Consider the following 72089-nt stretch of genomic DNA (forward strand, 5'->3'; position numbering starts at 1 on the left):
TTTTCGGAAAAATTTTGACACCTGCACACGCACACAATCTGAAAACCACTATTTTAGTATTTTAAATATTTTAATAAACGCAAAAATAGCACAGTATTTATAAGGTGAAATTATAAAAATTTGAAAGAACTAATAATGCACTGACGCACACAAAAATCAAACGAATGCTAAATTTCATTTATCAAAAGCATTCGATAGTCGTGGCTCAACGATAACCATTTAGTCGCACGGCGAGGTTGTCACATATGCTTTAGTATACAAATGAATGAATGATTTTATTCGAATAAAACATTCGATAGAAATCATTCATTCAGTAACCATTCGATAGTCTAATTCATTCGATAGTTCCCATCGCTAGAAAAAACACTTACCTGGAATGTATCAACAAAAACTTTCAATAGTTTGTACTTTTTTTTATAATGTACAAGATGAGTCTTAAATAAGTGAAAATATTTTCAGGACTGGTAGACCTCGATAAAAGAAACATACTATCTCTTTATCGTTTTTCAAATAAGTCCAAAGTAACCGAGATTTCTTTTTTTATTTTTTCAGATGAAAAAAGAGATTTGGTATTTTGGTATATGACATAAATTAGGATTGATTGACGTTTTCAATTGTTTTTAGTCACTTCCTGTTTCACCGGAAATGACTATAACTTTTGATTTTTAAATGGCACCGAGGGAACAATTCAGAAACAAAAACAAAAATTCTACTTTATTCGATAGAAAATGACACCCTTTTCGCTTTAAAAAAAAATCTTTTATTAAGTTTAAATCTAGAGTACCATGGCTGTGTTAAAAACACTAATTTTTAATCAAGTAGCCTTGGAAAAATAGATTTGATCGTCTAATGTTTTTCGTATCTTGTCCTGGCCGGTTACAAGATGCCCAAATCGTAGGTATATATTTTAAATCATATCGCAATTTTTTCAAATGGAATGAGGGTGGCTCATTACCATATTTGGATAAAAAGCATTTTTTACGAATAATTTGGTACCACACACTTGGTATTTCGAGTCAAATTATCGTTATGAACAGCATGTTACAATTTCAAATAAACCATGTGCGAAAATGTCAAAAGTTTACATATGATATGTCATTTCATTCAGGGTGTCATTTACTATCGAACAAAGTAGAAAAATACCTAGGGTACAATTTAAAAATCAAAAGTTTTAATGATTTCCGGTGAAACAGGAAGTGACCAAAAACAATTGAATACGTCAATTAATCCTAATGTATGTCATATACTAACATACCAAATTTCGTTTTTTTATCTGGAAAAATAAAAAAAGTTATAGCGGTGAGCCACTTTTGAGACGCACCCGGTATATACGCTATAAATTTATCGTTATCTATAGTCATGAAAATTTCGTTATTTTATTTTAATTTTGTCGATTTTTTTAGAACCAAGTAAACCTATGCTCTGTATCCATAAAAAGAAAAGAAAATATCAATCAAAATAAGCATTAATATAAAATTGGGATTTTCAAAAAGATTCTATTGATTCTAATACATACTTATAAATCTAAAATACATTTTGTAAAAGGAAAAAAAACCTTACTTCTAACAAACAAACTACTTATGTATTCAAACTAACAACCGAAAAATTCTCATAAAACAAAATTTGTACCTACTATCATACCTATTTATTCTGTTAATAAAAACATATGAAATAAATAAATTCAAAATGCATTTTTAAATTATGAAAATTAATCATACAGTACACCAGGCAACAAAAATTATCCCCAGTATGTAAAATGAATATTAAACCTACTTAGTTTCGAAACGATTTCAACGTTTCCAAGCAGGCAAGGCTCCGATTCATTCTGTAACCGTTAATTCTCAATCGCACCATAGCAACAACGGAAACATCCGACCAAGGCCGAATGGCTAACGTTGGCAGAAATAAAAAGTAAATCGGAGAGTTGATGTCCCTCATTCCGCTGCGAGCAGTTGCTGGCGTGGTTTGCGCGCGCCACTAGCTTTGTTATTTTAATTTTCTGTTATATTACTTCATTATGAATAGTACGGAATTGACTGAAGTGTGCCGTTTGTGCCCCAGCACTCACGGATTGTTGAATATATTCGATGGAGGACTCTCTGCGACGTATAATATGAGGGAAGTGATTCTGATTACAACTGGAATTGAGGTGAGTACCGCCATTTTGTTTTAGTATGACTCATCGACAGTATTGCTTAGGTACTATTATAGTTAATACCTATATAACAATAAAATGTTATGAAATATTGCGTAATTACTTTATATTTTGCCTAAGTTTTTTGTTTTATGTAGTCGAAATATAGCTTAATCTTTTTCTATTAAGTAAATTGTGATTGAAGCACCGTCATTTTGTGAACACTATTGTACAGGGATCGTTCAAAAAATCAATGAATAGTAATCGATAGATTTTTGTATTTTAGTATAGTTTTTATTTAATAGAATGATAGAAAATGTGGAAATATTTATTTGTATTTTTCAACACATAATTATTTTAATTTGTTAACAATATAACTTTATTAAATAAGTTGTGAACTTTTTGTGTAAACTTTCGTGTTTACCAGTGAAATAATATAGTAGAGGGGATTATGTTTCGGAGTAAGTTTGTGTTATATAAATTAGGTATGTATATTTTACATTTTAGTTTTTGCAAAAGGTGGCAGGTAGTGTTAAGTGAAAATATTATGTGGCTATTTTCTAAGTAATTATATTAGTAGTGATTAATAAGTTTAGATATTTTAAACCAATTCTTAAGTAAGTAAAATAGAATACCTTAACATATAATTATTTTAATTTTTAAAAAATATAGGATACCCCTACTTATTTTATTAAATAAGAAGCGAATGCATTTGTGACGCCATTTTGTAATGCAAAAATAACGTCTCCATCTTGTGATGCTTATACGAGGACCGTCCAAAAATATATTAGTGATCGGTGTACTTTATTATGTTTTAGTGACTTATGTTTGCCATTATGTGAGCACTGTTGTACAGGGATCGTTCAAAAAATCAATAAGTAGTAATTGATAGATTTTTGTATTTTTATTTTATTTTTTATGGAATATTTTATATTTAATAGAATGATAGGAAATCTGGAAATATATTTTTATTTTTTACCGTATAATTATTTTAATTTGTTAAAAATATAGAATACCTACTTATTTTATTAAATTAGAATTGAATGCATTGTGACGCCATTTTGTGATGTATATACGATTACTAGTGAAAAAATACAGTAGAGAGGATTATGTTTTTGAATAAGTTTTTGTGAATTTTGATTGAAAATTTATATTTTCGTTTTCACAAGAAAGTGAAATTGTTTTAAGTGAAAATATTATGTCGCTATTTTGTTGTTTTTTTTAATAAATTTATTAGTAGTGATTGCTAAGTTCAGATAGTTTAAACCAATTCTTAGGTAAGTAAAATAAAATATATGAAATGATGTGTTATTATATTTATATTTTTCATTGTAACAAAACGTGTCGGTAAATTCTTAAATCAAATGAAATCGCTACGTCCGTCCCCATCTTGTGCTGCTTATACGAGGACCACCTAAAAATATATTAGTAATCGGTGTACTTTATTGTGTTTAAGAGACTTACATTCGCCATTTTGCGAATACTGTTGTATAGGGATCGTTCAACAATCAATGAATAGTGATTTTTGTATTTTGGAATAGTTTATATTTAATAGTATGATAGGAAATATCAAATTTGTTTTTTTTTTCCAAAATAAATTTGAATTGTATCATCGTAATTTTGTATATTGAATTGGTTTGTTTGGCATAATAACTTACTTTTGGTTTTTGATATTACTGGATATGAAACAGTCCAAAACACTTTAGCGCATGCGCATAATAAAAATTGCCCACATTTTTTCTACGCACGTGCGTCACTGTTCTAGAACTGTTCAGAAACTGTAATAAGAAAACCCCGATATAAGCCTTATTGATGTTTCGCCATTTTGTGATGTATAAATTACCGTATTCTTACCAGTGATTGATAAATTTTGAATTTTTAACCAGTTGTAATAAAATACTATGGAATACTTTGTGAATATGTTAACTGTTAAATTTATTAAAACTAAATGATAAGACAACGTCACTATCTAGTGTTATTTATAAATAATGTGATTTTAAAAATATAGACTTCACAGAATTTTATTTTCTTGAGTGTGACGTATTAAATAATCCGCCGTTTTGTGATGTCTGTGATGGCCGCTAAGTTTTGAATTTTAAACCGAGGATTAAAATATTATGAAATGATATGTAAATATTTATTTTATAAGTATTCAGTTTGTTTAATTAAAATTTTATAATAATAATGTGTGTAATAAATATGTGTTATTTTGTTAAATTAAATGGGAACAACGTGCGTCGCTGTATTTTGCTGGTTACACGAGTGTTATAAAAATTATAAATGGTGAACACAATATTTTAATATCAGGAAGTGGTTTGTGAAACGGAATATCAAGTGATGCTTTACCATTTTGTGATATCGGTAGTGATTAATAAGTTTCGAAATTTTAATCAGCACGTGCAACAAAAAGGTGTGTTGTGAAATGATTTGAAGATATATTTTATACTCTGTTAATGATCTTTTTTTTAATAAAATGTTTTTACCTTCGGTCAAAGGTAGCTGCTACGTCACAATTTCGTTACAGATACGAGGACCGTTGAAATAAATAATAGTAATCGGTGTATTTTATTAGTTTCTAATACTTTGCGTGCTATTTTGTTTAATTGAATGGAAACTCTGGGAGGTCATCTTGTGAAGTTTTTCAATAATCCGTAAAGCGGTAGTGATCACTATATTTTATTATTGATTTGAAGTGAAAAAATTAATTAATAAATTACATTTATAGTATGTTTCAAAAAGCCTGATAGCACAGCGAGAAGAGCTGGTGCCATAAAACATCATAAACCATAGGCGCTACAACTTTTACATTCCATCGGCCGGCAATTTTATTTAACAAAATTAATTGTTTTGCCTTTGAATGAGCCCGCAATAGATTGCAGCAAAAAAATTTCGTTTTTTATTACGTTTGTAACGTTTTTGATTCGTTGCATGTCTTTTATATATAATATATGATGTCTGGCGTATCGTCACCGGGTTCTGTATCGTTCAGGCCTGATAACTTATTTGAAACGCTTGACGTAGTTCTAACGTTCTCAAGTCGACAACTCTGTTACCGTTTCACTGCTTATGTGGAGGGCTGTCAACATAGTTTCAAGGCGTCTTTCTGAGCTTTAACCTCACTTTTGTTTTTGTCGCCGTCGCCAGCAGCAACCCGGCTTTTAGAAATGGTAATTATTTAAATCTTGCTGCATAATCTGAATCAGCTGCTATTTCGAAGCAACGGGGTAGAGTTTTGGATTGACCCAACTTACAACAATGTCATTTACTATCAACAGAGTCCATGAATGAATATAGTCATTAGTTTTAAATAATATACAGCTGTGTTTTCTTTCTCTGTGCGCCTAATATTTATATTTTTGATTTATTATTATTAATTAGTTTTTCTCCAGTGAAATACAGTATCCAAGACTGCTCTCCGATGAAAAGCTGCCGTTCGCAGTGGTAGTGTTTTAAAAAACGCTATACGTTGACTGATCGTTCTGTATGATAGTTATTCTGTAGTATAAAGCTGCCTAATCATTTTATGGTTATGAACCCCACCAATTTGTACCTGTAAAAATACATTTATACCCAAAAATTACGTGTATTCAGTATCTCTGTGTCTACCTTGCGGTGTTGATTTGCTAACATAGATATATTTATTCCAAGCAAAATAAATGGTATTCTTGATTTAAGAGCGAAAACTATACTGTTAAATGTTCATGATTGATGTGCATCAAGATTAGTGATGGGATAAACCGATTAATTTCAATAATCGAGTACTCGAGTTTCAAGCGATTTCAATAACCGAGCGATCGCTCGAGCGAAATTTGGCTCGTATTTATAAATACGGTTTTTCGTCCGTCACTTGTACTCGTAACGCCAAGCAGTTATGTGTTAGTTGCGTGCGCAGACCACATATTCTTTCGATGATGAATGGCAAGTAGCAGACGACGAGTAATTGGGTTGATTTAGTTTATTTTAAAGCATTGCCGATGTAGGTCGGAAAATTTTGTCACTCAGAACGGATAACGTCGTATAAGTTTGCTACCTGCAATGTATGTAGGAAATTCATTCGGCTTTGTATCGAGTATGTCACATATCGGATTTCAATTTATTTCATTCTAGGATCGCTTGCGTTTGTCGCTCGTAACTCGTCACTCGCATCGCTCGTTCATAATCGAGTGATGTCGGTTATTTCATTAATCGAGTGAAATGTTCAAATATTACGGGAGTTGGTGAAGCTACGATTTATAGAGTTCTAAAAAAGAGAAAAACTGTTTGTAATCCCAAAACATCTACGGGGAGGAAGCCATTGGTTGTTGATGACTATTCTAGGAGCATAATAAGGAGACATGTGCACGCCTTTTACTAGTCAAACAAGGAAATAACAACTTTCGATAAAATTCAGAAAGTTGTAAATGAAGACAAAAACTTGCCGGTCATGGAAAAAAGAACTTTGGACAACTTTAAAGAAAATGAACTTCTCGTGAGAAAAGTATGACCGGTACGAAGTCTGTACTCATTGACAAAGAAGATATATTTTTTTTGAGAAGGCAATATCTAAAGGGCATTCGTATATATCGCAGGGAAGGAAAATCATCTTCTACCTAGACGAAACATGGCTGAATGAAGGACATTCTGCTAAGAAAATCTGGCAAGACAATAGCATTGGGAGATCTCGTGAAGCGTTTTTGAAGAATTATTGACTTACCGAAAATCCCTTTCGGGGAAGGACGCAGGCTGGTTATAACGTATATTGGAGAAGATAATAGGTTCGTAGAGAGATGTGATACGGATATGGACGGCAAGAAAAGTGTTCTACAGGTAACACTAAGATACGTTCTAATAGAAGAAGGTGATACCGACACATTTTTCTTTCAGTTAGAAGGTGATCTTGACTCGTCATAAAAATTAGAAGATAAAATTGTGGAAAATTCCCATGATAGTTTCCATATAAATTGAATAATAAAATAGTTAACGAGGAGGACAGTTAAATAATAAAATCATAGAAAATATCGGTATTTTGGAAGATCATAGAAAATTCTAAGAATATACAGGCCAGCTTAAATAATAAAATAATTAATTCGGAAGAAAGTTTAAACAATAAAATATCACAAATTGAGGAGGATGTAAACAGAAAGATCGAAATTTTAAAGGATGAAATGGTGATGGAAAATTTAGAAAAAGGACGATGTCAAAAATCCAAAACAACAGCGATACGAAACCAACTGAACCCAACTGTTTGATGGAAAAAATGCTTGGGCCAACTATTTTTAACAATTTGAAGCTGCTACGAAAGCGAACGGCTGAACTGACATACTGCAGACACTTTCACCAACAGAAGAAGGAGATTATCAACAACTTCAGCGACATTCAGAAGCCCAATGAGTCCCTGCAGGAGTTCGAAGTCCTCTTTTTCATGGAGCGCTTAGCAGTACAAAAGTTCTCCAATGGTTTACATGACATCGAGGCAAGGCACGCACTCTTTCTACCTCACTCATCGCATTTGGTAGATACCTTGGCACATGTCTTGGAGCAAACTCCAGGGCTAAAAAAGGAGCTTTGTTTCGCTGCCTCAAAAGCTCTAGATCTCTGACGAGAGTACGGACCATTGACGAATGGCCGTACATGGACAAGAAGGGACTGATTTGCTGCTGAAATTGCGGCTGTCCGCAACATGCCCTACCTCTGTAGGACATGTAGGAAGCCATTGCAAAAGAGAGCCAAATTAGTGATCCGGAATTAAGTTTAAACATTAACTGGAAAAACTCGCCAACATGGGAGGAAATTTTCAGATATTCACCGAACGTGAAGTGGCTTACTTGGCCCAGTGGAATTCCTTGGTAGTGAATGGTGGACTAATTTGTGGTGTGATCGAAAGACCAGATAGATGAAAGGAAAGGAAACAGATTGACGTTCCAAAAAGGTTCCCGGGAGTCTAGCAGGTTTGGTGTACCCATGGAGCTTCATTCCGATCAGGGAAGAATCTTCGACCCCAATCTATTTCAAAGCGTCTGCGAAGTCTTTAACATCCGAAAAACTAAGTCGACTGTCCTACATCCACAGTCCGATGGGATATTTAAACGCATGAATAAGGCCATCAATCGTTATCTACCAAAGTATCATCATCCAAGACACTGGGACAAATTCATTCACCTGATCCTGCTGGCCTACCGTTCATCCGTCGAAGAATTCACAAGCTCCCCACCACTTAAACTCCAGCCAGCATTGTTATGGAGCGGAATGTGATTTGAACGCCTACCATGTGATTTGAAGTTTGGTTGTCGACCGGGAGAAGATGTCGCTGTAGAAGATTGTCCATAGACTACGTCAACGAATGGCGTCTATCAACATCCATCAGCAAATCAGCCTAAATATTTAAAGCGCTAATGACCGAATGAAGAAGCAGACATTCAAGCCTAGCATGGAGGATACCTATCATATAATCTGGTATAGCCGTACTAGGTTCCAACAACCCTCAGAGACGTCGTGGGTTATTATTCGTGGGATGGATAAAAAACTGCTTAAGAGAAAACCGAGTATATTAATTTTCAATCGATGCCCAGATGAACTCGAAAATCATGTTGGGACCGTGAGATTCTGCCACCTTGATCCCCCTGATTCGTAGATGTCCTTTGACGATTTTTTGGCTCAATACAGTAACAGTGAGAGAGTTCTATACGGTATGACCAAGGAAAAACGAGACCTCTTCCTTCCTCGCAACCAAACCAAACCAACCCCCCATTATTCGTTCACTCACTGTGTGGCTCGAGATTTCTGAAAACCTAAGGGATAGCCGCCACGTTCAAAGAAAAGTTTGGGGGCGTAGAAGAACTACGCCGTCAGAATCCGGATATTGGAAGCATCTGAAGGCTAACCGACAATGTGCATGATCAAGCAACATCTTCTACCTGATCACAAAGGAATGGTCACCGAGTAAGCCAAGCCATTTCAATCTATGAAAGACTTTATTAAGAAGAAAAACAATAAAAAATCAATAAAATCACACAACTATTTTACCGATAGGGGACAGCACTGCTCTTCAAAGTCGGTTTGCCGCATTCTTGAAATTCCTTCCATAGACACAGCCGGTAGAGTGACAGTACGTTTGTTACCATAATAGTTGGTAATTTTGTAAATTACGCATAGATTACGATTATTTCTTTTTAATAATTTACTGTACAATTTCTTGACCACTTCTTCTCACTTTCTTCCACTTAGCCTTCGTAGTAGTGGGTGAATTCGAATCACTGAGGAATAAAAGAGGGGAGGCGCTATAACTGTTGCGAAAACGGTATCAGCCAGCCATATTGGCCGTAGTTTTGTGTCATTTGTGCTTTGGGAATTTTCCCATAAATTAAATGTTTTTAATCGATAATTTGAGTGTTTTTTATTTATAAAAAACCATGGCGTCGTGTGCTGTACGCAGTTGTAGCAGCAGGAAAGCTATCGACTCGAAGAAACTCACCTAAGAAGTAACATTTCACAGGTAACATAAACACTACTGGACAGTGGGAGACTACTGGAGATGGAAGACTACTGGAGAGACCATGGGAGACTACTGGCGCAGATTAGGTCTATGGTCTGGTCATGGAGTCGACATGGCACGTTTTCTGCCTGCAGGCATCGCACCGGAAAAACTCCCTTTCCCCACTGCGGAGCTTGGGACGAATGCCGGGCACGTACTTTTAGAATGCGACCGACACGCGGCACTGAGAATTGAAACGACAGAAGCGGAAGCCATCACAGAACCTATGACTGAGAGAAACCTCATCACTGTTATGCTGCGTGATGAGCATTGCTGGAAGGCTGTTGACCAGCTGTGTCTCGACATTCTTATTGAAGTGGACAAGGTAGTGGCTGCAAGACGTAGTAGGTTTATATAGATTGTCCTGCATAGGCTCCTGTCTGTGATAATCGAGATTAAGTTGGAAAATTATAGCGATTTAGGGTCGGTGGAGTGACGAATAAAGGTAGGAATGGATGCATCATCTCACGGCGATCGACATCCACACCTAGCATAGCAGAGGGGTCTAGAGGGTATTATGCGGCTAGTATCGTACTGTCGCATCGAACCCCACACTTCGGCGGTAAATCGCTTCCCCGCTAACAAAAAAATATATATTTACCTCAGTTTTAACCACTTTTTGGATGTAGTGTTTTTAATCAAAGTTTTAGTAAATAAGTAATAGAATAGCAACACCGCATGATGCTTTAAATAAACATACGGTACTATATGCAGAATGTTATGCTGAATCCAATTATGTACAGAAAAATAGAGGGTGCAATTTAAAAAAAAACTTAAAACTTTATCATAACTCTTTTTTCGGACAGCCTGTATACAACAAAATATTTTTAAGATATGCACCTTTATAAACCATGCAACATCTGTATAAAACTTTTTTTCATATTTGTTTGTCAAGAACGACCATATATGATGGTGTCCCTTGTCCCTTGTACGATGGGCCACTCTAAATATGGTGTTATCATTTGCCTCCGTTCCGATGGTTTCAAGGATCATTTTTGAAAGAGCAACATTTTGGGAAAATGTGTGATTTGTGAATTTGATGAAATGTCTGAATTCAATTTCGTGTTTAAAAAATAGCATTTTAATTTGTATTTAGTTTAATGCAAAGTACGTATGTAGTAATTTAATAATTTACAGTTTATGATGCAATAGTTTTGTTGGAGTAGATTGGTTGAAGTCATCAGATCAACTTACCACTAAACAGTGGTTCTATACTCTAAATTACATTTCTTCTATGTAGGATTGAACAATTTATGTATTATGTATATCTATTAAGTATATAATTCCTAAGCCGCAACTTTATACACTAAGTCGCATTCGTTCGTCCTTATCTTATCAACTGTATTAATAAATTTGATATTTGTAAGTTTAGGTTTGAATTATTGATTGATAAGATTAATATTTTAATAAATTAGAGTTATTATATTGCAATGCATAGCCTTTTTGTGATGTTCTACTCTACAACGTTACCTACTATATATAGAACTTCATTATTATTGGTAGAAATTCTGCTACTAAAATCATACTTCTTGAATAAATTTTATTTTTGTTGTCTATTTATATTTTTATTTTGATTAAATATTAATCTGAATGCTAAAACCTTTTCATATTTCTAACAAAAACTGTTTCATGTTTCTAAAAACCAATTTATAAATATGAATAAACAAAGTACAAAAAGCAAAAATAAGGTCTAACCCCTACATGTATGCTATTCTCTGCATTAAGTTTGATAGTTTAAGTGACTGCTATAAGAAGGTACAAAAATTAAAGGGATCAACTGATTTCCAATAGGTAATGTCTAAGCAAATTTTGATTTAATCAGTCTGCAAATATACACTGAAGAAGTAATGCCTATTTACCTCCTTTATTGTCCTTCATTTTTTTAATACATGTACCTACAATAAAAAAAAATTATAGACCCATTTCTTTACAGATATCGGAGACCGACATGGTTTCAAAGAGTATTTGTGAAAAATGTTTCAACATAACTCTCAAGATGTTTCAATTTAGGCAGGATGCCTTAAAGCAAGACAGAGAGTTAAAGGTTTGTCCATATTAAATTTTTAAAATTATATTTTTGTAGTTATATTTTTTTAGGAAAAATGTGTTAGGCTGTTAGTTAAGGGTATAAAACTACCAAATACGTGTATCACGATCAAGAAAGAAAGAACAGAACCAAAAGCTTTGGGCAGACAGATGAAGCAAGAATTGATGTCTCCGCCCTTGCCTAAATCTGAAATTTTCAGTGATTTGAAAAGAAAAAGGGAACTTCATTCTTCGGTGGCCGACATATACAAAACATATCCTCATTTAAAGTTACCCAAAAAGTGTTTTGCCGATCACATGGCTCCGGTAGTTTCACTGGCTATGGGCCAGGTAGAACAGTATTTTAGATCTGCCAAATTAGACATGCGCAAGTTTATTTATCGGCCTCGCTCCAAAGTCAACAATATGGCGAAAAAGAGAACCACGGTACTAAAGCAGAAGACAGTGACACCGCTGAAGATCAGCAAGAAATTGTTCGAAATAAATGATGGCGATAACAGACGAAATTCATGTAGCGACTATGTTTGTTCTTCTGTCGATAAAAACAAAAAAAAGAGGTCCCTTTCAGAAGAGAATGACCATCTTGCTCCACCTAATAAAGAAAAACGATGTTCTGACCAAGTGATTGATAAAGTTGGTTCTGAACATGTAGACGCAGTGACTGAAACACGAGCACAAGTAGAAAATGTAATAAAAGAGACTGAATTATTACAACCGGTAATACCACTAAAATCTGTTGAACAGCCAGCGGAAGTTATGTCTGAGGTAGCTGTTATATCGTCGCCTGAAGGAAGCGATACCAGCAATAGGTTCACGACTGCAGCTTCTACTGCCAAACCCGATTTTATTGAGTCCTTAGGACTAACTCCTACTGTCACAACTTTAAAATCTCAAACTCTACACATTTGTAGTGTGTGCGGTAGCGTTCACTCAACAGTCTTTGACTTAAAACGACACTCGCGTAAACACATGGTATGCCAGTTCTGTAAGCTCAAGTTTAAAACATTGGAGAGCAAACAAAATCATATCGACCAAGAATGTCACATGAAGAGAATCATGAACGCTGGCGTAGTTGTGAGGATAGAAAAAATAGACTTTAATAGGAAGGTACGAGAGAAATACAAGAATGCTTTCATGGATTTCCCACCTTTAATGCCCTTGGAAAGGGAAGAACTAGAAATTAACTTAGTGGAACAAACTACGGAGGAACCTAAAGAACCAGAACAAGCTCTTCAACCATCGGAAGAAGCTCCCGCTCTCGAACAACAGGATAAAGACGCTTCAGTTGATGTTATAGTTCTTTCCGATGAAGAAACTTCAGTTCAACCTGTAACTCACCCAAACATCGCAGCGGCAACAGAGAACTTTGTTCAGAACTCCTCTGTAGTTAGGCCGGACGTCAGAATCAAAAACAATTCACTCTTGAATTTTCTCGCGCCAAACGTCACTGATGTAAAACTAGTAAAGAATCTTATAGACTTGACCAAATCTCAATGTGTAGAGAGCAAGGAAAAGACGGTTCAAACGGACCTTCCCTCGAACAAAAACGTTATAATTCATAATTCCGAGGGTACGTGCTCGTTTAAGAATCTCAAGGAACAGCTGAAGGTGTATAAAGTGCCTGTAAGTATTCATAACGGATCATTCAGCATTTCGTACATGTTTAAACCGATCGAGATCCCGAGAAGAAAAATGGCGTCGTGGGATCAGCTTCCAGTGAATGACGTTGATGACATTGGAATGATTCCTATTACGGCACAAGTTAATACACAATTGACGCCAGTTACTACCAATAATGATCCGAATATTTCAGGAGCTGTACAGAATCCTGCGATGCCGCATCAGCAGAATATTGTGTCGCAAAACACGTCGTTTTTAACGAACACTGTCGTGCATATCATGCCATCTCTTCTGCCAGTTGCGACCAGTACCCACAATCAAAACCCGGCTCCTGTAATACAACAACTGTCGTTTTCGGTCGTACCTCCATTTAGTCCCGGACAGGAAACCATAAAAAACTCTACGAGTATTTCTTCAACATCTGTAAATTCAAATAACACCACTAATTCTTTGTCTACATCTTCAAATTCAACTGTAGGTGTTAAGAGTGCTAGTTTGAACACTACTAAAAACCGTAATAGGTCCCCGTTAACATTTAAAAAACCTTCTAACTCTCGTACTGCTGTTCGAACTCCACCTAGGGCCAATAACGTTATTCCTGATGCCAACTCCAAGTTTCGTGTTAAAAACGTATGGGAGTTGCAGTAAGCTCTGATAAGAAAGTTATTTTGAAAGTTTATTTTGTTATTTATAATTTCGCATTGGAGGCACATTATTAATTAGGAGGTCAATTCCGTAAGTTTTAATAAGATCGATACTGAATAGATTGATGTCCTATGTTTAGTTTTGTAATAGATCGAGTAAAGACAGACTTTAACATTACCATGTCGGGATAATGTTAAACAACTAAGGGCTGTCCAACAAGTTAGGGAAGATTTCGACAGATGACATCCTAAAAATGACATGAAGTAAATTTTACTTGCCTGTGAATTAAACTGACAGATACAACTGTCACTGTAAAGGATCCTTTTGTTGGACAAACTACAATCGCTATGACTAAAATATGACCATTACCAAAATACCGTTTGACGTCTTCATTTACATTAGGTACCGTTACACACTGTTATATTTTAAAATGCCGTTAATTATGTGAAACTATGATCATTTTTTGTGTTTTGCTTGTCGATAATATAGATTTATCTAGTTAAATATGTTATTTGATATTTCAATTATTATTTAAAATATTTTAATAGTGTATGTTTTTATACGACGCATCTACAAAAAATAACCTATATTAAGTCATCATTCTCAATTTAGGTCTGGTTTGAACTGATATGTTTTGATCTTTTCTCTGTATTTCCTTAGCTTAGATATCTTAATTTTATAGTAATTCTCTCTGAACTTTCGACATCAGAAACGGGTCTTAATTTTTTTCATTATTTTAATAACTTGGTGCCCTTAAAACAGACTATATTTAAGAAAGACCGACCCACAGATAATTTACTCTCAAGTTAATTTTCACTGACCACAAAATAATTGACAGCATTTTAGTACACATTGGTTAAAGTCAAAGTGAAACTAAATATTAATTATAATTTTCATAGACTAACATCATTATTTTGTAACACTGGCCTTAAATGGAAAGTTTACATGAGAGATAAAGTTTGTCCGTTAATATTTTATGATTTGTTTAATGTAAGAATTTATACTTATTTTTGAATTTTATTTTCTATTATATTATCAGTCATATGTTGTATTATTTAGGAATATTTAGCTGAAATATTGCGTATTATGACCAATATTGGGGGTATTCTTTTTACCCTTTTTAAGTGTGTTAAATTCAGTTCAACTAAGATACTTACTCATCTTAACTGTCTCAGTAAATCTAGCATGTTCTATTTACTTGTCATAAATTGAGTTTGAGGTGAGATAAAATCCCCCCCTGAACTGTTCTTTTTACTTTTTATTCATCTTAACTCATCTCAATTTGTATTATCTTATTATATCTAGTAATGAGATATACTAAGATTTCCTGTAGGTAAAAATAATACAGGTATTGCTAAGAAAATGGTGTAACTAACCTCTAATCAAGGACAACAGAAAAAGAATAATTTTAATTATACACAGAAAGTGTGTATGTCGTTAATTTTATTTATTATTATTGGTGACCTCTTTGTCATTTACATTCTGTTGTTAGTTACTTTGATATCTGTATATCATCTTGTATATGTAAATGCAAAGTTTGATGTCGTTAAATTTATTTAGATAAAATGAACAATTTCTTCGATTTTTTCTTTCTGTATTTATAAAAATATACAGTAATTTCTGTCTAAATAATAACTAGTGAAATAACAGTGATTTGACGTTCGATTGGTTTATTTAACAACTTTTGAATTGTATAATTAATATTTTTATATAAATAAAAAACGTTAAAGCAATATATAAATACTTAGAATGTAAAACAAAATTTGTGATATCTTTTTAGGTATTAAAAAACGGTTATAGTTAGTTTATTCTTTAATATGTTTTTAGATTTAATTTTTGATAAATAAATGTTTTTTTTGTACATTTTTCTTTTAGTTCTAATTGTCCTAAATATATTTTTGCTGTTAAAACTTATAACACTCCAATGGCTAAAGAATACAAGGACGCGTAACGCCCATATACGGGCTGGAGCAGAGTTTGTGCTGTTTAGACGCCATCATTTTGGAGCCTACAGATGAGTCACAGGCTCGTCAACAGCGACAATTTTAGCGATTTTTAATAGTTTGTGTGTAGTGAATATTGTATAAACTTTATTACGATGGTGATTTGTTTAGTTTTCAAGTGTAAAAGCCGCAACGATAAGAGCCAGAAGTTTTGTTTCATAGGTAAATAGACAGTCCAGTCCAACTTTTTAGCGTTTTCTTATTGAATTTGATAATTATTTTTCTGATATTATGTATGTACTTGATATGTGCTATACGTCGATACTAGTTTCGTATCTTTTGTTAACATTTTATTACGTTTTTTTTATAATTAATTAGTATGATACCACCTAAAAAAGCAGCAAACACCATAGGCGTAATCAAAACATTTGTGAAAAATATAAGTATCTCTTCAAGCAGCTAAGTTAATAAAAATAAAAATATGTAGCCACGGCACTATTTGGAGCCATGGTAACAATTTGGTCTGGGGTGTTATTTGTCCTTGTATTCTTTAGTCATTGTAACACTGTAATTATGACGTCACCATATAACGACATAATTTTAATTTTATACTCCGTCTTTTTTGTACGCCTGGTAGACAGTAGAATTTTTTTTTATTATAAGTAATAATATATAATATTCTATCTTTGTTATCAGTATTATACATTGCAAATACCGTATGATAAAAAAACGGCTGGGAAATGACGATCGTTGACATTTCCCATATAAATTAACAGCGATCTTCATTTCATAGCCATCGCTGACGCCGTTTTTTCTCGATCATACGGTACCTAGACTACAATATTACGTATATTCACATACTTATTTAACTGTACTCAGTATAAAATAATATACTCGATATTTTCAATAAATTGAATTAGATTCTAAGTTTAGTAAGAACTTCTACTTTTTTCATTCAAATGCACATAGTTCCCCTATCGTTTTCCCAATTAAGGCAATAAACATGGCCTAATTTCAGAAATATCGAGGTCTCTGTATAATTCGTATATTTTGTATTTCTATTAGGACAACGTGGGGCAGTTGCCCTCATAAAATGATAAATATAAGAAGTGTCAAGTCAATGTTAAATCATGGCAATAGTGTGGCTGCCTGGGTAGCTAATTTTCAGACATGACGGCTGTGACATTTGACATGACAATTTCAATGTTATTAAATTTATTTCCGTTTCCGGCTTTTAATGGCGGGTTCCCATTAAGTTTAAATGCCGTTTAATATACTTTTTACTCTTTCTTGTAGTTAATATAACAAAATTACTCAAAAATATTTATTTTTCAGAACAACGTAAATATGTAAATCAAATCAATTAAAGAGATATAAGCTACTGTATCAATATCAAATATTTAAATATAAGAGATGCTGTGTTTAGTAAAGTAACAGTGCATTGATTTATAGAAACTTGAATATAAATAAAAATGTTTTCACAGCATCACACAATAACTGGAAGCAGGAAAAAGACAACAGGAACCCACACAAAAGCTAGATTCAAAAAAACAACAAAATTATGTAAAAAATCACATAAATACCTATATTCAAGACTTTTATGAATTAAATCAAACAGGACTTGGATGAAAATAAAATGAACAAAAAATATGATACATATACATCTAAAATGTCATTTGTATTTTTAAAATAATGATAAATACTTACACACACATGGATTTATTGCAATATTGCTAATAAAATACATAGGTACCTATGTGGTATGTAATTTGTGTGCATCTTACAGATAATTAATGTAGGCTAATAATAGTTGAATAATCATAATTTACCTTGTATAACTTCAACCTTCAATTGCTAAAAATCACCAAAAAGTAGAGATACGGAAGATCCTTGATCCTTGGGTCTAAAGCTAAAAAAATATAAAAACAGTTCACAGTTATTTTTACATATAATTTGTCACATACCTACTTTGACATACATATCTACTTATATTATATATATTTGCGTAAGTTTTCTTGAACCATTTCTTAACTATACAAAAGTCACATTTTCTTGGGCTTAGGTTCGTTAATAAATAATAAATTTAGTTTTTTTTAAAACATCTGACGTTTCGCCCTTAAGTTCGGGGCATCTTCAAAAGTTTTTATTATCTAAAAAATGTCTTTTTTTATTATAAATTACAATGTCAAAATAAACACTAAAAACATTCATACAACAAATTAAACTAATGTACTATATAATTGAGTCAATTAGCTAACAAATACCGTATGATCGTGAAAAAACGGCGTCCAGGTGGCTGGGAAATGAAGATCGCTGTCATTTTATATGTAAATTTATATGGGAAATGTCATCGATCGTCATTTCCCAGCCAACTGGACGCCATTTTTTTTCGATCATACGGTACAATTAAAAAACAAGAAAACATGTAATTTAAAAGGGATACGCACCTTGAGATTTTTATTTTTTCAGGATGTTCGTGCTATTCAGCAGGTCTTGCTTTAATAAAAACATCTTTATACTTATAAATTTCAGCCGAAACGTCATAAACAAACTTCTAACCAAATCAAAACGGCAAAAATTAAAATGGCGCCCAGGCCTTGACAAAGCCCTCCATCAGCTCTCTACAAGATGCCTCGGGAGCTGACACACAGACAAATGAGGAGGACGCTGACGTGCAAAAAAATATTCTTTGCAAAATTGTTTACTAATAAAATGCTAAAAATATTCTGCATACCGAGCGCTCGTGATCGGACTTCGCCTTTCCATCCATACATGCGGGCTCTGATAGCAACAACATAGAGACGAGCGCTCGTTCTCGTCGTCGATCAAGTCGCCGAACTCCGACTTCCCCATACATACACATAGGAAATCGGCGAAGCCCCGATCGGAGATCCCCGAATGCCGCATGTGCGGTTGCGGCATTGTGTGTTGTTGTATTCGATACCAATTAAACTTTCAGTTACGTAATTGAAAGCGTGATTTTTAAATTCATTGTTGCAAACCATGGACATATTCGGCGCCGATCTGGCTAACTAGAACTTAAATTTCCCGCTGATGTCTGAATGTCTACTCGAAATGTACAAGATAGTATAGCCGTAAAATACTCATCGCAACTTTATTAGAATTTATTAGAATATTTTCAGCGTGTAAGCAGTAGTAATGGCCCTTTATGTCCCTTAAGGGCTATTCAAGAGGTGAGTTTTTTTGATGTAAATAATAACTGTTTTTATATTTATAATTGATTTAGTTTTGTTACCTAAAATATTTTGATTAAAAAAAATATGTAAAAGTGGGCAACGCTGTGCCGGTCAAGCTTAATCACGTGACTAAAAATTTATTTGATATGAACTGCCATATAATAATGGAAATGGAAATATATAAAAAAGAAGGATAAAATTATTAAACGACCTAGCCCTCAGCAACTCGCAACCGTATGTATACCGTTGTATCGAGTGTATATATTAGTGTACACTAATGCAGACACGCGCCCACACGCACTCACACAAACATACCTACACTAGTGTACACTGGTGCTACTGTCTTCAGGCTTCATCAGTACGGTAAGGAATCAGGAAGCGATGAAAACGATCCCAAAAAACAGAAACCAAGAAGCAACCAAGAAACCATGTGCAACCTAGGAGATGGAAAAATGATAAGGAAATGAAAAATAAGGATGGAAAATAAAAAGAGCAAACTAAAAAGCTTTAGTCTCCCGTTTGCTCCTTTCATTTTCCATCATTATAAATTTTGTATTTCTTCATCACTTTTTCCGTCTCCTAGGTTGCACACGGTGTCTCGCAAAAAACCCTGTCAGTTGCGATCGCCGTGGCTCTGTCGTCATGTGATGTAGCGTTTGGCCCTCGGTTTGGCCTCGCCCCGTTCTCGCGTAATAAATGTTTGTAGGTGTTTTTGAGGTATCATTCATGCAAATCAAATTATAATTTATTGTAGGTCTATTATTTTTTAGTTGTCGTTTCGATTGGTTAAGCAAAAAATATTGTGAAAAAAGCCCATTTATAAATACGAGATTGGTTAAGAAAGGTGCCTGGATAGCTTATGTAACTGTTTTAAGGAGGTAGAAAAATTAAAGAGGCCAACTGATTTCCAATAATGTCTAAACAAATTTTGGTTTAATTAGTTTGCAAAAAATATAAATTAAAAAAGTAATGCCTATTTACCTCCTTTATTGTCCTTCATTTTTCTAATACTTGTACCTACAATAGTGAAAAAAATTATAGACCCTTTTCTTTACAGATATCGGAGACCGACATGGTTTCAAAGAGTATCTGTGAAAATTGTTTCAACTTAACTCTCAAGATGTTTCAGTTTAGGAAGATTGCCATAAAGCAAGACACAGTGTTAAAGGTTTGTCCACATTAAAGTTTTAATATTATATTTTTGTAGTAATATTTTTTTAGGAAAAATGTGTTAGGCTGTTAATTAATGGTATAAAAGTACCAAATACGTGTATCACGATCAAAAAAGATAGAACAGAACGAAAAGCTTTGGGCAGACAGATGAAGCAAGAGTTGATGTCTCCGCCCGTGCCTAAACCTGAAGTTTCCAGTAATTTGAAAAGAAAAAGAGAACTTCACTCTTCGGTGGCCGACATATACAAAACATATCCTCATTTAAAGTTACCCAAAAAGTGTTTTGCCGATCACATGGCTCCGATAGTTTCACTCGCTATGGGCGAGGTAGAACAGTATTTTAGATCTGCCAAATTAGACATGCGCAAATTTATTTATCGGCCTCGCCCCAAAGTCAACAATATTGCGAAAAAGAGAACCACGGTACCAAAGCAGAAGACAGTGGCACCGCTGAAGATCAGCAAGAAACTGTTAGGAATAAATGATGGCGATAACAGACGAAATTCATGTAGCGACTATGTCTGTTCTTCTGTCGATAAAAATAAAAGAAGGAGGTCCGTTTCGGAAAAGAAAGATCAGCTTGCGCCGCCTAATAAAGAAAAACGATGTTCTGACCAAGTGATTGATAAAGTTATTGGTTCCGAGCATGTAGACGCAGTGGTTAAAACACAAGCACAAGTAGAAAATGTAGTAAAAGAGACTGAATTATTACAACCGGTAATACCACTAAAATCTGTAGAACAGCCAGCGGCAGTTTTATCTGGGGTAGCTGTTATGCCGTCGCCTGAAGGAAGCCATACTATCAATAGGTTCACTACTTCAGCTTCTACTGCCAAACCCGATTTTATTGAGTCCTTAGGACTGACTCCTACTGTAACAACTTTAAAATCTCAAACTCTACACATTTGTAGTGTGTGCGGTAGCGTTCACTCAACAATATTTGACCTAAAACGACACTCGCGTAAACACATGGTATGCCAGTTCTGTAAGCTCAAATTTAAAACGTTGGAGAGCAAACAAAACCATATCGACCAAGAATGTCACATGAAGAGAATCATGAACGCTGGCGTAGTTGTGAAAATAGAAAAAATCGACTTTAATAGAAAGGTACGAGAGAAATACAAGGGTGCTTTCATGGATTTCCCACCCTTACCATCTTTGGAAAGAGAAGAACTAGAAATTAACTTAAAAGAACAAACTACGGAGGAACCTAACAAACCAGAACAAGCTCTTCAACCATTGGAAGAAGCTCCCGCTCTCGAACAACAGGATAAACACCCTTTAGTTGATTTTATTGTTCTCTCCGATGAAGAAACTTCAGTTCAACCTGTAACTCACTCAAACATCGCAACGGCAACAGAGAACTTTGTTCAGAACACCTCGGTAGTTAGGCCGGACATCAGAATCAAAAACAACTCACTCTTGAATTTTCTAGCGCCAAACGTCGCTGATGTAAAACTAGTAAAGAATCTTATAGACTTGACTAAATCTCAGTGTGTAGAGAGCAAGGAAAAGACGGTTCAAACGGACCTTCCCTCGAACAAAAACGTTATAATTCATAATTCCGAGGGTACGTGCTCGTTTAAGAATCTCAAGGAACAGCTGAAGGTGTATAAGGTACCTGTGAGTATTCATAACGGATCATTCAGCATTTCGTACATGTTTAAACCGATCGAGATCCCGAGAAGAAAAATGGCATCGTGGGATCAGCTTCCAGTGAATGATGTTGATGGCATTGGAATGATTCCTATTACGGCACAAGTTTCAAACATAGAATTGACACCAGTTACTACCAACAATGACCCGAATATATTAGGAGCTGTGCAGAATCCTGCGATACCGCCTCGGCAGAACATCGTGTCGCAAAACTCGTCTTTTTTAACGAACACTGTCGTGCATATCGTACCATCTCTTGTGCCAGTTGCGGCCAGTACCCCTAATCAAAACCCTGCACCTGTAATACAAAATCTGTCGTTTTCAGTCATACCTCCATTTAGTCCCGGACAAGAAACCATAAAAAACTCTACGAGTATTCCTTCAACATCTGTAAATTCAAATGATACCACTAATTCTTTGTCTATATCCTCAAATTCAAGTTTACGTGTTAATAAGAATACTAGTTTGAACACTACTAAAAACCATAATAGGTCCCCGTTAACATTTAAAAAACCTTCTAACTGTCGTACTGCTGTTCGAACTCCGCCTAGGGCCAATAGCGTTATTCCTGATGCCAACTCCAAGTTTCGCGTTAAAAACGTATGGGAGTTGCAGTAAGCTGTGATAAGTATTATTTTGAAAGTTTTTTTTTGTTATTTCCAGCTTCGCATTGAGGGCACATTATTAACTAGGGGGTATACCAATAACTCCTAAAAGATCTTTTAGGAGTTATTGGGTATACGCAGCCTACAAGAACAATATGTCAGATTGGTGCTCTACACTATGTTTAGATTTGTGTCATCAATTAATATAAATAATTATGTATACATCTATGTTTGTAATTGGTCGAGTAAAGAGAGGGGGTAATCACTATAACTTGGTGTAAAGTTAGTTGCGTACCTTATGCACCAATGGGCATATTATATGTTTGATAATATATAATATATAATAGGGCATATTATATGTTTGATAATATATCGGGATAACGTTAAAGAACTAAAGGCTGTCCAACATGTCAGGGAAGATTTGGACAGATAACGTCCAAAAAATAACAAAAAGTAGATGTAACTTGCCCAATGACTAAAGAGACAAGGACACGTAACGCCCATATACGGGCTACAACAGAATTTGTGTTGTTAGACGCGATTTTTTTGGATGTAACAAATGAGTCATCAGCGACAGTTTTAGAGATTTTTAATAGTATGTTGTGTATAGTGAACTTTGTATAAACTTTATTACAATGGTGATTAATTGTTCAGCTTTCAATTGTAAAAGCCGCAGCGATAAGCAAGAGTCAGGAGTTACGTTTCATAGTTTAATAAACCCATTGAGCAAAGTTTTGTCACATTTAGTCACATTTAGGGAACATTTACGTATCTGCGTTTTATTCGTTTTTATCAGGCAAAAAAAGGGCCTGGTAATGTAACAACAACGTCACCTAGGACACATTTCCCTTAAAGGAATAAAATGCTCACTGGGAACAGTCCACTCGTAACAGTATACGTCGATACTAGTTTTGTACCTTTTATTAACATTTTAATACGTTTTTTTTTGTAATTAATTAATATGATACCACCGCATACACTAGAGGCGTAGTCAAAACATTTATCAAAAATATAAATAGGTATCTTTTCAATCGGTAAGTTAAGAAAAATATGTGCCACGGCACTGTTTGGAGGTATGGTAACAATTTGGTCTCGGGTGTTATTAGTCCTTGTACTCGTTAGTCATTGAACTTGTCTATGAATTAAAATGATAGATACAACCACAACCAGCCAGGAATCCTTTCGTTGGACAAACTCAATGACTAAGAATACAAGGACATATGACGCTCATATACGTGCTGCAACAGAATTTGTGATGTTAAACGCCATTTTTTTTATTGTAACGAATGACTCATCAACTGGTCATCAGCAACAATTTTAGCTATTTTTAATAGTTGGCGTGTTGTGAACTTTGTATAAACTTTATTACAACGGTGGTTAGTTGTTCAGCTTTCAAGTGTAAAAGCCGCAGCGATAAGAAAGAGCCAGGAGTTACGTTTCATAACTAAATAAACAGTCCAATCCACTGTTTGGTGGTACGGTAACAATTTGGTCTCGGGTGTTATTAGTCCTTGTATTCTTTAGTCATTGGAGAAACTATAATCACTAGGACTAAAAAAATTACCATAACACAAATACCGTTAATAGAGAGGACGTATTGTACATCTTCGTTTATATTACGTACCGTTAAAACACTATTATCGTGTATGATTGGAAAAATTGGGAAGATACGCAATCTAATGGGCGAATTCGTGACAAGATACCAATCGCTCTGCGGTCAATGCATAAAACACTTAAAGAATGTGCACACACAGGTCATTTCAAACTCGAAGAGGAAGCGTATCGAACTCTACTTCCTACGTAAATAATAGTAGGTCCACGGCCGTTTGTCGGTCGACGCGGAGTCGATGTGATTGATATACTATTGATACTATTTCAGAGAAGAAAAACGATTGTACTTCTCTGATATTAATTACATTCGAAGGTAGAGGGGATTCGCTTGAATGCGCTTGAAGTTCGAGACGCTTCCGCTTTGAAAGCCAGAAGACCCGGGTGCGGACGCTCTTATTTTCTTTAATTCGGATATCGAAGGCATATTGAAGACGGTGTGGATCTGAAAGCGACAGTGTTGCCATATTAAAATGTGTAATATCTATAATACTTTATTTTTTTTTTGGTGAAAATATCTTTGGATGAAAAATCCGCGTTTATGTATTATGTATTGAAAATGTATTCGTGTTAACACAGGTGTTAAACATAGAATAAACAACAAGAATTAAAATTCTTTTATAGGTACTGAATATGTCGTATGATCGAAAAAAGTAATTTAGTTGGCTTGGAAATGACGATTATTGACATTTACCATAATATTTTACATATGAAATAACAGCCATCTTCATTTCCAAGCCAACTCTGACGCCGTTCTTTGTTTAATCGTATAATATTATATTAAATTGTTTAATGATAGAAAAATCGTATTATTGTACCCAAAATCCGTAAATCTACGGATTAGTCAGTAGTTCTAACAACACTGTCTCCAGCAACCACTCATTCTGTCGACTGAAAGCAGACCTGCGGTACAGTATTCTTTATCTGATGCGCTGTAAACGACTATCAGCACGTAGCGGCGCAGAGCTAAACTAAATCTCGGAATTCTCGAACAGGCTGACGGTAACGCCAGCTACATCTCGGACAGGTTTTGTACCACGAAATCGCCCATAAGGTTGCGCATCTTATTTCTTCAATCATCGCTATTATATTTTAAAATGCCGTTAATTATGTGAAGCTTTAAGAAACTATGATCGTTTTTTTTTTGTGTTTTGCTTCTCGATAATATAGATTTATCTAGTTAAATATGTTATTTGATATTTCAATTATTGTTTAAGATATTTTAATAGTGTATATTTTTATAACGACACATCTACAGAATAATCTATTTTAATTCTCAGTGTGGGTCTGGTTTGAACCGATATTATTTGTTCTTTTTTCTGTATTTCCTTAGCTTCTTATCTTAATTTTATAGTAATTCTGTCTGAACTTTCGACATCAGACACGGGCTTTGGATGATTCTGTAAAGTCCCCTCTTAATTTTTTTAATTATTTTAATACCTTGGTGCCCTTAAAACAGACTATATTTAAGAAAGACTGTTACACAGACAATTTACTCTCAAGATCATTTTCACTGACCACGAGGCAATTGACGGCATTTTAATATACATTAGTTAAAGTAAAAGTGAAACTAAATATTAATTATAATTTTCATAGACTAACGTCATTATTTTGTAACATTGGCCTCTAGTAGAAATTTTACATGAGAGATAAAGTCTGTCCTGTAATATTTTATGATTTGTTTAATGTAAGAATTTCTACTTATTTTTGATTTTTATTTTCTATTACATTATTTGTTGTATTACTTAGGAATATTTAGCTGAAATATTGCGTATTATGATCAATATTGCTAAGAAAATGGTATAACCTCTAATCAAGGCCAACAGAAAGTGTATGTCATTAATTTTATTCATTATATGTATTATATTATTGGTCACCTCTTATGTCATTTACATCCTATTGTTAGTTACTTTGATATCTCTATGTCATCTTGACATCTTGTATGTGTAAAGTGTAAATGCAAAGTTTGATGTCGTTAAATTTATTTAGATAAAATGATAGCTTTGTTTAGATTTAAATATCTTAACAATTTCTTCGAATTTTTCTTTCTATATTTATAAAAATAAACAGTAATTTCTGTATAAATAATGGCTGGTGAAATAACAGTGATTTGATGATTGATTGGTTTATATAACTTTAACTTTGGAACTGCATAAATTAATATTTTTTATCTAAAAATAAAAACGTTAAGGCAATATATGTATAAATAGTTAGACTGTAAAACAAAAGTTGTGATATCTCTTTAAGTATTAAAAAATGGTTATAGTTAGTGAACTCTTTAATATGTTTTTAGATTTAGTTTTTGATAAATAAATGTTTATTATTTTCTACATTGTTCTTTTAGTTCTAACGGTCCTAAATATATTTTTGCAGGGTGGTTAAAACTTATAACACTCCAATTACAACGTTAACATAGAACGACATAATTTTATACTCCGTCTTTTTTTTATATACAGGGTGGTCCGAACTGTATTCCGGAAACTTCAGCAGCATATTCGGCAGATAAAAATAAGTAAAAAAGTCCGTATAAATGTATGACCTAAAATGCTTAGTTTCGGAGATTCAGGGTGTAGAAGTTTCATTTTTATTTCGATTTTTTCCAAATAATTTCTGAAGTAACATCAATATTTGGATGAAATTTGGTGTCTGGGAGTTTTTTGATATGAGAAATTCGATTTTGATGTCAATATGACTCTTACTAGTAGAGGGCGCCACCTACATATTTTTTAACTGGTTTGAAGAGTAATAACTTTTCGTCCGTACCTGTATAAAACTACTAATTAAAAAAATATACATTTACGACGTTTTTAACGTAAAAAAGATCTCTTAATAAAAATCGCTACGAGTACCTAATACTTCTGGAGATATTGGAAATCGAAATTATCAATACCTGTCATCATACCTAGAAATACAGAAAGGGGGACACAATGGATCTGTAAGGTCGAAGTGATTAACCCCCCTCCCACTCATTCTAAATTCTAAAATTCTACCTGGAAATCATAAATTTGAAATGTTTTTGTGCCAAACCATCATCAATCATCATATTTTCGAAGAAAATTTTATGATTAATTTAAAAAAAATAAAAATTTTCCAAATTTATCTTTTTATGTTTATTTTCTGTCAATAATGACATGTATTGACTATTCCCATTCTAAATATCTCGAGAAGGGTTGCTCGTAACGATTTTTACCAAGAGACATTTTTTACGCAAAAAAATACGAAAATATTTATTTTTGCACTTAGCAGTTCTATACAGGTACGGCCAAAAAGTTATTACTATTCAAAACAGTTTAAACACATGTAGGTGGCGCCCTCTACAAATAGGAGTCATAATGACATCAAAATCAAATTTCTCATGTCAAAAAACTAACAGACACCAATTTTCATCCAAATATTGACGTTACTTCAGAAATTATTTGGAAAAAATCGAAATAAAAATGAAACTTCTACACCCTGTATCTCCGAAACTAAGCATTTTAGGACATACATTTATAAGAAGTTTTTTAGTTCTTTTTGTCTGCAGAATATGCTCCCGAAGTTTCCGGAATACAATTCGGACCACCCTGTATACAGGGTGGTCCGAACTGTATTCCGAAAAGTTCGGCAGCATATTCTGCACATAAAAATAAGCAAAAAATTCGTATAAAGGTATGTCCTAAAATGCTTAGTTTCGGAGATACAGGGTGTAGAAGTTTCATTATTATTTCGAGAGAGATTTTTTCCCAATAATTTATGAAGTAACGTCAATATTTGGATCAAAATTGGTGTCTAGGACTTTTTTGACATGAGAAATTTTATTTTGATGTCAATATGACTCCTACTAGTAAAGAGCGCCACCTACATATTTTTTAACTGGTTTGAAGAGTAATAATTTTTCGTCCGTACCTGTATAAAACTACTGAGTAAAAAATATACATTTACGACGTTTCTTACGTGATAAAGGTCTCTTGGTAAAAATCGCTATGAGTAACAGTTTTCGAGATATTTGGAATCGAAATTATCAATACCTGTCGTCATTGACATAAATTAAACATGTTGACTAAATAGTGATTAGACTGAAATCATAAATTTGAAATGTTTTTGTGCCATTTTTTGCAGAAAAATTTATGATTAATTTTTAAAAAATAAAAGTTTCCCAAATTTATTATTTCAGTAAAAATAACTATCTACTCAACCGGTTTGTTTTTCGTCAATAATGACATATTTCCATTCTAAATATCTTAAGAACGGTTGCTCGTAGCGATTTTTACAGAGAGATATTTTTTGCGTAAAAAGTCACAGATGATGTATATTTTTCCCTCGGTAGTTTTATACACGTACGGACAAAAAGTTATTACGCTTCAAAACAGTTAAAGCACATGTAGGTGGCGCCCTCTACCAGTAGGAGTCATACTGACATCAAAATCAAATTTCTCATGTCAAAAAAATCCTAGACACCAATTTTCATCCAAATATTGACGTTGCTTCAGTAATTATTTGGAAAAAATCGAAATAAAAATGAAATTTCTACACCCTGTATCTCTGGAACTCGGCATTTTAGGACATACATTAATACGAACTTTTTTACTTATTTTTATCTGCAGAATATGCTGCCGAAGTTTCCGGAATACAGTTCGGACCACCCTGTATATTATATTATATAGACGAAAACCGTCGGCGCTATTGAAGTGAAGGGGACCAAGTTTTGTGACCTTCAAATTGGCATACGTTAAGAGATCACCGGTTTCTAGCTACACTGACAGACTTGTGTCTAGCCCTAGCATGCAACTATTAAGCCCGACCAATCACGTTAGAGTTTTTGACAAACACAAATGAATTAACACACTCCACATAACCACGCTAACCAACCTGATTGGTCAAGCTTAATAGTTGACTGCTAGGGCTAGACACTTCTCACTGACAGCGCTTTCAGATGGAGAGGAGCGTCCGCGACGGACCGTCCGTCGTGTTTTTTCAAGATAGCCGTCGGACGAACTCCGTCGGACGGAGCATACGCGACCATGTGAAATTGTTCATATAAGCTCATTAGTAGGGTCGGATAGCTCAAAAATATTTCAGTGCTGGCGGTGAATTTGAATTTTTGGATATGGATAGTACATATACCAAGCATAAAAAAACGCCCCAAACCCCAAAATGTTGGGGCCCCCCACCACCGGTATGACGTCATTAAAGCGAGGGTCAAAAAACGGCTTTTAGGCATATAAATACTTTTTTTCTTTGTAAAAACCCATTTTAATTTTATTTTTTATACTAAAACAACTTATTTGAAAATATTTTCAACTATTTTTAATTATATGGCGGCTATCTTGTTATATAAATGTCAAAATTTTGACATTTTATCTGAATTTTAGTGTTTGATATCAATTTATAGGTTTTTGGGGTCGACAAATTTAGTGATGATATTAAAATTTTAATACGATACATCTACAACTAGATGCTACCCCAAACAACTCCTCAAAATTTTTCTTTTATACATCCCTTCCCCAACACCCCCCTATGCACCAACATTTATACTAAAATATAAACTTCCATTTATGTTCATAATATTTTATTTCATAAAACGTATTAATAAAAACGACTTGAAAAATAAAAATAAGTTAACATTTTAAATAAAAATAACATTTTAATGAAATAAGTTAATACACTCTATTAATCGTTTTCAGAACAATGTCCTTCACATGCACACAGTTGTGTACACCAAAGAACGTTTTTTACACACTTACATGCTGAACACCGTTGTTGCAGCTACAAGCGATTAGTTCCTCGCAGCTTTTCACAACATAATTAATTCTGCTTTTGAACAACTGCGTATGGGAAGAGATCCAGATGAAGATATTTTGCGTACTATGGAAAGATTGGTGGTCCTATTATATGATGCGACATCACCCTTGAGTACTGTTAACGAGTGTAGACGTTTCCTTTTCATAAAAAAATAGGGCAATTGAGAATATACCTCCAACGCAAAATGCTTTGATTCAACATATCAAGCGAGCCAGTCTACAAGCCCTTATATGGAACAACTGCTTGGAAAAAGACCTTCAAGCTCCATTGCCTGATAATTGGGGATGGCAAAAAACTAATTTGTGAAAGATGTTGTGAAAAGGTGTGAGGAACTAATCGCTTGTAGCTGCAAACAACGGTGTTCAGCATGTAAATGTGTTAAAAGCGGTCTTGGGTGTACACAGCTGTGTGCATGTGAAGGACATTGTTCTGAAAACGATTGATAGAGTGTATTAACTTATTTTATTAAAATGTTATTTTTATTTAGAATGTTAACTTATTTTTTATTTTCAAGTCGTTTTTATTCATACGTTTGATGAAATAAAATATTATGAATATAAATAGAAGTTTATATTATAGTATAAAGTTTGGTGCATAGGGAGGTGTTGGGGAATTCTTGACTTGGCGAATCCATAATTTATCTTGATCTTGATCTTCTGTTTTTCGTAACACAGTTTAACTTTCCTTTGTAGCAAAGTCATAGGCAAATATATGCGTTTCCATTAACAATTTTACTTCATGGTTGTTGCAATATACTGCAACTTCCAGAAACTATACAGACTACCATATTTAGAGTACACAGTGGGCAAATAATACGTTTCTTCTTATTATAGTGTTTTTCACAAAATTAAGTGAAACAACACAAATCGTAAATCTTCTTTAAGTGCTTTTTGTATTTTTTGTATTATTTAAAAATACAGGAATGCTGATGAGTTTTTAACTTTGTTTTTAAATAGGGCCATATTTACTCTGATATTTATAAAAGCAGTAGCGTAGCGTAGCCCCGCTGCACCCGCAGCGGCGGGGGGGCCTCGTGATTTTGAGGGCCCCGCATTATTTGTTCCTATTAATTTATTTTAATTTGAATCATATTTTTATTAGAAAAATTCTATTTATGTTTATTTATTGTTTTCTTTTAGTACATAAGTTTTGTTTTATGTTGATTTATTTTGTAATGTTTTATTTTTTATGTTCCTTTATTATTATTTTTTCTTATGTGGAATAAGTTAAATTTTTGTTTTTATATATTAAATGACTTGATATACCTACATAAAGCTATATTATGTTTTTTAGTGTTTTTTTTTTATTTTAATATAAGGGCCCCAAAAAAATCTTGCGGGGGCCTCACATTTTAAGTTACGCTATGTATAAAAGTGCCGTTGTTTACAAAGTCCATCAGCGATCAGCCGTAAAGTTCAGCTGAGTTTGACGTAGATCCGTAGACCGCGGTTGCGCAGTTCAGCTTTCGAGTATTTTGTCCTTAGAGAAGGAAAGAGAGACTCTCTTTCCTTGTCTAGGGTATCGTGAGTTTTAGTGTCGTCTATATTTTAGCATGTTCCGGTAGACATATTGAGCTAATTTCAAAAATATATAGTTTAGTATACTTTGCACTTACCGTTTTCGATATACAGTGGATTTAAAAATGAAATCTTTGGAATTATTTTAAGCGACTTTTTACAATTTTCGAAATTTAAAATTCTTGAAAATGTCAAATTTGGCAATTACAACGCTTAAATTTTTTATTTATAGTAGTAGCACGCCATATAAATCACACGGCAGGCCAACTCGCTTTGGCGGGAACGCTACGCGCATATCCTTGCGCACGCCGCCATTATGGGTGCCAGCAACCAGCAACTGAAATTAACCAGTGTCGTAGTCTTTGTCATCGACAACATACAGTTACGGCAGCTTTGAGTCAGTAGCGTGCGGCTTAATTTATTTCATTCTTTTCTTGAGTGATATATTTTGTTTTTTTATTTTTGTTTATTGTGTGATATATTTATTTTTTGTAGTTTAGTAGTACAATGGAAGTCCGAAATTCTTTTAGTTTTAATACTCAATCATTGCCTACGGCATTCAAAGTAATTTTTATTATTAGGTATCCTGCAAAATGACAAACAAGATTCATTTCTAAATTACTGTTTTTCTGATTATCCGTATCTATTTTTAATTTTTATGGATAGCTCATGACAATTCAGAGAGAAAAGAACAGAGGTCTCGTTGTTTTATTACAAGATAAAGTTGTCGTACCAGATTTTTATGAGTGCAACTGTACACTCAAATCTCGCGACAAGCTTTTATATAATATAAAATTGTGTAATGACGTTATAAGTTCATAATAAAAGTTTTAAAGAAAACGTTTATTTTTTCTTTTAAATGTATTTAAATAAAAGCTTGTTTTTAAAAAGTTTTTTTTCTTAAATTTATGTTCTACTTTTTAGTTATGCTGGTTTCTCAGTGCCACACACTGAATTCTTTTTCTTAAATAACTTCCTATGGGCATCCTAATAATATGTATATCGATTTTCATTAAAAAGGAGAACTTAAAAAAAACGACAGCTGTCAAATTTGACAGTTCAAATGTGAGACAAATAAAATGAAAACCGACTATGGGGTAGGGAGCATCAAATATATCGATTTTTATCAAAATTGGAGGACAACATTGAGATTTTTTGACAGCTGTGAAATATGACAGCTCAATTTTTTTTCTTTCATTTTAACCCATGGCCATCCATATATATATATATATATATATATATATATATATATATATATATATATATATATATATATATATATATATATATATATATATATATATATATATATATATATATATATATATATATATATATATATATATATATATATATATATATATATATATATATATATATATATATATATATATATATATATACATATATATATATATATATATATATATATATATATATGCAGCATATATATATATATATATATATACATATATATATATATATATATATATATATATATATATATATATATATATATATATATATATATATATATATATATATATATATATATTATATATATATATATATATATAATATTACATACTTTATATATATATTATATATATATATATTATATATATATGTTTTATCAAAATTGGACAACAGAAAGACATCATTGACAGCTGTCAAGAAAATGTATTGTCATCGACTGAACCTACAGTACATCTGTTCGTTCTCTAGCTACGGGGTATCCGTGAGAGGGGAAACGATAATCTCTCGATGTTTTTCGTAAAAAAATAGACGACTACTGTACACTCTGTACAGTACGTCTGCTGGATCTGTGTCTATGAAAAGAATGCGGACAAAAAATATTTAAATAAACAGCAATTTATTTTATACGTCGACTTAACTAGTACGTCACTGCAAATCGCTCCGCCCACTCATTTTATTGGCTACTTGCAAATTTGTTGAATTTTTATTGATGGGACGCGTCGTCTATTTTTTTACGAAAAACATCGAGAGAATATCGTTTCCCCTCTCACGGATACCCCGTAGCTACAGAACAAACAGACGTACTGTACATGCCAAATTTCAATTTCCCACAATGAAAGGAAGTGCTTCTAATTTAGCTTACAAGATTTGCCCCGAACAAACATACATACAAAGCAAGCTTGTAAAATAAGCTAGGGACTGCTTCCCATTGATAAAGATACCTCTGACCCTAACAACATTAGACACCCGAGCTGGTTTAAACTCTCTGTTCCCCTTCTGGTCCTCAAAACCTACAATATTATCACGACCACTATTATAAAATAAATTGCACTTGATATTCATATCATCAATACATAGAACACAATATCGATTAAATTCATCCGGTTCATCGAAACTTTCAACTTTTCTTTTTCAGAGTCTCAAATACACTAAGATTTTCTAAGCCAGGTTTGATATCGATGTCATATATTCATTACCTTAGTGTCTCTGGGTCTCTGGACGTGGAAGGCAAAATAGATTTGTCAAGAGCGTCTTGTATATTTTTGGCCCGGAAAAGTATATAGCCCTTATATAGCCAAACATTTATATTTCAATTCATCACTAACTTTTCTTCCTTTAGCTGATTTGTTAATTTGTGCAATTTGAATATTAACAAAATTTGCTATGTCCATTGATGGACATAATTTGTACGTAGCCTCTTTAGATTGTTCAATAAATATTTTATTGGGTATTTCTTTAATTCTTGTTTGTAACTCCTGGCATGTTTTTTAATTTTAATTGTCTATTCTCTACAGTTAAATGTTTAATTGATTTCTTCATTTTTGCTTTTCGAGGAGTATGCGCGGTTAACGATTCATTTGTTTAGATAAAAGTATTGTGTAAATAAAATTCAGTTTCAGTGAATTACATTATTTTTTTTAATACGACCCTGTCTATCAATAGTTAATTTTCTGGGAAATTTTTTGATACGTTTTAATCCGGCCCTGACTCGGCACCCATAATGGTGTTTTCAAGGTCAAATTTTATAGAAATTTTAAACAATGGGATCTGGGCAGAGTTAGCCTGCCGTGTGATTTATATGCCGTGGTACTAGTATATTAGTTTAATGGCCACAGCTGCCAGGGCTATCCGGCCGGATGGTAGAATTAACTACCTACGGTTGAGCGTTTATATAGATGATGACACACAGACGAGGATCGCTATAAAGCGAGCCTGGGAAATCCCATACCCCGACTGCTGAGTTGAAGAAAATGTTGGCAAAGAAAGATCCTGCAAAATAAACAAATTTAATAACAATTTCATTTAAAATGTCAAAGATTAATTCCACAACTATCTAAGAATTCGCCTATAATATTAACTACAATTGGATGAGCATGCAGAGCAGAGGTAAAATTATGAGGAGATGTTTTGTAAAAGCCAATAAGTGATTTATATAGTTTATCTACAAAAGCGGGAAATGTATTGCATTCAAAAAAGATGTGGTTTAACGTTCCAATTTCTCCACACTCACATAAGGAATCTGCATTTACACCTATACGATGTAAATGGGACGGAATTAGACAATGTCCGCTTCTTAATCTGAAGAAGGTTGTCAATCTTTTTCTGGGAAAATCTTTACATGATCTAAACCATATGCTTTTGTAGGGAAAAGTAACAATTTCTGCATAATTTTTCTCTTTTGTACAAGAAATCTCCTTACATCTGCCTTTCCATAACGACCAAAACTTTTCCTTAAGAATTGGAATAAAATCAGTAAACCAACATTTAATCTCAGCATCTCGACCATTTGTCTTTCCAATATTTGCTAATTGATCAGCTTTATCGTTGCCCAAAATATTCGCGTGACTGGGTAGCCATGCCAATGAAATTCGAAACTGTTTTTCTCTTAACTCATATAGTTTACCTTTTGTAGCAAATGTAATTTAACTGTCCTTAAAATTTAGATAAGCTGCTAATGCTCGTAAAGCACTTTCACTATCACTAAAAATTACAGAATCCTCCAATTCTTTGCTTTCAATTACATTCAATGCCATCATAAAAGCAAATTTCTCCAACAAATATGGAAGCATATCCAGGAATCATATAGGTGGCTTCCAAATTTAAATCCGGGCAAAATATACCCACTCCAACATTTTTATTTACTTCCTTAGAAGCGTCCGTAAAAAACTTTATTTTTTGTTTAAATTTTAACTCAATAATTTCTCTAAATTTAATAGAATTATTATCACTCTTATTTAAATCCAATTTTAAATATTCATTTTTACTAAAATAAAGAGGAAACTTATAATAATGATGAATATTAACAACATCAACATCTTGAACATGAGGAAAAATTTGATCAATGCCTTCAATAAGAGGAGGAACATGATAATATCTTGACCAAAAACCAAATGATTGATTATATGCCCCATAAGCTTCTGTAACAGACTGAATAATGGGATTATCCTGAATAGAGAATGCTTTTAAAAGCAATTTAGTGGCCAAAAAATTACGTCTAATATTAAGGGGAAGTTCTGCCGATTCTGATAAAATGATATTAGTTGGACAGGAACGCATAAACCCTAAACGAATGCGTAAGGCTTGAAAATGAACTTTATCAAGTTTTTCTAATAACTTTTTAGAACATTTAGCTAATAATATACTACCAAACTATAAAATGTGACCGAATATAGGACTTAAAAAAATTTAACATAGTAATTGGATGTCCCCTCTCCCCACCAGGTTTTACAAAAATATCTCATTAAATTAATACCCTTAGTAGCTTTGGAACACATAGCCTCAATTTGATGATTCTAAGAAAACCGATTATCAATAAAAACCAAATACCCAAATATTTAACATATTCAACACATCTAATAACATGATTTTGAAATTTAATATCTGGTAAAATACGATTATAAAATTTTCTTTGAATTAAAATACAGGAAGATTTTTCAGGAGAAAAACTCATTTCATTTAATCTCGCCCATTCCTCAAGCCTGTCCAATGTAACATTTAATTTATTAACTATCAAATGTATATCGTAACCTTGAGCCAGGAGAGCAATATCATCAGCATACTGAATTAATTTAACATCATCCCCCATAAAGTCACTAACATTATTAATATTAATATTGAATAAAATTGGAACTAAAGGAGATCCTTGTGCTAAACCCTTATTAGTAAAACCAGAACCAATCAATTTTTTTGAAAAATTATCAACAATATAAATTTTTCTATGGTATGTATCTCTTTAATGTATTTACAAATATTCTCTTCAATACCCAATTCAGCTAATTTACAAATCAAAATAGAAATATTAACTTTATCATATGCATTTTTCATATCTAAAAAAACAATTACTGAAAATTTATTATATGAGAGTCCAGAAATTATCGATGAACATAAAGAAGTTAGTGCTTCAAAAACTCCTTTACCTTTTCTAAACCCGAACTGAGAATCACTGAGAATTTTGTGGTTTTCCACATGCCAATCCAATCGGCATTTCACTAGATCTTCCATAATTTTCCCTATACAAGATATGAGAGTAATTGGCCTGTAACCGCTAATATTATTTAAATTTTTATTAGGTTTAAGAATTGGACAAACTAATCCTGTTTTCCAATCGTCTGGAATTAATTCTGAATGATAAAGAACGTGATTAAAGAAGCACACTAAAAATTTAATATGATTCAAAGGAAAATTATTGATCATGGAATAAGTTATTAGATCAATGCCTGGAGCAGAATCTCTCTGCTTTCTAAATATGGCAACCTGTGTCTCCTCAAGAGAAATATTAGTACTCTGACACTTTTGAAATAAAATGTCAGGATCTACATCTGGAATAATTGGGGGCGCTAAAAGGGCAAGCATATCTTCAGCAATGGAACAATTCAAAGGTTTTCTTAACGAAATTTGATTAATTGATTTTGAAAAACGTTTTATTTTACACCAAACCTCATTAATAGGTGTTAGTGGAGATAGACTACTACAATAATTATTAAAACTTAACTTTCGTTTTTCTCTGAAAACTTTTCGACATTGTGCTCTAGCCTTTCGAAAAAGTATATAATTCTTCTCCGTAAACTGTCTTTTAAACGTCTTAAATGCTGCTCGTTTACTTTCCCAGGCTATATCCCAATCTTTATCCCACCAAGGATTACCTAGTCTCTTTTCTTTCTTATTTACCGGAATTGACTTGTTGGCCGCATTTTTAATCTGCTGAACAAAATGATGATAAAACAAAATGTTACTTTGACTATCATATTCCGTCAAGCAATCATAAAACAAAGGCCAATTAGCTTTCTTAGTATTGTATCTATTTAAAAAATTATTATTATTTGAAAGCATTGATACATTCTTGCAAAGAATGGGAAGATGATCGCTCATACCTATATAATCTGACAAAACCTCAAACGAATAATCTTGTAGTAATGAATTATTTCCCAGGATTAAATCTGGAACATTTTTATGCTGATTGGGAGGAGTAATCCGCGTGGCATCTCCATTATTCAAAAAAGTCAAATTATGAGTTTCCAATATGTCAGTAAGAATAAAACCATTACTATTATTAACATCTGAACCCCACGCCATGTGTTGGGCATTAAAATTTCCCATTAACATTAACTTTTTCACCCCAACCCCTGCATAAGCAGTCAGATGAGTGAAAAAATTTTTAGGTAAATTTGAATCTGGCGGATTATAAATTAATGCAAGATAAAACTTTTCTAACTCAATAATTTTATGTTGAAATTTTGCTGGAACTGAAATATTGCTTATATCAACTAAATTAAATGGAATCGAATCCCTGATTAAAAAGGCAATGCCACCTTTTCCATCATCTCTATCTGCCCTCAAGCAAACATAACCCAAAATATTAAACGAATTATTTCTATTTAGCCATGTCTCATTTAATCCAATAATATCAGGACTAAAATCTCTTATGATATTCATTAAGGTATCTCTGTTAGACAAAACACTTCTAATATTCCATAAAATAATAATCATATATAAATATTAAAAATTATAAAAAATAACAAAATTAAACCTGACTAGACATAAATAAGAGTAGATAACCATAAAATAATAAAGTAAATATAACATGTAAGAATTTAAAGAATAAAGTTTTTATATGGCTCTTTTTGACTTCTTTGTAATATGTTTATCTTTAGTTTTAACATTTGTATCATTTATCAACTTTCTTAAACTTGAACTATCTACAAAACTTTCTTGAGACTGAACAGTATTTTGGCTAGATGATTCTAAAATAAAATTGGATGACTCTCCAACCTCCACAGATGCATCTATATTTTCATCAATTTTGGATTTATTTTCAGATTGTGATAAATTATTTAAAATTGGACTGGATGATAATCTAGCCGAATCAGGAAAAAGGATGTCTTTATAAGATATTTTGGTTTGTATCCTTTGTGAAACAGGAGAACGAGGTCTACTTTTCTTTAAGGTAGAAATATAATGATGCTTCTTTACAGATCTAGGGACAGACAAATTAACTAAAGTCTCGGGAAAATGCTGACTATCTGAAGAAGAAACGTGTTCCTTTGAAAATAATTTATTTGCTTCAAAAAAAGATATGGTATGCTTAGCCATCGCATCATTAATCATAATTTGCCTTTTAAATTCTTTGCATTCCTTGTTAGTTGGATAATGATTTTCTTTACAATTAATACATTTAATTTCTAGTTGATTTAAAGAACATTTATCATGATTTATCATCTTCATGAGTATCACTACACTTAATACATCTTTTCCTACTCCTACATTGCAGAATTCTATGTCCAAATCTGTAGCAATTATGACATATAACTACTGGAATTTTATAAGTATGAATTTCGCGTAAAACATTGTACAATTCTAAATCCAAAGGAACTTGATTACCTTTAAATGTAATAATAAAGGAATTAGTCCTTTTCCTTGCCATGGTATTATCTTCATTTCGAAATCTTTTATAAATTCTACGGGCATTTAAAATTTTGATTCTGGAATTACCCCTTATACCTAGTCCATAATTAATAATATCTTCATCGTATATATCATCACCCATGTTCCACACTACACCTCTACAAGTGATCATCCTGGGAGGAATAGTAGTTAACCAATTTTTATTTAAAATTTCTTTATTATTGACAAATGAATTAGCTTGTTCAGGAGTATAAATATATGCCCATTCTATTTCTCCCTTTACTTTCGATTTTTTTAATTCCCTCAATTTTGTTTTCAAATAAATATTTTCCAACATTCATCGGATGAAGGGAACGTTCACCTTGGATAACTGCAAGGAAGGGAGGAAAAGCAGAAATATCATACTCTGAAATTTTATTTGTATATTTCCTAATATTAAAAAAACATTGAGAAATTTCTTGCTGTACTTCAACATCTTCTATATATTTGTTTCTAATCCCATAAAGTTCCTCTTCCAGGTGCTTAATCACATTTACGGGTATTTCTTGACATATACCTTTTGAAAAGCTCAAACTTAAATTGTAATTTTGGGGCGATAAAATATGGGCTAATTTTCGAACGAAATCATTAGGAGGACCCGTAGGCCCCCCTTCCCCATTTTGCATAGAATCAGGAACGATCAGGAAGGGTCAGCAGGATTTTAGGGTTAGGATTATATAAGCAAAAAAACTAAAACTACTTAATAAAATGGAAAACACTCACCAAAAACAAGTACGAACTAAAAACAATGGGAAATTGGAACCTGAATTAAATTCTATCTCAGAAAAAGGATTTTTTACGCTCAACTGTCTTTCGCGTGAGACCGGCGCCCAAGGTTAAGTAAAATTCCAAAATTATTTATAAATTAATTTATTTATTAATTTTTAAATTTATTTATTTATACTTTGATTCTTCTTCAATTTGACCTTTATATACAGGGTGGTCCGAACTGTATTCCGGAAACTTTAGCTGCATATTTTGCAGATAAAAATAAGTAAAAAAGTTCGTATAAATGTAAGTCCTAACATGCTTAGTTTCGGAGGTACAGAGTGTAGAATCATTTTCATTTCGATTTTTTCCAAATAATTTGTGAAGTAACGTTAATACTTTGATGAAAATTGGTGTCTGGGAGTTTTTTGATATGAGAAATTTGATTTTGATGTCAATATAACTCCAATTTCTAGGGGGCGCCACATACATGTGTTTTAACTGTTTTGATGAGTAATAACTTCGTCCGGACGTGTATAAAACTACTGAGTAAAAAAATATTCATTTATAACGATTTTTACGTAAAAAAAGTCTCTTGGTAAAAATTGTTACGAGTAATGGTTCTCGAGATATTTGGAATCGAAATTATCAATACTTGTCGTCATTTACATAAATTAAACTTGTGGACTAAATAGTTACTAGACTGAAATCATAAATTTGAAATGTTTTTTTTTGTCAAAAGTTCGAAAGAAACTGTTTTATCATCATTTTTTCGCAGAAAAATTGATGATTAATTTAAAAAAATAAAAATTTCCCGCCATTTATTATTTCAACCAAATATCTATCTATACTCAACGTGTTTATTTTTTTGTCAGTAATGCCATGTATTGACTATTTCCATTCGAAATATCTTGAGAAAGGTTGCTCGTAGCGATTTTTACCAAGAGACATTTTTTACGTAAGAAGTCAAGAAAATGTATATTTTTTTACTCAGTAGTTTTATACAGGTATGGGCGGAAACTTATTACCTTTCAAAACAGTTAAAACACGTGTAGTTGTAGGTCACGCCCCCACAAATAAGAGTCATATTGACATCAAATTTCTCATGTCAAAAAACTCCCAGATACGAATTTTCAGCCAAATAATTGACGTTACTTCAGAAATTAATTGGAAAAAATCCAAATAAAAATGAAACTTCTACACCCTGTATCGCGCAAAATTACATTTAAATATTTTTTTACTATCTTAAAATAGAAAAGAGGAAAATTTTAAATTGGGTGAGACACTTAAAATGATTCTGGAACAGTTCATTTTTAAATCCACTGTATATCGAAAAAGGTAAGTGCAAAGTATACTAAACTATATATTTTTGAAATTAGCTAAAATATGTCTACCGGACCATGCTAAAATATGTGGGGGTTTCCATTTAAAAAAAAATCAAGATGGCGTCGTATCTGTCAAAATTGTCGTTTTAAAAAATTTTGGTGTAGAGAATCGGCATCCTCGCGAAAAAATACATTAGAAAATCTTTCTACCATCTTTATATACCAAACAGGAAAATTATAAATCGAGTGAGACACTTAAAATGATGTCCCTGTACATAATTTAAAATTATTTTCTTTAAATGCTTTGGTTTTTAAGATATTTAAATATGCATGCTATAATAAAAAAACAGTGTGTGCACTATGTGCGCATATTTGAAGTGGAACTTCTTACTAACAGCTATTAAATTGAAAGATTTGAAGGATATACATTTTTTATGAAAGCTTTTTATAAACTTAAAAAGATTAGAGTTACCCACATTACTATTCTTGATATAAAAAGTGTATTTTTGATTATTTACTTGGGCTAGGATATTAAAATATTGGTTAAAATATGGTTGGATTGTAGGACATAAATAGAAGTAAGTATGCTTTATTTGTATACAGGGTGGTCCGAACTGTATTCCGGAAACTTCGGCAGCATATTGTGCAGATAAAAAAAAGTAAAAAAGTTCATATAAATGTATGTCCTAGAATACTTAGTTTCGGAGATACAAGGTGTAGAAGTTTCATTTTTATTTCGATTTTTTCTAAATAATTTCTGAAGTAACGTCAATATTTGGATGAAAATTGGTGTCTGGGAGTTTTGTGATAAGAGAAATTTGATTTTGATGTCAAAATGACTCCTATTTGTAGGGGGCGCCACCTACATGCGTTTTGACTGTTTTGAAGAGTTATAACTTTTCGATGGGGGGGGGTACCTCTATAAAAAATATACATTTCCATAACTTTTTACGAAAAAAATGTCTCTTGGTAAAAATCGCTACAAGCAACCATTCTCAAGATATTTAAAATGGAAATAGGCAATACATGTCATTATTGACAAAAAAATAAGCACACGTTGAATAGAGTTTTGTTTGACTGAAATAATAAATTTTTATTTTTTTAAATTAATCATAAATTTTTCTGCTAAAAAATGATGATTAAACAATTTTTGTTGAACTTTTGGCACAAAGAGATTTCAAATTTAAGATTTCAGTCTAATAACTAGTTGGTCAACATGTTTAATTTGTCAATGATGACAGGTATTGATAATTTCAATTTCAAATATCTCGAGAACCGTTACTCGTAGCGATTTTTACCAAGAAAGCTTTTTTATGTTGAAAAAGTTGTAAATGTATATTTTTTTACTCAGTAGTTTTTTATATAGGTATGGATGAAAAGTTATTACTCTTCAAACCAGTTAAAAAATATGTAGGTGGCGCCCTCTACAAGTAGAAGTCATATTGACATGAAAATCAAATTTCTCATGTCCAAAAACTCCCAGACACCAATTTTCATCCAAATATTTACGTTACTTCTTAAATTATTTGGAAAAAAATCGAAGTAAAAATGAAATTTCTACACCCTGTATCTCCGAAACTAAACATTTTAGGACATACATTTATACGAACTTTTTTACTTATTTTAATCTGCAGAATATGCTGTATACACAGTGGTCCGAACTGTATTCCGGAAACTTCGGCAGCATATTCTGCAGATAAAAATTAGTGAAAAAGTTCGTATAAATGTATGTCCTAAAATGCTTAATTTCGGAAATACAGGATGTTGAAGTTTCATTTTTATTTCGATTTTTTCCAAATAATTTATTAAGTAATGTTAATATTTAAATGAAAATTGGTGTCTGGGATTTTTTTGACATGAGAATTTTGATTTATTTGATGTCAATATGACTGCTATTTGTAGGGGGGTGGTCCAAACCTACATATGTTTTAATTGTTTTGAAGAGTAATAACTTTTTGTCCGTACCTGTATAAAACTACTGAGTGAAAAAATATACATTTATGGAGTATTTTACGTAAAAAAGGTCTCTTGGTAAAAATTGCTACGAGCAACCGTTATCAAAATATTTAGAATGGAAATAGTCAATACATGTCATAATTGACTCAAAATAAACACGTTGAGTAGATAGTTATTTGATTGAAATAATAAATTTGTGAAATTTTTATTTTTTTAAATTAATCATAATTTTTTCTGCGAAAAAATGTTGATAATACAGTTTCTGTTGAACTTTTGACACAAAAACATTTCAAATTTATGATCTGTCTCTAATAACTATTTAGTCAACATGTTTAATTATGTCAATGATGACAGGTACTGATAATTTCGATTCAAAATATCTTGAGAACCATTACTCGTTGCGATTTTTACCAAGACACCTTTTTTACGTAAAAAAACTCCATAAATGTATATTTTTTTACTCGGTAGTTTTATACAGGTACGGACAAAAAGTTATTACTCTTCAAACCAGTTAAAAAATGTGTATGTGGCGTCCTCTACAAGTAGGAGTCATATTAACATCAAAATCAGATTTCTCATATCAAAAAACTCCCAGACACCAATTTTCATCCAAATATTGATGTTACTTCAGAAATTATTTGGAGAAAATCGAAATAAAAATGAAACTTCTACACCCTGTATCTTCGAAACTAAGCATTTTAGGACATACATTTACATGAACTTTTTTACATATTTTCATCTGCAGAATGTGCTGCCGAAGTTTCAGGAATACAGTTCTGACTACCCTGTTTATTATGAAGCTGTTATTTATAAAGCTTACTATCTGTTTTGCATTTTCAGTTTTTGATGAGACCATTGATTTTATTTCTGAAATGCCCACAAAAGACCTACCAATTATTCAACAATAGTGTCTTGCATACTGTGTGACTACATAATGGGCTATTCCTGCTGATTTTTAGACCATTTGAAAACTACATGGGAAAAACCAGATGTCACATTTTCATAGAAATTTAGATAGCTACACTACTTTATAGGCAAATGTTAGCGTTATTCAAGGAACCATCAAAGAAAGCAATATATACGCTTAGTCCCAGATCGAAAAAGAAATTAATTTAGTGTTCTTACCTATTATCGTTCAAATCGTTAATCTAAGGTTCAAATCCATGTTAATAGATAATAAATATTTTGGATTTTTATCTTTTATTTTTAAATATATTTTTGGAACTGCTGGTTTTAGTAATTATTAAATTAACCGAACTAAAAAACAATTCTCAGTCATAACCTGTGCCATAACCCTATAAAATAATCAAAATAAGGCATATCTCCTGTCAACGATTACTTCTTTGATTTGATGCTTCGCACTTCGCATGACCTTCGCGTCATATGACAAGGTCATTCCATCTAGGGTTCCCAACCGTCCCGGTTTAGCCGGGATTAACCAGGAATCAGAAAGTTTGTCCCGGCGAAAGTTTTGCCTTAGCCGGGACCTAAAAAATCCCTATAATCTTTAACTTAACAGTAGTTTTACGATATTCAGAAATTTTCGTGAATAGGGCAACCGGCAATATTCAATATTATTGAAAATCTGGAATCTTTTTCTGAAAAAAATGTAATGGTAAAGTAAGTTCAGATTTTTAGTGCTAATGTTGCCAGTGATAACTTAAATGAAATGTTTAAATTGATTTCCTACATAATGTCGATTCCTGTCGGCTATGCTTTGTGCAAACGTGTTTTCAGCATTATGGAAGCATTGTGGACCAAGGAAAGAAATCGATTGAGTATATCTCAAGTAAAATCAGAAATACAAGTAAGACTAAATTTTAAATTAAAATGTGAGGACTTTTTGGCTCTATAGTTAAATCAGATCAAAAACTGCTTCAGGCTGCACGATCTCAACAAAAATATAGATTTAAGTAGCAATGAAAAGGGGTTTGTTTTGTAGTTCATTTTAATTTTTTTTTTGTCAATAATATTTATTAGTTTTTTTAAGTAGGTACGTACTTATCATTTACATACATACTTCCTAGTTACCGAAATTATCTATGTTATATTTTATGTTTATAATTCATGTTATGTTTTTTTCCTACTTATCTATGTCATGTTTTATGTTTAAAAATTAAAAAAGTGTGTACTACACACATAATATATTTTAATTTCTAATATTTAATGTTTTGTTTCAATTATTTAAAAGCTTAAAAATAATTGTCCCGGAATCGCCGATGCTCAAGTTGGGAACCCTAATTCCATCCCGCAACCGTCAATCACGGCCGACTCGCGGCCTTCAATTTTTACTCCCATCGCGCGTAAAGAAGTTTCACTTCAAAAAGTTTGTCAACACCCTGTACATTACTTTTCAGAATTAATTCTCATGCTGACTTTGAAGCCAGAGAAATAAAAACTTTTCTAAAAATTTTATTGGTTCATTAAATATATACATGAGTATCAAAAATTCCTGGTCTATTTTAAATATTTATTTTACATAAAAACTTCGTTATTTCAAACGCAACACTGCATTTTTTTAAATAAGTCGAAGCTGATTTAAATGCTCTTTCATGTAGCGCCATGGCATTTTCCTAGTGACACTTAGTAACTATTTTCAAAATCGACATCAGTTTATGGACTTTATTTAACGCCTCGTCCGCAAACAGTAATGATTCGTCCTAAAAAACATCATTTTAGGTACTAGTTACATAAATAGCTATTTTAATATTTTATCAAGAAAAATAAAGTAGTTCTTTTTGATTTATATTACGATGGTTTGTAGATATATTGGATTTTCTATAAAAGAAACAATTAAGGCAAATTTATTTTCTTCATTTCCAACGACAGGTTTCTGCCTCATATGTCATTCATATACCACACTATCAGTTCTGCGAAATAGGAAAAGTAGTTTTTCAAATAAGGAACGCTTGTCAAGAAGATTCCTATTTGAATATATTTGAGCATAAACCCTCCAGGCCAACAAGCAATTATCTTTACAAAATAAAATCACTAGTAACATATCCATTCCTTCCGCCAGCAGATACTACCTACAGAGAAATTAAAATAACTTTGGTTAACATAAGACGACGCTTCTTTGAATAAGAAGACTAAGGAAGGAGCATAATGCTATCCATGTATTCATGCATGGTGGACGGAAAAGCCACCATAAAAGCTCTCTAGGGTGGGGATCCTTGACAGTTCTGTTAGACGATTCATTTGACACATTTGAATTTGATTTGAAATTTTGTGGATTTGTCAGTCTTTACGGAGCTTATTTTATGTTATTTATTATTTATTCTACTACTGATAGTTGTATAAAGGTAGTAAATCTAGATGGAAATTGTGGCAGAACTTAAATTAACAGTGACACTATCGCGCTTTATCGAAAAAGACTCTAAAATAGTTGGTTGTGTAGCGTGCGGTAGATCTCGGCAAAAATTGAGTGAAATAATGGAACAACTTTTCGCTAGTAAGTGACTATATAATATACATACGTGTAGTAAACCGGTCATTTACGAAATTCACTTAAATTAACTAAATTATATATTTCTCTTGCATTTTAGCTTTTATTTATTACTTGTCAAAGATTAGATGTGTTAATTTGACTTACCTGCTTCAGTAGCGTATCGGATGTTTGTGTTAATAAATACTTATTATAACTTATCTATTTTTATTAGAATTATATATTTTATAACAATTTTAATAACTACTAACATTTATTCACAACGTAAAATAAAACAACAAATTATTGAGTCTACCCCACTTCTACCCTACATCATAGTTTTACATTTTTTAAATAAAATTAGAACGACACTGATAAACCGGAATTTAAGTCGGCCATATTTGAGGCCCATCGCGGTGTACCTAAGATTTTTGATATGCTCCTTCCTTAGTCTTCTTATTCAAAGCGACGCTTGGTGTCACTGATGACGTGCAACGAAAGTTGTTTTAATTTCCCTTTACTTCATTTTCCTTGATAAAATAATAAATACTTACAGTGGCGGATACAGAGGGGAGCCCATGGAGCCCGCCCCCCCCCCCCTCTAAAATCTCTAAATTGTGTTAAATATTAGGCTTTTTTGTTAAATATGACGCCCTAAAAAGCATATTCTACATTACTTTTTATTTTGGGCCCCCCCTAAAATAAATTCCTGTATCCGCCCCGGCTTACTTATAAACCTTATTGTAGGTAAATTAAATAAAAATAACCTGTCATAAATTTAAATAAAGTCCATAATCCTAATATCGATTTTGAAGATATGTAGCTACTAAATTGTCACTAGAAAATTGCCATGGCGACACCATTTTCATTACAATTTTATTTAAAAATCGCTTTTTATTCAAAATCTAGGCCAGATAGATATAGGATACCCTAATATAGTTTGAAAAATCATTTAAATCTGCTTCGACTTATTTAAAAAAATGGTCAAGTGCGAGTCGGACTCGCGCACGAAGGGTTCCGTACCATTCATTATCTATACAACATTAGACGCTATATTATTATAAACTTTTTTTCCGATTTAGCTGAAATTTTGAATCTGCGTATAAGTTATTTAAAAAAAATAAAGAAACGCATTACTAAAAATTGTATTAATCAATAATAAATATGTAAAAAGTAAAAATAAATATGTAAAAATTAAAAAAAAACGATTTAAAATAAAGTCGCCTTGACTAGGACAAAGACTACAACTAGGATATCGAACCTGACTTACTACGGCTCCAACGTCATAGCAGCGTAAAGTCCTAACGCATTAACTACGAGGCCACCGAGGACTTGTAAGATTCTATGTAAAATTCTTACTTAAAAGATAATGTTTAGTGAAAGTAATTTTTTATTTACAAACATTTATTTAATTCTGTTTTTAGTATTTGTTCTTATAGCGGCAATATAGATACAGTATCTCTGAAAATTTCAACTGTCTAGCTATAACGGTTTATAAGCGATAGACATTTGTGACAGACGGACGGACGGACGGACAGCGAAGTCTTAGTAATAGGGTTCTCGTTTTTACCCTTTGTGTACGGAACCCTAAAAATACATAGTGTTGTATTTGAAATAACGAAGTTTTTATGTAAAATAAATATTTAAAATAGACCAGCAATTTTTAATGCCCCTGTATACGTTTAAGGAAGCAATCAAATTTTTGAGAAAAGTTTATTTCTCTGGCTTGAAAGTCAGCACAAGAATTAACTCTGAAAAGTAATGTACAGGGTGTTGACAAACTTTTTTATTATAGCATGCATATTTAAATATTGTTACGTTTTTCGTCGGTTTCGTGTGGATAGAAAGTCACAATTTATTTAACACTAATTAACAAAAAAACAATAACGATTAAAAGACATAAAGAACTATTTATAACTTATTTAGAATTTATCTAATTATTTATCTAACAGAAATTTATTTTGAATTAGCGCGGCGATTGTAACTGTACGCGTCGATCGGTTATTTATCTCTGTCTTCCTTAGGCCCCGGCGTCTGCTATAGGAGAGAAACAGACAATCCAGATTTGTCTAGTCAATTCTTATTCGTTCTTAGAACGTCAGCATCGCTGGGCGTATGAGTCATAGGCGAGTGGCCAGGCCTAAGGCTGAGTTCACACGGCACGGGTCCGCAACACTGCCCCCTTCTTAGGTACATGCTCGTCCCGAGATGTACACGGGAATGAAGGTATTTGCAAAGCTGGCCCCTGGTACATTGAGAAGTCTGGTAGAAAAAGCAGTCTACAGTTTTCTCGCCCGATCTCAGCTTTGGGTTATAGCAGCAAACGAGGATCTCGATTCCCGTAAATCTAACCAAAAAACTTCAATCATGTTCCGGGACGCCAACTCAAACCATCGAGTCCACACGCCAGCTTCGGAATGACTAATCGTGTAATGTTGTTATTTAGCAGGGCTTCTCTCAGTTCAATAAGGGTCTTCCATAGATTGAGATATGTCGGCTTACTCGGGGACCATTCCTTGGTGACCAGGTAGAAGATGTGTCTTACTTGACCATGTGCATTATCGGTTAGCCTCAAGACGCTTCCAACCTCTGGATCCTATCGGCGTAGTTCTCCGACACGCCCAAACTTCTCATTGAACGTCGCAGCGATTCCTCTGGACATCCGCAAATCTCGGACCACACAGTGAGCGAGCGAATAATCAGGATTCACGAAAAATAGGTCTCGTTGTTCTTCTTTGGTTACACCATAGCGAGCCTTCTCACTGCTGTTGTATCGGGCCATGAAATCGTCAAAGGACATCTCCGAATCAGGGGGATCAAAGCTGCAGGTTCTTACGGTCCCAGCACGATCTTCTATTTCGCCTTGGTAGGAGCTCAAACGGTTGAAATGAACTATCCTCGGTTTTCCTTTTGGCAATTTTCTGATACGGTATACGACGTCATTAATCCTATCCATGACTTCGTATGGGCCTTCCCACGAGGATTGTAGCTTCGGAGATAAACAACGACGTCTCTGCGGGTTGTACAGCCACACCAAATTCCCTGGTTGGTACCCTCCATGTTCAGCTTGAATGTCGTAGTGCTCCTTCATTCGGTCACTAGCGCTTTGAATATTTAGGCGGACTCGCTGATGGATGTCGTCCATCCTTTGGCGTAGTCTATGGACATAATCTTCTCCGGCGACATCTTCTCCCGGTCGGCAACCAAACTTCAGGTCACAAGGTAGACAGGTTACTTGGTGAGAATTTGTAAAATACGCTTTTTATTTTAAAATTCTTTTTGCTTCCTATTTTGCAGAACTTTAAAAACATATTAATAGAGCAATCTATATGTCCCAAAAGCAAATTACAAGCAAAAAAAAGGGTAAATAATCTGAAAATCACAAAAGTTTGGCTTGATATTAATAAAGTTAGGCTATGCAAATTGTTATATTAAAGTATAACATTGTTCAAGCAATATTAACAAATCATAGCATATCAGATCCTTGAGAACTAAAGTATTACATAAAAACAGGTGATAAATACTGAGTGGTGCAACATAATATCCGTCAAAGTAAAACTGCAAACACCATTCTTATCTGGCAAATTGCTTTTCCAGAAAGACTGATCTAGATGGGCAAAAGTAACCGGTTTTTGAATAACCGGCATTTTCCTCTAAAATAACAGGTTATTTCAAAATTGGTTTTTATAATAAAATATTTTCCTTCAACTAACCTATAGCCGGTTATTTTTTTTTTTAATTTTTTTTTATTCAAGGTTTTCTTTTAATTGGTGTTGCTGCTTTGAGATTGTGTTTGCAAATTTTCGGTTGATATCATATTAAAATCCATTTATTATACTTGTTTTATGTAATATTAAGTTCTACAGTCTGTCTGTTATGATTTGTTAATGGTTGTTTAACAATGTTATACCAAAGAGGTTATACTTTAATATATCAATTTGCATAGCCTAACTTTATTATAAATAAGCTTTGTAGATTTTTCCGATTATTTAATTCCTTTGTTTCCGTTTGTAATTTTATTTTATTTTTTTTTTTTTTTTTTACGTAGAAAATCTTTAAAGCAAAATTGCAAATAGCGAATAAAAATAATTAAATAAAGAGATGTATTTTGTTCGGCCACACCTCTTCCTGTAAAATGTCGCTTTCGAGATGGCATTACGAAATGGAACCATTTATTAACAATACGCTAATAGCTGGTTCCCATCAGAATAACAAACTAGTCAAATTTTGTCAAAACACGATATTGTTAATTGTACCTTTTTTTAGCACAGATGACATTTCTTGGGTCTAAGTTTCAAACCAGAGTTCTCTAGTCGCTTGAAAACTTCTTCCAAATTCTTCAGATGATCTTCAAAGGATTTCCCAACCACTATGATGTCATCCAGGTACACTAAACGGGTAGTCCAGGATAGTCCCTTTAACACAGACTCCATTAGTCTCTCCAAGGTAGCTGGCGCGTTGAACAATCCAAAAGGCATGACGTTAAATTGCCACAGTCCGGAGCCCACAGAGAACGCTGTCTTCTCTCTGTTTTTCGGCGCCATGTCGACTTGCCAATATCCACTCTTCAGATCTAACGTGGAGAATATCGTTGACCCCGCCAATGTGTTTAGAGTATCGTCTATCCTCTGCAGGGGATAGCTATCCTTGGTAACATTATTGAGCTGCGATAATCAACACAGAACCTGTGGTACCGTCTTTCTTCTTTACTAGTACTACCGGCGATGTCCACAGGCTGTTAGATGGTTCGATGACACCCTTTTCTTTCATTTCTCGAAGGTTTTTATCAGCTTCTTCACGTTTGGCGAGCGGACGTCTTCTCGGATTTTGTTGGATTGGTCGTGCATCTCAGGTATCAATTTTATTGTGTACTAGGAGTGGTATGACCTCTCTGTCCTGCTTCTGCTTTATCAAACACATCTTTGATACTTGATTATCAGGTTTCTCAATTTCTATTTTCGGGAGATAATCCTTTAACGTTTACTAACTCCTTCACCATTTTTGTCCGGAATTTTTGAAAACGAAACTTTGGAGGCTTCCACGAATGACTGAGGAGACCGAACAACAGTACCTTAAGAAGGTTTCCTTCTTGAAGGATACAGAATAATAATTCGTGTTCATTAATCTCACCGGTACAGTTTTCTTCGCTCGTAGCAGGGCTTTTCCAACAGCGACCCCTCGTCCTATTTCGCTGTCATGGTTCCTTGGCTCCAACAGAATAATACTCCCATTATTCATTTTACCTTCCAGGCAACCATCCAAAAATATCTCACAGCGCTCAGGGATCGAAACATCTTCTGCTACCACCACGCGAAGTGTCTCCTCACTTTTTCGATGCAGAACCACTTCTTCTTGCATGGAACATTGGTTGATATTGGTTGACCGCCCGTACTCTCACTAGAGACCGAGAACTTTGTTTCGCGGCCTCAAATTCTAGGGCACGTGTTAATCATCCACCAGGCTTGTTTGGTGGGCTAGAAGAAGCGCTTGCCTTGTCTCGCTGTCGCGTAAGCCATCGGAGAATGCCTGTACTGCCAACCGCTCCATAACATTTTCGGGCGTAGAAGGGTACGCAAGGCGAACGAAGCGGGCTATGTCCGCTTCAAATTCCTGCAGAGACTCTTTTGATTTCTGAATGCGATTTTTTAGCTGGGAATGATAGATATGCTCCAAATAAGCTTGACCGTACCTCATTTCTAAATGTCGTACCAATTGCTGGTTGTTTCGATGGTGAGAGTGTCTGCAGAATGTCGGTCGCATCTCCTCTCAGTGCGATAGTCAAGGCGGTAGCTTTTTTAGCGATTGTCCAGCCGTTCGCTCTCGCAGCGGCTTCAAATTGGCAAAAATATTTGGCCCAAGCGGTTTTTCCGTCAAACTGTGGAAGCTTCATAACCGACTTTGAGGTATACTTATTTTCGACTAGTTTCGGGTCCACCGGTGTTTCTTGACATTTTGGTGAATTTGCCTTCGCTATTTCTTCTTTCAGAATTTCGATTTTTCTATTTACATCGTCCTCAATATGTGTTATTTTGTCTTGTAGTTCCGTAGAATTTTCAATAATTTCTGTTATCTTAATGTTTATACTTTTCCATAATTTTATAACTGATTTTCTCTTCTAAATTAATTTCCAAGTCAATTATTTTACTATTCAAATTGTTCAAGTTGTCGTCTTGGATGAGTCAAGGTCACCTTTCAACTCAAAGCAAAATGTGTCAGGATCCTCACCTTCCTCAATCAAAACGTCTCTCAGTCTGGCTTGCAAAATGCTTTTCTTCCCATCTGTCTCGCATTCCCTCTCTTTCAGTATGCATTTTAATTCCGCCACTTTGAAGTATTTCAATAATTTTTTCGCAGCCATTGTCAGTCTTTTTATTTTTCTAGTCGATTACACACCCCACACCTGACACCAATTGTTACGTTTTTCCTCGGTTCCGTTTGGATAGAAAGTCACAATTATTTAAACACAATTTATTTAACACTAATTAACAAAAACAATAACGATTAAAAACTTAAAGAACTAATTATAACTTATTTACAATTTATCTAATCATTTATCTAACAGGAATTTATTTTGAATTAGCGCGGCGATTGTAACTGTACGCGTCGACCGGAATCTACAAGTCATCGTAATATAAATCAAAGAACTACCTACTTCTTTATTTTTCTCGACAAAATAATAATTGCTTACTTATTAAACTGTTGTAGGTAAATTAAATAAAAAGTAAACTGTTATAAATTTAAATAAAGTCCATAAACTAATGTCGATTCTGAAAATAGTTACTAAGTGTCACTAGAAAATTACCATGGCGACACCAGCCATCTTGATTACAGTTTTATTGAAAAATCGCTTTTTAATCAAAATCTGAGCCAGATTGGTATAGGAAACCCTAATATAGTTTGAAATAGTATTTAAATCTGCTTCGACTTATTTAAAAAAATACATAGTGTTGCATTTGAAATAACGAAGTTTTTATGTAAAATAAATAGTTAAAGTAGACCAGCAATTTTTGATACCCCTGTATACATTTAAGGAAGCAATCAAATTTTTTAGTAAAGTTTATTTCTCTGGCTTGAAACATTACATTACATTTATAATTTATCTCTAAATAATGGCACTTTTTCAGATATATTTAAAATATCTGTTGTTAAACCTGTGTTTAAATCAGAAGAAAACACAAATATGTCAAATTATAGACCAATTTCGCTATTAAGTAAATTTTCCAAAATTCTTGAAAAACTTATTAAAAAAAGAATGTGTTTGTATCTGAAACAATTTAAACTCCTTTCCGAAAATCAATATGGATTCGTGGAGTCCAAATCCGCAAGTGATGCTATTATAAAATTATCAGAATTGGCTTCAGAGGCACTTGATGCATCCGAGGTTCTTCTCTTTGTGTGTTTTTGTAGATTTAGCAAAATCGTTCGATACAGTTCACCATGAAATCCTGTTATACAGTCGTCCGTTCGAAATCCGGGGTCGAACGTCGAACGTTGGCCCGGAACGAATCGATTTGACCTTGATCGAGATCGATTCGGTTACCCAGTAGAGTAGTAATGTGTCGATCCCGCGCGGTAAATCCCGCAACTTTGATCCCGAGGAATCTCAGAGGGATCCCGCATTTGCTGGATCCAGCATTTGCGGGATTGCATTCCCTAGATGCAAGGTTATTAAAAGGTAAAGTTGTCTCGTAACTTTTGGACCAATAGGAGCGAAGCGGAATAGCATCCATTCTAGATGAAAGGAATAGAAAATAAAATGCAACCGACAAAGAGAGATAAATGGACAATACAATAAAGAAAACACACATCAAACAACTGAAAACTATTGACGCCATACATTATAAACAATAAAGTACATAATGAATATCGATTCGGAAATGCACTGTCGGACTCTGGGCAGTTTTTATCCCTTTATCTATGAGCGGTATCATTCCTATGACGTAGTAGATGACGTTTTCGATAATGGCGGATCGAGTTACGAGACAACCTCAAGGACTGTATAATATACTAAAGGACAGTTCGATCGCATCAAATCGCCGCTATCATAGTCGCCGTGGATGCTTCCGTTACGCAGGGACTAGCACTCCACAGTGCGGCGGATGGTAATTCTAGCGGGACAAAATCTCAGGAGTGATATTTGGGACTTAAAATCTAAGAACGTAGCAAATGGTCTAATACATGACAACCATATGAATCGTATGCTAGTTGCTTAAAGTTAGAATCCGATTTAGATGAAAAAACAGTTGTAATCCCTAATACTCAAAATCTGAACGATAGTTTTGAACATAATTCTGTAGGTCCCATAGTCAATGTTAGTCCGCTAGTTTCCTGTTCCGCTAATAAACAACCAATTTCATCTTGGGGTATAAAATTTAATGGCGATTCGAAAAGCGTTTATTATTTTTTGGAAAGAGTATCTGATTTAGCTCAAGCCCGCAATTTTTCCGAAATAGAATTTTTTAACTCAGCTGTTGAATTTTTTATAAGCGATGCTTTTGTTTGGTATCGTAGTGTAAGATCCATTGTTACTGATTGGCAAAGTTTACTTAAAAGATTAAAGAACGATTTTTTACCTCCGTATGCAGATGACGACATCTGGGAACAGATAAGACAGAGAAAACAGAAAAGAAATGAATCTATAACTATTTTTATTGCTCATTTAGAGAACTTATTTTCTCTTTTATCTTTACCTCCAGCTGAAGTTACTAAGGTTAAGTTTTAAGTATATTCAATTAAAAAATATAGTAAAAAATTATTACCTGAATATATTGTCAAGGTGTATTACTGGTTGCATAACTGCATACTGCTAAATAATCGTGCATTGAGGAACCTGGCGCATCCGCCAGAAAGTAAAGAAAATTATAGAATTCTTTAGAAAAATCTAGAAACAACCGAAAGGGGGTATATAAGGCCCGCGCTTTCACAGTTGGACAAGTTTAAGTTTGAAGTTTGCAGTCTGAAGATAGTCTGAAGTTTGATAATACCGCGAAATACCGTTAGAGTAATAGTAGTTGCATAAGTTGTGTTGTAAACAGTATAAGTTGTGTGTACAGAGTGAAACAAATAAATTCGTTAAGTATTTTATCGTGAGTTTAAATAGTGGACCCACGGAATCCGTAACAATTGGTGTCGGAAGTGCGATTCAAGAGGATTTTATGAAGAAATTAAGTGGATTGGAAGATTTTTAGACCGAATTAGAGTATTTTTATGGTTGGTACAAGGGAGCAAGCGAAGAAAATGGAAGAAGTAAGCAAATTATTGGGCGATTTTATGGAGAATATGAGAAGAGAGAAAGCTGAAGCACAGGACCGGCTTGAGAAAATTTTTGAAGATTTGAAAATTCAACGACAACAAGAAAAACAAGAAGAACAAGAAAGACTACGTAAAGATAAGGAAGAGGAAAAATTACAACGACAACAAGAAAAACAAGAAGAACAGGACCGGCTTGGGAAAATTCTGGAACGCTTAGAGGCGCGTTATCAGAAAGAAAGACAAGAGGAACAGGACCGGCTCGAGAAAATTTTACAAGGTTTTGAAGTGCGTCGACAAGAAGAAAAACTTGAAGAGCAGGACCGTATCAAGAAAAGTTTTGAAAAAATGAAAAAAAAGCAACAATCAATGTTGGAAGTACGTTGCCAGGAACAACAGAACCACTTCCAAGAAGCTGTAGAAGATCTGGAGGAGCGCCTTCAGCAGAAGATAGAAAAATTAGAGATGGACCTACAGAAGACCAAGGTACAAGTAAGGACACCTGGCGTTCATGGAACTGCGAACCTCAAGGCCCCGACCTACGATGGACAGACCACCTGGACGATGTACCACCGCCAGTTTGAAGCAGCGGCTGCTGCCAATGGATGGACTGACCAAGAGAAAGCAGCAGCACTTGTCATCGCCCTGCGTGGCCCTGCCCTGGAACTGTTGCAAACTATTCCTGCAGCCCAACAACAGGAATACCAAACTTTGATTGCTGCACTGGACAGAAGATATGGCGACCAACATCGACGTCAACTTTACCAGACTTACGTCGGCTGGTACACCTGGCATATCCAGAAGCACCGGAAGGATTTAGGGAGAAACTCGCTGCTCAGTGTTTTATCAGCGGACTGAGGGACAACGAACTGCAGAGGGCGCTGCAAATATCCCGATTTTCTACCAGCAGCGAAGCACTGGTCAGGGCGCTAGAAATTGAAGCTGCTTTTAGCGCCATCCCTAGACCGAAGATAAGATCGGTAACGGTCGAGGAACAGCCCGGAAGTTCTCACATACGTTTGGAGGAGATGTTTAGTAAACTATGTGAGTTACTAGTGAACAAGGGTAGCAACAACACCCAGACAGAGAACCATAGAAGATCCCAGGACATAAGGTGCTTTAGATGTGGCAGGAATGGCCACATCAAACGGGATTGCCGCGTTCAAATGCGATCCCGTTCCCATCCAGAGAACGTAGGCACCAGGAAAACTAAAATCAGTCAATACTAAGGGGCAAGTATTGACTGGGGAGAACAGAGCCCCCAGGATTTTTTCCATTAGAAGTCTAGGAAAAACCGCTGACAGTTTGGTGATCAACGGGAAGGTCAATGGTAGAAGAATTCGAATGACTGTGGACACAGGCGCTATGGTATCGTTGGTGCGGACTAACTCAGTGCAAGGATTGAAGATGATGTCTCTTAGAAGAAGAGTGTATTTACGTACAGTTACGGGGAAAATGGCCGTTGTACGGGGAGAGGCTTTCATGGAATTGGAGTTAGGGAATATGAAGTTTCGGCATAGCGTTTTAGTGGCAGACATTGAAGATGATTTTATCATGGGTATGGATGTGATCAGTCATCATGGTTTTTCGTTTGATCACCATAGAAACATCCTGAAAATCGGAAATGAGAAATTTTCTGTATCTAAAGAGAAGAGACCAGGAAATATGGAAGAAAGATCATCCAAAATTGTGATGATACCTGGTGATACCAAGAAGACTGTGTTCGGGAAACTAGAGAAAACCGTTGGTGCCGTGTAGGACGGGTACAAATTATCGACAACGAGCCAGATCGACGACGAGCTACTTTGGGCAAGAAAATGAAACATCGCGAAAGCACTATCAGAGTAAGGAATTTTAAACTGAGAACTGACGAACAATGGACGACGATACAGTTGAGGAAAGATCAAATGGAAGATCCAGACATCGGAGCAATACTACGGCTCAAGGAAGGTAACGGCGAGAGACCACCGTGGCAGGATATTGCGGACAGAGGGCTCGTTTTCAAAGCTCTCTGGGCTCAGTGGAATTCACTGGTGATTGAGAATGGATTGATAAAGCGCACGTGGGAAAGTGCGGATGGCAGGACAGTAACAACTCAGTTACTGGTACCAAGGAAGAAAGTCACCCAGGTATTGGAAGAAATTCACGGTGGTAAAACTGGAGCCCATCTTGGAGTAAACAAGACCTTGAGTAAGCTGAGAGACCGTTTTTACTGGGTGGATTATTGCGAAGATGTTAAGAAATGGTGTCAACGTTGTAAGATTTGCGCAGCTAGACAAAGACCAAGTACTCGATCTGGGGAAGAAATGGAACAGGATAGCGTTGGACTGTCGTTCGAAAGAATCGCTAGGAAGGAAAGATTATTGGACATTCATAAGGCCGTTAGAAGTAAGATTGCGCTAGCCAGTGACCGGATGAAAGCTCATTACGACCTCAGAGCTAATTCTACGGGATTTCAACAGGACGATAGGGTATGGTTGTATAACCCACAGCGCAAGAAAGGAAGGTCCCCAAAGTTAACTCCAGCATGGGAAGGTCCTTATACAGTCATCAAGAGGATAAATGATGTTGTGTACCGGATTCATCGCAGCCCTAGAAGTAAGATGAAAGTAGTTCATCTGGATCGATTGAAGAGATACCAGACAGGAAACCTTGATCGGGACGATCAAATTTGAGAAGGGGGCAATGTCAAGGTGTATTACTGGTTGCATAACTGCATACTGCTAAAAAATCGCAATGTGCATTGAGGAACCTGGCGCATTCGCCAGAAAGTAAAGAAAATTATAGAATTCTTTAGAAAAATCTAGAAACAACCGAAAGGGGGGTATATAAGGCCCGCGCTTTCACAGTTGGACAAGTTTAAGTTTGAAGTTTGCAGTCTGAAGATAGTCTGAAGTTTGATAATACCGCGAAATACCGTTAGAGTAATAGTAGTTGCATAAGTTGTGTTGTAAATAGTATAAGTTGTGTGTACAGAGTGAAACAAATAAATTCGTTAAGTATTTTATCGTGAGTTTAAATAGTGGACCCACGGAATCCGTAACAATATTAATCAGTTAGCCTTGCATACTGCAGATAGTGTTAATGACTTGTCTATTTTGTGTAAAAGATTGGAAGAAGTCGTGCAGTTAACTTCTCAATCTATTTCTAGAAAAAAAATCTCATTTATCTTATTTGGACGACTCACAGCCCAGTACTTCTTTCTGCCTCTGTACATAAAAAGCAGTCTTATGTTAGGAAAAACATATCTACCTCTAACAAGAATTCGTTTTAAAATAACGTTCAGAAGTCTACTGAAAATTCTAAGGACTCTAAATCTAAGATAATTTGTTTCAATTGTAATTTACCTAATCATACGTATAATTCTTGTAGGGAAAAACGTAAGTTATTTTGTTTTCGTTGTGGTGAGCCTAATGTTAAAGTTTCAAATTGTAGTAAATGTTCAAAAAACTAGTTAAATCGCCAGTTATTGCAAGTGGTCGATTTCTTGGTGATAGCTCAACCACTAAAAGTTACTTTAATATTTTTGAGTGGAGAAAAATGGCTTAAATATGTTTCAGATTTTTATAAAACACCATTTCATAATTAGCTCAGGGCCGATACATCGTTTTACACGGGCGACCTTCAACAAATTAGAGACAAGCTGCAATTTTGCATGGAGCTTCATTTTGTAGATCTTTAAACATCCTGAAACCCCAGCGATGAATCGTTGAGCCCGTCACCCTAAAACCATCCCTACAAGGGGTAAAAATGGCCCTTTTTTTACTTTTTCTTCAATAACTCTAAAACTACGAATTTTAGGAAAAAAAGTCACGAGCAAAAAATTGAAGAGAAGAAAATTTTCTACCACATAGGTAAAGAACCAAAATTTTTAGAATTTCAGTGGCGCAGATTCTTTAATTTAGGAGGATTATTTTAATAGCCCACCATTTTGTGTTTAACTTCAAATGAAAGCATTTTTGAGATAAATCTCGATACCCAAAAAATTATTAGAATACAAGTTCCTATAAAATCGATCTTTTTAATAAAGGTAAGTTACCAGTGACTGAGATACTTTTTTTAAATGTGCGTTTTTTACATTTTAAAAACATTGAATAAGAAAAATTGCAGTTTTACAAATAATTTCCTATGAAATAGGTATATTTAGGTACTAGCCCAGGAACCCTGGGTGTATCAGGGACAAATTAAAGGGTTGTCTGGAAAAAATTCCAGTGTAATATATGATAACAGGCAGGAATTTCCCCGAGCCTGTATTCTTATAAGAAACAACATTAACTACACATGTGTTTCAGAATTTACAACCCGAGATCTTGTTCCAATCATGGTTCAACTTAATATCGAGGATTGTAGCAAAAATATCGTGATTGCCTCTGCATACTTTCCTGGTGGTGGGCAGACGCCGCACAGTGGTTCCAAATGGTGAAAAAGTGCCGCATGTGATTTTATTGACGTAATTTTTTGGTTAAGGGATACATTTTGTAATTGATTTTGTGGAGCACAAAGTTAAGGTTTCAAGGTATTAAAAAACGTCAATATTGTGAAGTCCTTAACATCCGCAAGACCAGGACGACTGTTCTACATCCACGCGTCAGCTGCACTCGTCTATTTATAACTGCCCTCTTTAGGCCACAGCCGCCGGCATTTATACCTACAGCTAAAGATTTCTAGAATAGTCCATAGATCGTTAGGTGCATAGAGAAGGTTTCGAATGTTCTCGTATGTACTACTCCATTCCAGTGGGACTCGATTCTTCTCGAATCTTCGAATGAATCATTACGGTGTCTATTCTTTAATGCGATGTTAAGGTCATCCGAGGGCGGGTCATATAGTTAGGTTAGGTCGAGTCCACACCGGTCCGCAACAATATGAATTGCTAGTTAAAAAACGCCATCTTCAAACTCATTAGTAATTTCGTCATCTTCATCATTACTTGTAAAATTGTCCTCGTCAGAACTCATATCGTACCCCACACCCATCATGGCATTGTTAACAGAAGTTTCCTCATTGAGAAAATCTAGAGGTAGGTGTACATTTTCATCCTTTTTTCTTGTCTTTGATGACAACTGAAATTTCTTGAATAAGAAAAAAAATAGAGGATCAGATGTTAACATAAATCTGTTAAAAATATCTTCTAAAGTGTCTTTCCGAGAAATCTTTCTTGAGAAGTCTGTACGATATCTTTTAAAATCTTTGTTGCGGGCTTCTTGTGGTTCTTCACTCAATGCTCCTTAATTAAAAAAATAATTATTGTTTGGTATTAAAGTTTTATAAGAAATATTACCTACTGGAATGAAAGGAAATTGTTTCATGTACTCATGTCCATGGTAAAGAATTTTATGAACTGTTGGTGAAAACGTGAATTGAGGGTAGGTTTTGTGAAAAAGTTCAGCAGTTTTACGTGCATAATTTTCATAAGACTCAGGTGAAATAATTCTGTTGCATGATATCGCAGCTAGGACATTCGAGAACCTTTCAATAATAGGTAACTCTATCCCTATAATTTCAGATGTAACTTTCGAGTTCTGAAAAAATCTCCTAGCTGTATTTCCGTCATGGGAAATACCAAACCCTGGTTTTGGTTTACCTATGTTTAAACCAGTTTTCTCTTTAAACTGCTTTTGTATTATTTTCTTTTTAGTTTCTTGTTCTTCCTTCGTAGAGGCCAGTCTAAAAATAAATTAAATATAGATGGATAATGCTTGCTGACATGACAGCAACTTCTCATCTAACTAACAATGTTTAATTCTCTCATCTAATATACATACTTGTATGAACATCTCAGTAAAAATTCCATGGAGTTAATTTTTTGCATGCAAAGGGGATATTCCAAATTTCAAAACATCTGCATTGGTTTGGCTCGGCAAATTATTCAAAGTTTTGGTCCAGCTAGACAAACAGGGCATCTCTAAAAAGTACAATAGGTTTAAACATTATGCAGAACGTTTAAAATATTATATTTAACGAAAACTCATTTACCGAAGTTGCAGCATTTTTGCACACCGCATTTATTATTTTTCCATCTACCATTGTACAGTAGAATCTATGTCTTACAATGACTTCTACGCTATTATTAATTTTATTTTACTGTCCTGTATTTCCACAATTTCCTTCATCACTCTAGAATACTCTGTTAGAATTGTATTACAGTCTTCCTTGCAGAAAGCCATTCTCATTGGTCGACATAAGCTAAAATTTGAAAATGTAATTTATCAAAATTTAGATTAGGCTCCTCCAAATTTAGTCTAAGTCTAATAACTCGACGAAATTTAGATAAAATTTGATATGTAGTAACATATTGATGTAGTTGGTAGGAAAAAAGGCTCATAAATTTCAGGTTTCCAATCTTCATACCCTTTTTCTTCAGTATTTTTAATCATACCTTGAAGAATTTGGATTTTCATTTCTCCAAATAACATCTTTCTGAGAATCATCTCTATATGTTAATGAAATAGGCACCAAGTTAGTACAAAATACAGTAGAATCGGAATTTTTTGGATCCATAAATCGTTGCTTAAATTCCGAATGACCACTGCTTCCATCCATACCCCATTTATGTGTGGCAATAATATCACATGTACTATTCAGATCAGCAATATTAATTAAAATTCGTTCTACTGTGGTATCAACTAAATTCTGAAGAGTCACTTTGGCTTCAGTTTCAGTAAAATCATCAGGATTTAAAACAGGATAGCTCAACTTTTTATATTTAAGTATCTCCTGGTATGAAGGGTACAGATCCGTACCTGATGAAAAACATAATGAAAAAAAAATATTTATACAAATTGCGAATTAATGAAATTACCTTTCCAAAGTGTAGCTGACCGCATGTTTTGGTACTGTGCCTTTGTTTGCTTGCTGTTGATTATAAATAAAGCGATGGCTTCATTAGGCGTAAATTTTTTGGGAATATTTTGTTTCAAAGCAGCCAACACTTCATCCGGAGAAGAAATAGCGGCTGAAACTGCTTTAGCAACATCATGTTTATGTTCTTTTTTAAGAACAGAAACGGTTGCGTAAGCAAGGATGTCTGAAGTATAATTATCTCTGACGTCTATAATGAAGTATATAATATATGGTAAATACAGTGCACAAAATTGAAATAAAAAAATCACCTTTCGTAGTTCTGTCTTTTTGAGATTTGGATAAATCGGAAAAACATTTTCTTTTTGATGGACCGGGTTCCGATTCCCCAGTGCATTGCGAATTTTCGTCTATAGCTACGTCACTGAATACATTTTTTTCTAACCAATCAGCATTTCTCAAACTAAATTTTTGCCAAGAATAAGATGAATCTCTCCATCTTTTGGTCCATTTTTGAATGAATGATTTGAGTATTTTCTTAGCGGATTCTTGTTCCGTATTGTAAATATCACAATAATTGGTTAGATATAGGGTAATTTCTTCCAAAATTTCAGCTTCCGATTTTCCATTGAATCCATTCTTAAGAAAACGTTTACATAAATTCATACGACTGATGTTACCTAAAATGTCAGGTGTTTTTCAATTGATGAATAGACGCCAGAAGAAATCACCAAATGGTTTTTTTTTTCTATCTGGCATCAAAAAATTTAGTTTAGTGTAAATTGGGAGTCGCCAGTTCGTATTTTTTTAAAAACGAAAACAATATTAGGTAAAAATTCTATTTCGGCGGGTCATGGCGGGTCTAGATATTGAACTAAAAAGTAGGAGGGGTTCTACAAAGACTTTAAAAATAAAAACTAGCGTGGTGTTCGGTGGTGCTTTTAAGATATTTGAACTCGAAAGACAAATACGGATTATTAAAAAAATACTTACCTGGATGGCCTTCCTCCATGGTTGTATTACTTTTCACACGTATTATTGTTGATTTAATAAAACACCAAAATTTATCTTAATGCTGACCTCCGTTCGATTTACAAAGTGTACAAATGATAAAAATCTTAAAAATGCTCGCCATCAAAAAATAATCAACAAAAAACATAGACGAGATAGTGATAAATGGTTTATCGGGTGCGTATTTGAAATATGTTATTAAAAGAGAGATTTATCAGATATGAATTTTAACCGATATGCGTCACTTTTTGCCATATCGGAACCACTGTGCGCCGCCTCCGGAAGTAGAGGAGCTCGCGCGATTCTGCAGCCAACGGCGACTACCTCTGCTATTGGGATACGCACTCCAATACGCACAATGAGGTAGGGGGAAACACTAATACTAACAGTAGAGGTGAGTTTTTACTAGAATTCCTCTTAGCATACAATCTTGAAGTTCTCAATATAGGGAACACCCCCACGTTTGTGACAAAAACGCGGGCGGAAGTATTAGATTTAACAATCGGGAGTTCTAGTGTAACTAGTTACGTGGAAGATTGGAGGGTCTCAACGGAACCTTCCCTATCAGATTACAGAATCATGGAGTTCAAATTAGGAGGAATCATACTCCAAACTGAAATTCGAAGGAATCCAAGAAAAACCGATTGGAAACTATACCACACCAATCTCGTAGACAACCTGGACCAAATAGATGCAGGTAGGGCTAGGAACCACCTGTATCTAGAATGGTACGCAAAGGAAGTCAGTGGTGCAATATTGGATGCATATGAATCTAGTTGCCCCACAATTAAGGGCATACAAAAAAGTAACAACAAGCCCTGGTGGAACAAAAAGCTGGTCAATCTTAGATCGGAGGTCCGACGACTCTTCAACAGAGCCAAACCCAGCGGCGAATGGCAGCTCTACGCCGAGAAATTAACTGAGTATAATAAGGAGATTAGAAGGGCAAAGCGGTCTTACTTCAGATGCTTTTGCGAAAACATCACTTAAACTACTTATGCAGCTAGGCTACACAAATCTATGGCCAAGAGTGTGCCGATCCCCAACATGGCACTTAAGAAACCTGACGGAAGCTACACGGAAGGAGATGAAGAGACCTCCTATTTCATACACAATCCTCGCAGGGAAGACTGGGAGACGGCCAAGCTAGTAATAACAGAACAAAAACTGAAATGGGCTATTGACACCTTTCAGCCTTATAAAACAGCAGGAATAGATGGGATTTTTCATGCCCTTCTAAAGAAGGGTCAGGAAATAGCTACACTCCATCTATTAAACATTACAATAAGCAGCTTAGCGATAGGATATATACCAACCATCTGGAGAAGAGCAAAAGTCATCTTCATACCCAAAATAGGCAAAACTGACTGGGCTAACCCCAAATCATTTAGGCCTATTAGTCTCACATCGTTCATATTAAAAACGATGGAGAAAGTAGTGGACAACCATATTAGAGTAAATCATCTACAGGTTAAACCACTGCACGATAGTCAGCATGCATATAGAGCGGGCAGATCCACAGAAACTGCTCTGTACCAGTTAACTGAGCTAATACAGGCAAGCCTGGATAGCAAAGAAACAGCACTTTGTGCCTTCTTGGACATTGCAGGGGCGTTTGACAATATACCTCATAAGGTGGTCATGCGATCTCTTGAAACAAGAGGGGTGAACGGTACGATAATTCGCTGGTTTTGGGAAATGCTCTCAACATGAACAGCAGAGACTGAGATAGGTAACAAAACTGTAGTTGTTAAAACAACGCAAGGAACTCCACAAGGTGAAGTGACCTCCCCCCTACTGTGGAGCTTGGTAGTGGATGAACTACTGGAAGAATTAACTCTAGCGGGAACACACTGCATAGGGTATGCAGATGACATAGTCATCATTGCAAGGGGGAAACATGAAGGCACCCTGTGTGATATTATCCAAAGAGGACTCCGGCATCGCTGAGAGATGGTGCAGGACTGTCGGGCTGAGTATTAACTCAGATAAAACCGCAGTAATGCCATTCACCAGAAAGCGAAGTTTGAAAAACTTGAAAAGAATCTATCTAGATGGAAAGGAAATACTGCCATCACAGGAAGTGAAATATCTGGGAATAACCCTAGATAGTAAACTCCTCTGGAACAGGCATATTAAGAACATTACCAGCAAAGCCACAAAGGCTCTCATGATATGCAGAAGACTGGCGGGAAATAGGTGTGTCTGCGCCCCTAACATTTTGCGCTGGATGGCAAAACTGACTGCATGATAGTAAGACCCATGATTACTTATGGAGTAGTTGCTTGGTATACAAAACTAGAGCAACGTACAGCAAGGCAAAACCTGTGCAAAGTACAGAGACTGGCATGTATCTTTATCACAGGTGCCATGAGAACATGTCCAACAGCAGCAATGTAGGTCATTCTAGACCTAACACCACTGCATATTATCGGTAGTTATGCCAATGCGACAATGATTAGAATGGTCATTGACGGAAACAGTACTGGGAGAATTTTCAGGTCAGGGGTTTGGAACACCCTCAAAAAGAAAATTCCACTTCTCCAACTCCCAGTGGATGACATACCAAGAATTTACAACTTTGACTGTCTCCTTAACGAACACCTCAGTAGGCTGAAACTGAGAAACAACGGCGAATGCAGATTTTGTGGGGAAAATGGGGAAACACCAGAACACCTTATCACTGAGTGCGCCGAGACGACGACCATTCGTGCCATGAACCTTGGTACGTCTGATGTCGAGGATGGGAGAGCTGGCCTCTGTGGAGCCGTCTCAGATACTGGCTTTTGTTAAAGCCCTGAGACTGTATGATGAGTTATAACTCGTTATAACTTAAGAAAGGGGAACACACAATAGATCTATAAGGTCGGGGTGATTAACTTCCCTCCTAAACATTCTACATTCTTCTACAGGTATATTCAAAAATTTACACGTTTGATAACAAAATAAGAAAAACCTTAGCTCAAAAATAGGATAACTTATGTTAAGGATAGTCCTAATTCGCTTTCACATTTGTTGGGTTCATACATGTAATGCCATTGCATTGACCACATGCCATAGTGCAGGTGAGTCCCATTCGCTTGCATGTACATGCTTTTTTACAGCCTCCCGCAGAGCAATTGCAAAATTTTTTCTTTAAAACCCATGTAGGAGCAATGGGCTGGTCTAAATATATTGGATTTATCTCTCGATTTTTCATATTCCCACCCCAATCTTGCGGTGGTAAATTGTTATTTAACCAAACCTGTACCCATGCGATATTTTCAGATTTGTTTTCTCAATACTATAATTATATAACATATCACTATGGTAAAAATATTACTGTTGTTTTTGATGGCTATGAAGAGATACAGACCAAAATTGTAGAGCAGAATCGCAGATCTGCAGGTAAAAAAATGGTACCAATTGTATCTTTCTCGAATTTATCTGCAATGAAGGTACCAAAGGCAGATTTTTTGTCAAACAACATCAACAAAAGCAACTTCATTCGTGCGCTCGGAAAAGTATTGTTGGAAAATGGCAATCAATGTTAAATTCGCTGATGGTGATGCCGATACTCTTATTGTAACTACAACGGTCGGCAATAAGTGACAATTTACCAGAAGGGACCTTAGCAGTAGTTAGCGAAGATATGGATAATCATAGTGTTACTGATTCATTATTGCCACAAGAGACTGTTTATGATTCGTCCGGGAAAGGTGTCAAAAACCAAATAAAACAATCGACTTATCGACCTTTTTTTTTGTATTGACTAAGAGTGGGTCCCGTGGGATCCTCCACTGCGGCCGCGAGGGCCTATTGTGGCTCAGTTTCTACAAGCTCTAATATACAAGAGCGTCAAAGTTCACCCTCAAGACCCAGCCTCTTAATATAGGCCGTTATGTCTGAGGGCGATATGTCTCCTAGGTCTGATAGGTCTAGCATGGGTTTGCCAAACATCTCAAACCTGGTCCTGCTCCCAGCGGGGCAGGTACACATAACGTGCTTCATTGTTTCGTCATCTTCCATACAGAGTCGGCATTCGGCGTCTTTCACCAGTCCCATCCTCTGTAGGTGAGATCTCAGCCGGCAGTGGCCCGTGTACACTGCAGTAAGCACACGCGTTCCATTCCTACCGGCCTTTAGGAGTTCTCCTGTTCTATGTTTGGATGGCCCTGCTAGGATTTTCTTGGCATGCTCCATTCCGGGACTGTCATTCCAGTCTCGGAATGTCTCACCCCTAACCCACTCACAGAGCCTGTCTCTTGCGAGATTTTTAGAACGCTAAGTGTCGGTTCTGGGCCCACAGATGGCGAGCCTGCACCAATTTTGGCGAGGGAATCAGCACGTTCATTTCCCTCTAGGCCGACATGTCCCGGTATCCATATTAGCGACACTTTGTTCCTATCTCCCAGTATATTGAGTAGTTTCTTACAATGAAGAATCGTCATAGACGTGCTTTTTGTTGCCTCAAGTGCTTTCAGCGCAGCTTGACTATCCGAAAATATGCATATTGTTTTCCCGGTGTATTGCTGTTCTACCAGCAGTTGCACACAGGTTTCAATAGCATATAGCTCAGCTTGGAAAATCGTGGTGTGTTTTCCAAGACTGTGGTAGATCTCAGTTTTTGGACTGCTGCAGTAAATTCCTACGCCAGATCCTTTTTCGTTTTTGGATCCGTCCGTGTATCAACACATTTCCGCACATATCGGCCTTACAACAAAAATTGGGGATCTGAAGAACGTGATTCTTAGTGTCCATGCTATATCTGGTTGTGACACAACGTCTGCTGTGTTCAATAAAGAGAAGATTAATTTAGTGAACACCATTCAGAAGAAAAAGTTATGTGAGCTATTAAAAGAATTGTATAATCCCGATGCTACAAAGGAGAAGCTAGAAGAAGTTACATCTCAGTTTTTTATAGCAGCATATCATCATTACCACCTACCTCCAATAGTGCGCAATATCATGGACTTAGAGTATTTCATCAGGTAAGTTAAATTTATGTTGTATTCAAATCTTAAACTAAATTCTCATTTTTAACTTACAGGTACAGGCTTGGTTAAATAACAATTTACCACCGCAAGATTGGGGTTGGAATTTGAAAAATCGAGAGATGAATCTAATACATTCAGACCAGTATATTGCTCCTACATGGGTTTTCGAGAAAATTGTTTGCAATTGCTCTTCGGGAGACTAAAAAAGCATGTACATGCAAGCGAATGGGACTCTGCACTATGGCATGTGGTCAATGCCTTAGTCAATGCAATGGCATTACATGTATGAACCTAACAAATGTGGAAGTGAACGAGGACTATCCTTAAGATAAGTTATAATATTTTTGAGCCAAGGTGTAAATTTTTCAATATACCTATTTCATGGGAAATTATTTGTAAAACTGCAATTTTTCTTATTCAATGTTTTTAAAATGTAAAAAACGCACATTTATAAAAAGTATCTCCGCCACTGGTAACTTACCTTTATTAAAAAGATCGTTTTTATAGGAACTTGTATCCTAATAAATTTTTTGGTATCGAGATTTATCTCAAAAATGCTTTCATTTGAAGTTAAACAAAGAACGGTGGGTTCTTAAAATAATCCTCCTAAATTAAAGAATTCGCACCTGCGCCACAGAAATTCTAAAAATTTTGGTACTTTACCTATGTGGTAGGAAATTTTCTTCTCTTCAATTTTTTACTCGTTACTTTTTTTTCCTAAAATTCGTAGTTTTAGAGTTATTGAAGAAAAAGTAAAAAAAGGGCCATTTTTACCCCTTGTAGGGGTGGTTTTGGGGTGACGGGGTCAACGGTTCATCGCTGGGGTTTCAGGATGTTTAAAGATCTACAAAAAGAAGCTCCATGCAAAATTGCAGCTTGTCTCTAATTTGTTGATCTTCGGCCTAGTTGACTTACCTATTTCTGTTGGTACCTGTTTTAGACTGATTAAAGCTCTTGTAGTTCCTTCCGTAACTCATTATTTTATTTTTGATATGGATTTTGTTAAAGCATTTAACTTGATTATGAGTTTTAAAAACAATAGTTATTTTATTCAAAATGATTCTATTAAACTCGATATAGTGGAGCCATTTTCTAACAGTTCTTTTAGTTCTAACTTGTTTTCTTTAGATGCTTTATTTCCTTTTCAAAAAACTGAAGCTACTAGATTTATTTAAGCAGATTAATAGTGATAAAAAATTAGGTCGTACAAATAAAAATAAGTTAACTATAGATACAGGCGATAATCAACCTTTTAAGAAGAAACTATTCTTACTTTCTCTGTACATGCAGGACATTTTAAATAAAGTATTAGATTCTATGCTTGAGTTAGGTGTAGTCGAAGAGTCTAATAAGTCCTTGGTCTTCTCCTACCTTATTAGTTAAAAAATCTAATGGAGAGTATAGATTTTGTTTTGATGGACGATTTCTGAACGCTATTTCTAAACATGATAGTTTTCCTTTACATCACGTAGATCGTATTTTATGTAACTTACGTAATGCTAAATTTATCTCATCTATTGATCTTCGTAAAGCATTTTGGCATATTCCTCTAGACGAAGCATCTAAAGAAAACACTACTTTTTCTATTATCGGTCGTGGTCATTATCAGTTTAATGTCGTACCTTTTGGTTTGTGTAATGCCGCTCAGACTCAGCAACGTCTTGTAGACTCTATTTTTGGTCCAAAATATGACCCTCATATTTTTTCTTACCTTGATGATATTTTGATTTCCTCTCCTACTTTTGAACATCATATAGAACATTTAAAAACAGTACAAAAATTGCTTAAGGAAGCTGGATTAATCTTGAAAAATGTAAATTCTTTAAAACCACATTAAAATATTTAGGTTTTATAGTGGGTAATAACTCTAGCTACCGATACTGCAAAAGTTGAATCCATGACGAATTATCCTCGTCCTCAGACTTCTACTGAAGTCAAGAGATTTATCGGTATGTGTTCTTGGTATAGACGTTTTATTAAAGGGTTTTCTTCTCTTGTTAATCCACTTAATGTTCTCCTTAAAGGTAAAAAGAAAAAACAAACAATATCATGGAATGACGATGCTGAGGCTGCTTTCCTGGCTATAAAACAAAAACTTCTTAGCCTCTAGTTTTATCTCAACCAGATTTCTCTCAAAAGTTTTTTGTTCACTCTGATGCTTCTGATGTCGGAATCGGTGGTATGCTTACACAATTTATAGACGGTGAAGAGAGGGTGATTGCTTATGCAAGCCGTTCACATTTTAAAGCAGAAAGAAATTATTTGGTAACTGAACGTGCGTGTTTGGCAGTTATATTCTGCATAGAAAAGTTTAGACCTTGGATTAAAGGTACTCCTTTCACAGTCATTACCGATCATTACAGCCTGCTTTGGCTTAACAACTTAAAAACTTCTTCCGGTAAGCTCAGTCGATGGTTACTGAGGTTGCGTCAGCATACTTTTGATTTGCAACATAGAAAAGGTTCTATGCATTTAGTTCCAGATGCGTTAAGTCGGATTCCTTATTCTTCTCCCGATATCAATTTATCTGAGGCTAAATTATCTTTATTATCTACAGATATCAATTCTCTTGATCCATGGTACAATTCATTGCGTGCTAAAATTCAAAACGAGCCCGATAAATATCCACAATGGCGCGTAGAAGACGAAATATATAAGTTCATTTCATCAAATAAATCTCATATTTTTAATAAAAGAGAATGGAAAATTTTAGTGCCTAAATGTCAACGTAACAAAGTTATTGATTCTTGTCATATACCTCCAACTAGTGCACATTTTGGTTTCCGTAAAACTTTGTATCGAGTACAAGAAACGTATTACTGGCCAAATATGAGATCGGATATTTTAAAATTTATTAGAAAAAGTTTAGTTTGCGGTGCGCAAAAATGTTCTAATTTGCCTAAAATCGGTACCATGGGTAAAGAAAAAAATTGGCGCCGGGAGGCACGTATAGCCGCCCATTCTAAAATATGTTAATATCTCGAAAACTGCGACTTTGACTGATTTTGATGTTATTACAAACTAGGTTTTTCCCGCGACTATTTCATTTCTTTTTTTTGGTTTATTAAGAGCACTAATACTCTATTTATAGTTATTTTTTATTCCTTGAAGGATAATTGAAGAAGAAATATTTTGTTTATATTATTGATGTGTCACTAAATAAACCCTTGTATAAAATTTTATACTGCTAGATGTTATAGTAATGCATTTTCGTACAGCAAACTTTCATTCCCTATTCCTACTCCTACTCCCTAAGATTATAAATTTCATAAAATCGCTTTATCCAA

The 72089-nt window shown here is 34.4% G+C and overlaps 2 protein-coding genes across 3 annotated transcripts; one reads left to right on the forward strand and one right to left on the reverse strand.

Annotated features, from left to right (window-relative positions):
• Window positions 1-1926: 1926 nt before the first annotated feature.
• On the forward strand, window positions 1927-24699 carry LOC115883424. Of its 2 annotated transcripts, none has more exons than XM_030901783.1 (3): window positions 1927-2149; window positions 20153-20263; window positions 20317-24699. In XM_030901783.1, the coding sequence occupies exons 1-3, from the start codon at window positions 2018-2020 to the stop codon at window positions 22540-22542; spliced, it is 2469 nt and encodes an 822-aa protein (XP_030757643.1). In that variant the 5' UTR covers window positions 1927-2017; the 3' UTR covers window positions 22543-24699. The 2 variants fall into 2 exon arrangements, with proteins under 2 accessions (XP_030757643.1, XP_030757644.1); XM_030901784.1 differs by lacking the exons at window positions 20153-20263; window positions 20317-24699 and adding exons at window positions 11578-11688; window positions 11742-16836.
• A 36149-nt stretch (window positions 24700-60848) lies between these two features.
• LOC115883423 lies at window positions 60849-61811 on the reverse strand. Its single transcript, XM_030901782.1, has 3 exons — window positions 61780-61811; window positions 61296-61681; window positions 60849-61241 (listed from the first exon to the last, which is right to left on the reverse strand). Exons 1-3 carry the CDS (start codon window positions 61806-61808, stop codon window positions 60892-60894), a joined length of 765 nt encoding a protein of 254 aa, XP_030757642.1. The 5' UTR covers window positions 61809-61811; the 3' UTR covers window positions 60849-60891.
• Window positions 61812-72089: the final 10278 nt, after the last annotated feature.

Source organism: Sitophilus oryzae, unplaced genomic scaffold, assembly GCF_002938485.1.
Source record: "Sitophilus oryzae breed Bouriz unplaced genomic scaffold, Soryzae_2.0 scaffold_1899_pilon_pilon, whole genome shotgun sequence".
NCBI lineage: Eukaryota > Metazoa > Arthropoda > Insecta > Coleoptera > Curculionidae > Sitophilus > Sitophilus oryzae.

Coding starts and splice junctions, on each gene's coding strand:
- LOC115883424 (XM_030901783.1), top strand. CDS start 2,018: ATGAATAGTACGGAATTGACTGAAGTGTGCCGTTTGTGCCCCAGCACT. Junction 2,150..20,152: donor TGATTACAACTGGAATTGAG/GTGAGTACCGCC, acceptor TTTTCTTTACAG/ATATCGGAGACCGACATGGT. Junction 20,264..20,316: donor AGCAAGACACAGTGTTAAAG/GTTTGTCCACAT, acceptor ATATTTTTTTAG/GAAAAATGTGTTAGGCTGTT.
- LOC115883423 (XM_030901782.1), bottom strand. CDS start 61,808: ATGGAATTTTTACTGAGATGTTCATACAA. Junction 61,682..61,779: donor TTACTGAGATGTTCATACAA/GTATGTATATTA, acceptor ATTTATTTTTAG/ACTGGCCTCTACGAAGGAAG. Junction 61,242..61,295: donor ATTTCCTTTCATTCCAGTAG/GTAATATTTCTT, acceptor TTTTTAATTAAG/GAGCATTGAGTGAAGAACCA.